This window comes from Hakea prostrata, chromosome 4, assembly GCF_041222555.1.
Source record: "Hakea prostrata isolate BN-2017 chromosome 4, UWA_Hpros_2, whole genome shotgun sequence".
Taxonomy (NCBI): domain Eukaryota; kingdom Viridiplantae; phylum Streptophyta; class Magnoliopsida; order Proteales; family Proteaceae; genus Hakea; species Hakea prostrata.
Window position 1 is genome coordinate 38,107,674 of NC_142603.1, and position 72,089 is coordinate 38,179,762.

A 72,089-nucleotide genomic window follows, 5' to 3' on the forward strand; every position below is an offset into this window, starting at 1 on the left:
TATTAGCTATGTCACCTATTTCAACCAATAAATTTGTAAAATCTGCCTGCTAACTGATCATACAAGAGCAACTAGTTCACATGGGATGGCTTTAACTGAAAAACATACTAGATCTGATCAATTCAAGATGAAAATCAACCCTTCAGTTGCAATGTTTCCAACTTATGTACAAGAGCATGCTACCTGGATGAAATAAGTCAATGAGAAAACATACAAACCATGCATATCGCATTGATGGATTCCATGTGCTCCTCATAATAATCAAATTGTCAAGTATCATCCAGAAGATGATGTATATTAAGAATCCAATCATTTGCATCCGTTCACAGTCACTTTGAGTCTTCTGCCCATAATTTTTCCAAATTTTCAGTCGATATTATCAAATTCAATCCAAAACATTATTAATTTTATCTCCATTTTGAAGTCACAAACCACCAAATTACTCAAACAACCCAATACTATGGCCTGAGTGTCTTTTGCTTCTTGGCATCTTTCCTCCAATATATTACTATCTGTGTTCCCAGCATCCCACGCCAACAACAGAGCATGGACTTGACCAACGATCCATAAAACTACGTTCATTGATGTACCTATTCATCATGGCTTTGGGTGTTCCACCCTTGACAACATTTGGAATTTCCATCAAACACTCACTGGTCTGCTCCAATCTCACCTCCAATCCACTCCCCCTTCGCTCTCTCCTTCCCTCGCCTCTCCCCAACAATTCTCCCCCCGATCCGCGTTATTGTACCACATCCCCCTCGCCCTAAATCCTCCATAATCCCCCCCCCCATTCCTCTCCTTTTCCCCCCTTTTTTTTTTTTTTTTTTTTAGGGATTTCCTTTGTTTTTTTACTTTTTTTAACCGTCCCTGATCTTCTTTTTCTTCCTGCCCTTCCCTTCCTTCCTTTCCCCCGTCTTTGTTGCCTTTTCCGGTTCCCATCTCCCTTGCCCCCCCTCCTGTGCGCTTTCTGCTTTTTCTTTTTATTTGCATTTGTATCTTCTCTCCCTCCTTTTCTCTTTTTGGATCTCCGCCCCCCCCCTATGGCACGCCTGTTCGTTTTGCTGTTTTTGCACTCTTCCCTTTTTTCACTTTTTGCTGTCTCTTCTTTGCTCCTGTTGGTTCCATCTCTTTTTTTCCTTCTGTTCTATCCTTTTGCCCCTTGGGCCTACTCATCATTCTTTGCCTTTCCCATCTTTTTCTCCCTCGCACTTTTTTCTCTCTTCCCATCTTCCTTTCTCTTCCCCCCTCCCCCTCGCCGTCCTCTCCCTCCTTTTTTTCTCTTCCTCCCCCCCTTTTTTTTTGCGCCTACTCCTTCTTTTCTTTTTCTTCAGATTGTTTTGAGTAATAAAATAAAAGGCTTCCCAGCAAGACTAGAAGAGACGTTTGAGGTGTTTTCAACTTTTCCTTTTCATTGCATGAAGAGATTCTGCCAAAGCTGTAAAGAGGGCGATGAGCTACATCTCTGAATTCACAAAGAATCATAGGGGAGAAAACCCAATCCAAGTAGGAAGCAACCAGAACTTGAGCCAACAACCAATGAACCAGTTTGTAATCTAAAATTGATTTTTTTTTTTTTTTTTAAAAAATCCAACATAAAGAATTGACATCCCATGGATTGTGTCCTCTATCTTAGTCATATGGGGTTCTTGCATGTAAAGACGGTTTCCTTATACATGGGTTACCCACTTACCCTACCACCTATACAAAAAAAATAAAATAAATACTGGTGATGTAATCATCATAGGGAAGCCAAATTTCAGGAAGGCTTTAACAGCAGCATAATGACCATCAGGTTTAGCATGTAAACAGGCTCACCCCTGAAGACTCTAGTGGAGAAGATGTCAGAGTGCCAAAAGCAATGATAAGCAAACAGAATTTACAATCAAATTAAACAACTACAGTTTCAGAAAGTAAGCCAAATGTACTAAATTATTGCTATATTGAAATACACAAAATCAATTCAGTTATACTTCTGTGGATGCACACTTTTATTTATTTATTTTTCTTGAACAAAGATTTTCTTGAGTTGAAGAGTCTTGTGACAAATTTAGCATCGAGTCGAGATTAGCGACTACAGGGTGATCAACCAGAAGGTGCAAAACAAGCTTCACTTCTACGTGTTCTTCTATTGCTTTGAACCTGACAGCGGAAAGGCTCAACCAAAACCTTAGGAAGCGGAACCCTAAGAGACGAACCGACAGTGCCCTTCTGATCTTGGACTTGCTCATTCCAGCTCACAATCAGGAGAGACTTCTCCATAGTGACTTTCAGATCCTTGCAGTGGTGAAGAGGTTTGACGATAATCCTTGCAGTGGTGAAGAGGTTTGACGATAAGATTGAAGAGGGACAATCGAAGAGTTGGGACGCAGGCCACTACTTCATCGCCATGTTCTGGGTTTCTGTTCTCGCGAGATTTTTTTTTTTTTTTTTTTTTTTTAAATCAAACAACATCGTGAAAAATTCAAAGACTTTAGATAGATAAAACAACGATGAGATTGATCAATCGGATACCTGCTTAAGTTGGGAAGAACTGATCACATGGTTCAGGAGATTAATCAAAAGAAGTATAATTAACAACAATAACCTCATTTTTTCTCTATTTTCCCTCTGTTGGGCAGCCCCCGCCTTCACCACTATCAAATCTTTAGCTTTAGAGTCCAATTCGGAGTTTGAAAAATTCGCCCAAAAGATTTTGAAAATATGAAATTCTTTATTTGTGAAGAAAAACATTCACCGACAAGATTCAAGATCTAGGGTTTCAATAAAAATATGGATCTTCCCATTGAATCCCAATAAAATAAAATTAACAGAACACCAGTTAATCACACAGTAGAAATCAATAATTCATAACATTAAATTATTATAGAAAAATGGCTCTGATACCAATTGTTGGATCCTCCAAGATCTATATGGTTCCTATAATAATTAAAGCATGTTATGAATACAATCGCGGAAGCTTAGATGAATAAATACCTTTAGTGTTTTGTTGTAGATCTGCCTTCTTGACTCTCCTTGAATCTTCCGTAGCCTTTCACCTTTTGGAATCCTTCTTTGAGTGTTTGTGGAAACCATCTCAAACCCAAATATTGCGTGTGACGGCTACGGGGACCCAAGGAGTTATTTATAATATAAAACCCTAACCTTTAACCACTCCCACAATAGTAAAGGTCAGTAATACCCCTGAATGAATATGAGCCCAAATAAAGAGACTAGTGTTAGTTAAGCCCACAAAACCCAACAAGATATTCGTCCATTGAGCTAATTTAGCTCTGGCGGGTAGCCTTGCATTCAAAACACGCCAAAAAATACTTTAAATTTTGGGTGAATTTGTAGTTTCCATATAAACTTCCACCAATTCGCAAAATGATCTGCCACTAGTGGAGATCGCGCATTAATTATCGCGTGGAGAGCTAATTTAACCAAAAAGTCCCCATTTGGGGACAACCGAGATAACCATACATCATGTTGGTCACTCAGTGTGAGAGGCAGATTTGTAATGGGGATGGGGTTAGAAGAGTTTGAAGAAAGCTCACTGTCAATCATTTGTAGGTCATTAGATACTTCAGCAACCGTAGCTTACCTACTCCACAATGTGAAGCCTTGTAATTTGATAGCATTTCTTGTTGCAGAGGTAACCACGGATCAAACCAGAAGGACGTTTGATTTCCATTTCCCATCTGCCGCCTCACCATTGTCTTGAGTTGTGAAAAGGTGCTTGAGATACTGTTCCAAGTCCAAGAACCTCGTTTGTCCCTCACTTTGGGATCAAATACAAAACCACTTTTTATGTATCTTGCTCTTAATACTTTGGCCCACAAAGATTGCAGTTGAGTGATTAATCTCCAACCTTGTTTTAGTAACAAGGCTGAGTTAAAATCTTTCATTTTCTTAAATCCCAATCCTCCCTTCTCTTTGGGTTGGCAGAATTTCTCCCATGAGATAGTATTTAACTGCCTTTGCTTCTCGGGTTTCCCATTCCAGAGTCTTCGACATATTGCATCAATTTTGGTGCAAATATTCTTCAGGAATCTTAGGCATTGCATTTTATATAAAGCCATCGATTGGATTGCTGATTGCATCAATATTCCCTGTCTTGCAAAGGAGAGATTATTCGATTTCTTACATGCCAACTTTCTAGTCATTCGATCCAGAACATATTGTAAAAGTCTTATTTTTCCTGTCCTCATTAGCAACGTCATCCCCAGGTATGTAGTTTCTTTTTTTATTTCAGACACTCGCAGTATTGACAACATCCGATTTCTATCTTCTCTTGGTACATTTTTGCTAAAAAAAACGCCGCTTTTCGCAAAGTTGATTTCTTGCCTAGTCAGATCCATGAAGAGTTCCAATACCGCTTTCAAAGCGAGTATTTCCTCGGTCTCAGCTTTGCAAAAAAGAAACGTATCATCTGCAAAGAAGAGATGAGTAATTTATGGTACCTCACATCCCACCTTGATTCCACTAAAGAGGTTCAGAGTCCTGTATTCATCAAGCAAACGAGATAAAACTTCCATAATTAAAAGAAAAATGTAAGGACTCAAAGGACATCCTTGTCTAAGCCCTCTAGACCCCGAGAACCACAAATAAGGAGACCCGCTAAGCTTAATCAAGAAAGTAAGTGAAGAGATTAGGGCATTGATGAGCTTACCCCATTTTTCATCAAATCCAAGAAAATGAAAAAGTTTGACAATAATGTTCCTATCAGCTCTATCATAAGCTTTGGACATTTCCAGCTTGAAAGCTAAAAATCCGCTTTTGTTTCAAGATTTTTTCATGAAGTGAAAAATTTCTTGGGCAATGATGATATTATTAGTAATTTGTCTATTTGCCACAAATGCCCCTTGATTCGGAGAAATAAAACTAGGAAGAAAATGTCTCAATCTTTTGGCCAAAAATTTTGCAATGATTTTATAACACATTACACAAACTAATAGGTCTAACGTCAGAAACTTTCTTAGCCTCATCCTTTTTAGGGATAAAACATCAGAGAATATGGTTAACTCCATGGGGTAAAACATTCTTCTAAGAAAAAAGATTTTAAAAAATTAACCACCTTCTCTTTAATCAGCTCCCAAAATTTATAAAAGAAAAATACATTAAACCCATCTACCCATAGAGCTTTATAGGGTCCAAGGGAGAGACATCATTTCTTACCTCAAGATGATGCGAAACTACCAATATACCATTAAGAGGCCCTTCAACAGGTGGGAAACGACATTTCACAAACTCAGGATCCAAAGAATCAAGGGATTGGTAAAGTTTTTTTTTGATATAAAGGCGCTTTTTATATATGGGGATAGGGATATTACATATGCCGCCGGAGGACCCAGCCTCCCGGCGGGTTCCTAACCATCCTACTACTCCTCCATTGGCAAAAACCCTGCAATATCCCTTGGATTGGAATACTATCTACCATTTGCAAATCAAATTCGAAACAGGAAGAAAACACATGAAATCATAAGTAGATCATTTACCAAAACTAAAATGAAATCCTTAACAAGAAAACGTTAACAAACGCAAGCGCCGGAACAAGGAACTAGTGAGCCACTTGCACCAACCAAAAATCGGAAAACGACAGCCAGGCCGACAACACAACCGCCGTGTTTCGTTCCAGAGAGAACACAGAGAATGGGCGGCTCTCGTGAGTCTTCGCCAGATTGGCTTCGATCTTACCAGGTAGTTGTCGTCATTTCAATTTCACCCAAATTAGTTACGCACTTCAGTGTATATTCCTTCTTCTTTTTGATAATTCCGATAGTGGAAATATGAACTTTTCCATTTCTTCTTCAGTTCGAGTTCATGAAGCGGTTTCATGCTTGTAGATACAGGTTGGAAACTTCCAATCTTCAAATGAGGACCTAGGATATGTTTTCTAGGGTTAATCTTATTATCTCTGTTTGCATTCTCGATGACTAAGACCATAGTTTGTTATCACATTAAAGCAAGGAAAAATTGATTTATGTTCATTTGGGTGGTTCATTCCATGATATTTATCATTGCATTACTTGGTTCTGTGAACTGATCTTAGAAATCGTATTGTTATTCTCTTTTGAGTGGGAAAGCTGGAGTTTGGCATTTGTATTCCACAGTTCAGTTCCAGAAGCAAAATTCACGGAGATTATTGAATGGGAAATTTCCCACGATGATATTTCGAGCAGTGCATCATTATATTCAACTTGGAGGAACTTAGAAACTTTAATGAAAGCTACTTCCTTAGCCATTCTTTACAAGCTCACTAGAGAACTCAGAAAACAGAAGCTAGACTCGCTTACACAAAAGCTGATAGTTTTTTCGTGGTATGGGTGTCTTTCCGGAGTCAACTGTGACCAATACCTCCACGAGCAGAGAACCTACATAATCAACACCAGCATCCAACATAATGATGAATAAAGTAACAAATTTATGCATAGAGTTATTACTGCTATTAGTGCTTCTGCCTGGTGGTCTGTGACAGTGGTCAGCGTTACTGGTATTGGGGTCTCTGCTATGGTTGTTTCCAGTGTTTCCAACAGAAGCTATCTGATCGTAGTGGTCTGCAGTGATGGTTATCTGAGATGCTTGAGGCCTGATTCTGAAATCTCTCCCTATAGATTTTCTTGGCTCTGTTTGCTGGTTTGCTGTGGATTTTCTGATCTGGCCTGTTCACTATCTACCAGAGGACCAGTGAGTGAGCTGTTAGGGTTATCTCTCCTGTCTTGTTGTAGCTTGAGGTGGTGCCCTGTGTCAGTGTTGAATGAGTTGATTTTGTTCTGGTGGACTTGCTGGTTCCTGTCAGAGCTACTTGAGACCTCAGAGTCTCCCCATTGATCTACTCTGCATTACCAAGCTACCTCTACTGGGGGTGGGGGGGGAGTTTGAAATCTTAAGTGCTAAGTACCAGTTGCTGCCTGGCATTGCAGCTGTGTGATTTGGCCCACTCTTGTTTTTCAGGTGACCTTTTGTGACCTTAGTGCCTTGTGAATCACAGCTGCAAACCTCCTGGTCAGGTAGGTTATCTGCTCTTGGTTTGTCTTGCATTCTTCAATCTTGTACCCTACCCTAGTCCTGTTCATTGCTTTTAGCACCTGTCTTAAATGACATAATAGAACAGAATTGATGCAGGTGCACTTGACTTGTTGGACAAGCATTACAGGCTTTGAAATCCAAACCCTAACAAAATTAAGGATTTTTGTCCCAATAAGGGTTGGAATTGCTCTAGTTATTAGTCATTTGTTTATGTTGTCCTTGGTCATTGGTTTCAGGTGTTGGATAAAGCCTCCCTGGAAGAGGGGTGTTGCTGTGCCTGTGTACATTTGAGCCTTCCTAGACCATGCTAAATGTGGAAGCCTTGTGCACCTTTTTATAGACTTTTTTAGACTTTTCAATGAGAACTTAGATTTGATTAATGAGTTTTGTTTCGGTGAAGCTCTGTGTGAATTTGTGTGAATGTGAGTTTGCTCTTCCCCCCTTTGTTTCATTCTTCTGTTCTCTGTGAAGCCCATCATAGCAGATCTCCACCTTCGTCTGCATTTTTTTTGGTATCAAGCTGAAGGATTCCATATCGTTCCCTGTTAATCCTTGATGTAAACCCAGGTTTTGGGTTATCTTCAGGATCTTCTAATTCAAGTTGCAGCAGCAAATAGGGAGTCTCTGATGTTTCGGCAAAGGTTTAAAAGAGATTTCAAAGCTGCTGGAGTTTTAACTTCAGATTTGAAATTGTAAAGGGAATTCAGAATTCAGACTTGAGATCAGGTCCTAGACTAATTAGGACTAGGTTTAGAGTTTCAGATGGGCTGGTTGTGGACAGAGGGTTTGCTGGTTTGATAGTTTTAGACTTAGGGTCAAGGGTTAGAAGACTTAGGGCAGATTTGGATAGTTGGGGCTGAAGTAAATAGGTTTTCAGAAAATCTGGAAAAAAAATCAGAAATTTTCTGCAACTTCAATGGAGAATATGAATTGCAGAAAAATTTCAAACTAGGGTTTCAGTACTGGAGTGAATAGGGGGTTGTGGGGGAGGTGTTCCTAAGGTAATTGTGATTCTAGGGATAGAACTTGGGAGTCTAAAGGTCAGGGAAACTAGGATTTGGGAATGATTAAAGAAATATGGAAATATGAAATTTCTGCAATCCAATGAAGAAGATGAATTGCAGGTTTTTGCTTAAACTTCAGAACTAGGGCTGAATTGGGGAAAATAAGAGGACTGTGTTCTAGGCTTAAGGGCGACCTAAAGGAAGTAAAAAGGGTCCAATTGGGGCTGGGAATATGGGTTTCCTAATGGAGCTAGGATTGCAAACGTTGGAAGAAAGAGAAGGTTCCTAGGACTTGGAAAGGGGCTGGAGTTGGAGGATTTAATAGGAGAAGGGGCGACAAGGGTCTGAAATGGGGTTAGGGTAGTAATCTAGGTCAAACAAAGGGGAATTGGGGCAGGGAAGCTACGGTTGCAAGAGTTGGAATTTCTGAAAGCTTGTTTGAAGAAGAAAAAGAAAGTTGACTGTAGGAGATCTTCCTTCCCAGCCGCAGGTCACCCTCCCAGGGATCCCACGACTTCCCAAGTTGAATTTTCTCAAACTCTATTCATTCGTTCATTAATCCAATCTGAAAATTACAATTGAAAAGAGGCTATTTATAGCCTAAACAAAAGACTCAGACTCAAAAAAGGAAACCAAAGCTACTAGACTAGTGCTCAAAATTTAGGATCCCTTATTAGGAAATAGCTCTTTCCTAATTTAGAACTTAATGACTCTTAAAAAGGAAACAAGATAGACTTACTTAGTAAGACTCCAAATTAAAATTTAAAAACAGAATTAAAAAAAATTCAGAAATAATTCTGACCTAACCCTACTCAAATTAAGGGGTGAAATGACCAATTTGCCCCTTTGGTCAGTTTCGGCCCCCTTTCTTTGGCCCCTGTTTTAGATGGGCCTGGGCCCCTTCTAGGCTCTTTTGGGGCTGCCTGGGGGCTGGATACATCAATCCCTCTAATCCCTTTATTTTGTTTCTTATTCTGAGTTAATTCAGTATTGTATTGCACATAACAGCAACTAAGGGGATAGGGGCAGATCAGATTGTTAAAATTGTGCTAAAATGGAATGTAGTTTCTAGTTAGGGTTGATGAACATTAGTGCAAAATACAGAAATGCTTCTGATGTTCTAAATTTCTAGTCATGACAACAAGTCAACAACCATGAGGTCCATAACCATAACCCAACTAAATGTGGTGATGGATCATATAGAGACAATGACAATAAAAAATATAAGAGAAAGTAAATAGAAGTAAAAATGAATAAAAAAGAAAATAATTTCTGGAGGAAGTCAAAGTAGTAGTCATGGCAGCATCTTGGGAACATCCTCCTAAAAGGGGTCGGTAATACCGTCCTTGTCCTCCATTCACCTCTATTTGTGGTTATACGAGGATTGAGCCCTACTACATGCCTATCCTTCTTACTACTTTGTTGGTGGTCATTTTAGGCTTGGTCCTACTTCATTTAGGCAAAAGGAGTTTTGCATATGAACTTTGGTTAGAACAAAACCTATACAAAATTTTTAAGTCATGCTTACATGTCAACGGCAGAAAAATTTATCCAAAAAAAACAATGCTTCTTTAATGAAAAGAAAGAAGAATGATGGAAGACTGATATAGAAAAAGCCTGCGCTGCCTATAAGGTGGTTTGGATGGATCAGATACCAACCAGCATTGATTGAATTCAAGGGGCTTTTCTTCAAAGGAGAAGTACTCTCCGGATCATGGACCACAGAAACTATGGTCTGTGTTCAATCTTTACTCCTGATGCTAATCACAAGGATGCACATTTTTGCAGGTGCCTCAGACATTTACAACATTATCTTCAGACTCTGATTCTCCCGATGATAGTCCAGTAAGGGGTAATTTTAGTTGTCTCAAAGAGGGACCTGCAGATAAAGCATCTCAATTTCTTGAGAAAGATCAGAATCAAGATATGATTAATATTGACAGTGAAGGAGAGTCTCCTGTTAGTAGAGCTCCAAAAGTGAACTCCACAAAATCCCAAGCAAAAACAAAAAGTGAGAAAGAACAACCTGTGTATGATACAACTGAATTTCCAGAAAGAGAGGAGAATCGGGATACGATTCTTATCGACATTGGAGGAGTGTCTCCTGTTAGTAAAGCTCCTGAAACAAGTTCTCCAAAAGCCCAGGCAGAAGAAGAAACTCGTGAATATCCGAAGAAAAAGAAAGCTGGCAAAAAGAACCAAAGAGAAGGTATATTACATTTTGGATTAATGACATTGAATGTAAATTCTTATGCAGCTGTGACAGCGTTATCCTGGTAAACAGGAAAACTTGTGTATAGGCAATAATAAGAAAACTCATGCAGTGCTGCAACTGTGCTTCAAATTTATCATTTTTTGTTTTAAAATGTTAATTTACCTTAAACACCTTTTCCATTAATTTATATCATCCTTGTACTGATAAGTACAAAGTGCTGGGGAAAATTGAACCCACCCATTGCACTGAATGATGTAGGCCTAGGTTGATAAGAGATCAATTAGGACTGAATAGCAGGATCTTCAATGAACAAGCAGGTTCGAACAATCCAAAATTGGGTTCTTGGTCAATTGACTCAACTATAGGGGCAGGTTTGATGATTATTAGGCTTCAAATGACAGGATTGTACTGGGAGAAGATTTGAGTGCTCTAAAGGGGTAAGGGATTATTTGAGTGTGGAATGTTTTTGACAGTGGAAAAGGCTGTGAGGGATCTAGGGTTTGGGAAATTGAAAAACAAGGGGATAAGTAGGATCTGGTGTTATGGTAGGATGGAATTAGAATCATGGGGCTGGGGATTGTGATAACTCACTATTGTTGCAGGAATTCCTTGGCAGCAGCTTGTTACTTGTAGAACTAGAGTAAAACTTAATCTTGAACAGTCCATGAGGAATATCTTCAAACAAGTTGTACAGGCTTTGATTTGATTCTGGTTCTCAGGTTATCAAGGAGTTGATGATAACACACCTATCTTACAATTCTAGATCAGACAGTAGATTAATCTCCAATGGAGAATACATGGCAGTGGTGGCACCCGCAGCTTGCAATGAGCAGAAAGCTTGAAAACCTGAGGGTTGATTCCAGTATTCCAACCCCCTTCCACCCTCCTCTTCTTCCAAACTAATCACTTTTTTGTTTAGAATGGTCTAGGGCCCTATACTCCTAAGCAGCCGTCTAGCTGGGAAGCTGATTCCCCAACTTGACCACATTCTATTACATAGGCAGCAGGTCATGTGATTAATTAATGTCAGTTGACCACTTGAAGAGAACAAGTTTCCCAAGTACTATCAAGGTAATATCATAATCACTTAAATTGAACCACTGGTTCAAACCAGAAAAGTCAGTTCAATGAAACTGAATTCAACTTATGTCAATGTGACACAGGTCCTCTTTATTTAAATATAAACTTGAAACTGAGAAGAAAAGAGGCAAGAAGAAGATGAAGAAGGGCAGCGACTGAGGTATTACATAAATCGTAAGTGTCATAACTGAGAGAGGTTATTGCCCAAAGTTGAGTTTATTGATAGCTCCTAATGGGGGATTTACAGTTTACAATTTGAGCAAATCTTGCTTGAGTAGGAAAAGAATAAATACATGAAGGAATAAAAAACCAATCTAGAACTGAAATAGGAAATAAGAAGAAGGTCAAGAATAATAAAAGAAGAAAAAGTCCGACAGTCCAACACAAAATAGTAGTGGAGTCCTAGTTCAAATAAGAGAGGGATGATCCCTCTTGATCCTAGTGCTAGCATTAGATAGAGAGGGACTTCTTTGTCCTTCTCTCAACATTCCCCCTCAAGTTGGTCATAGATAGTCCGACTTGGTTAAAAATGGATGAAATACTCGTCCAGGTAACCCTTTGGTGAAGATATGTACTACTTGATATTCAGACTTCACAAATGGTATATATATTATATTGTTTTCTAACTTCTCTTTTATGAAATGCCTATCCATTACCACATGCTTTGTCTTGTCATCTTGTACTAGATAACGGGCAATGCTTATAGCTGCTTGATTTTCACAATAGTGCATCATAAGAAGGGGCATTGGCACGCAATGCCCCTCGGATGTTCTAGTAGAGCATGTAACCATAATAACTCACAAGCCCCTTAAACCATAGCTCGAATTCTGCTTCGAAACCTGGTTTTTTTTTTTTGAAATTTCATCCCTAGGTTGTGGGCTTTATGTGACCTCAATTTCATCTGATTTTTTGCCTCCTACCTACTTAAAGCATAATAAACACAATGGAACTAGTATTTTGGCAAAAAAAAAAAAAAAAAAAAAAAAAAAAATCGCTGAAAATTTATCATTTGAGTCTACTAACACATGAGTGGTTTCAACAAGTACAAACTATATTGCATACATGCATAGAATTATTAACATACATGAATTGTTTGATAGAATGGTTACATATACAACAAATCAACAAAATACAATGACCAACTAGATCAAGTGATCGTACCTCACATATATTAGTTGAAGCCCATATATCATGTATACATATTTATTTTTCAAAATACATAATTTAAAAAATAGTTTTTAAAATCAGGAAATTAAAAAAAGAGAGTATCAAATAATAAAAAAGTAAGTCTAACTACACACAATCATAGATCATAGTCCTAGACTAAAACAAAACAAAAAAAAAAAAAAATGGGAAGTTTTGAATTGTTGGGTTATGGCTCATGCTTCACAGTCTATTGCCGTTGGAGTTTCCTTTGTAGCTATTGTGGCTTAAGAGGTGTTTGGAGGCAAAAGAGGAGCAAAAGAGGTGTTTGAAGGCAAAGGAGTTGTGGAAATTAGGTGAAAATGGGATATAGATCAACAAATACCAAGAAAAACAAGTTTGAGTGTCGGAACTTGCGAAGTTTAGGTTGAAACTCATGAAATGGTTGAAATTTGCGAAATTTTGGTCGAAACCTATGATTCACCGAAACATGAAGGTTTTGTTTCGATTTTCGAAAATGCAGTGATTCGGTTGAAATTTCGATTGTTTTGATTTAAATTGATTACATGGTTACCAGGAGTTTGTTGCTTATGTCTCTTCAAGACACCTCTACTAGGCGTTTGTGACTCCCCCTCACTAGGTATGTCCTCAGGCTGCTCTATAGGTGGATGCTTATCCATTTCATTTTCAATTGTTTGATAAACATCTAGGCCTGCTGACGCATCTTCACCAAAAATATTCTCTTGCTAAAGAGGTGTCAAGGTATAATAGGATGAGGCTTCATGAAAGATGACATCCATGGGACAAAGAATTTGTGGAATGGAGGATAGTAGCAGCTGTAGCCCTTCTAGGAAGGAGAAAATCAAATGCTTCATGCATTAAGCTTGCTAGTATAGTGATGATTATGAACATAATAGGCACAACCAAATACCGGGGATTGGGGGGGGGGGGGGGTTGGGTAAAAACAGGTTTCTTACCCAAAAGGCAACTCCAAGGGCTTTGAAGTCAAGAAGGCATACAATTAATCAGATAGGCAACAATAAGAGAATCAGTCCAGTATGGGGGCTGAACATTTTGAGCAAACACTAGGGCACGAGTGACCACTAATGTGTGGATGGCTCACACGGTAAAGCTTCCAAAATTGACGTGTTTCACAAGGTAACTTAGAGTTGTGCTGAAAACTACTATTTGATAGTTTCAAACTCTAGTCGACAATGAATATGGTGCAGTATGGAGATGCTTGAACAGGCCATAAAAGCAGGGTTGTCAAATAGATATAGCCCCCTAGACTCACAGCCCTTTCAAGTGGCTTCTTCATTATAAGATCCTAAAAAATGACAAAAACAGGAAAAATGACAGCAAAACAATTATACTCAGTGGTAAGTTTGTCAATAAACGATAAACTAAACGGGAAGCTTGGCAAATGGGGTGAGAGGAACAGTTCAAATGCCTTTAACTGTGGCATGGGAACCATTTATGAAGTAGAGGAACAAAAAGAGGAAAGAAAACCTAGGGTGCTGGTCATGTGATTAGAGGTACTTTAATCAATGATCCAAGGCTGAGAATATGTGAGTTATGCTTTTGCATTAATTGTCTGTTTAAGCATAGGGGTAGATGGCTGGGACTAGGCTGCCTGAAAACGGGTGAAGCGAATATAATCCTCTGCAGATATCTTCACAATTTTATCTTTAGGATGGGAAGTTTAGAGGTGGTCTTTCTAGCATAGCAGTATGGCAACTTGTGGAGGTTTTCCATGTAACTTCTAACAAAATGTCTGAATGTGCCTTGACAAACCACAGTGATAAGTCTCAACTGGTTTAGATGTATTTGTAGACTCTTGAGAATTGGTAGGGGGTTTTCTTCTAGTAGCAGCCCCATGACCACAAGTATTTCCAAAACTTGATTTAAGATTACTAGTGAAATCAGCAAGAGCAGACGTGTCACTCGATGTAGTATCATGGGAGTTCTTTCTAGAAAACTGGAGAACCAAAAGGTGTCAGATAATGTGAGTAGGGGTATTTAGAGCTTTTTAGCCCTCTTTCAATGCTGGATTTATTTCCAGATTTAATTCTTGAGTTTTATTTGGGTTTAATCTCTTACGTTGAGTTCTGTTGGAATTGGTCTTTGGAGTTGTGTTTTGATTAAAGTTTGTTTTGTTGAGTCCTTAGTTATCTTAAATTGGCACATGTGCTTTAAAGTATTAACTAGCAAAGAATTCAGGCATGTCATTTTTTAAGTTAACCTAAAGTCCTATTTCGGCATGTGTCTTTAGTTATTAGATTTCAAATCAAGAGTCCATATTAAGTGGTGGGATCCTTGTCTATTAGGGAATCCCATTGGGTCCTAGAGTCTTTTGAAAGCTATATATAGCTTAGCATTCTATGTAATTTTCAGTTTGGATGATTAAATAAAATTGTTGAGTGAGGATCATGGTTTCTTTGTGGAGGGGGCCATGGTTGAGTATTAAGAAATGTTCTAGGATCAACATGTCCACTTTCAATTCAAGCTGCTCTTTCTTCATTCCAGCATTCTTCTAGCAATCGAGTAGCCTCCTTCAAGAGATATAGCAGTACTCAAGTAGTACAGCAGCCCCCACCCTCTTCCCCCATCCTTCCCCTGTTTTGCTCAAGGCCTACCCCCCTCCCTCCTTCGCAGACCTTCCCAGCCCCCCCCCCCCCTCAGCACCCTTATCCCCTCCTCTGCTTCCTGCAACAGCCCTCTGCCCATTCCCCTCCCCTCACCTAACCTCACGACTCCCCTATCCCCTCTTCTCCCTGTGACAGCTACAAACCCCACCCCCTGTAGTTTCCTTTTCCCAGCCCTTTAGCCTCCTTTTTCTTCTCTCCCTAGGATCACACCTACCCCTTTGGCTTAGTTCCATTGTTATTTGCCCAACTAGACCTAGTTTTCATAATTCTGGAAAATTCCTGCATATCATGTTGTTCCTCAGAAATTTCTGCAAATTTTGAACTTCTGAAATCTGAACCTATTTCAACTTGTAGCCATAACCTACATACCTGACTAGTGAATAACAAGTTCTGAAATCATAGAACAGCAAGTGAGGCCTTCTCTCACCCTAGCTGAAACCCCACCCTGCCAAACCCTAGTTTCTGATATTTTGTTAAAATTTCAGACCTGAGTTCACATTACAGCAGGGTTTTAGAGTAATAGAATACCCTATAAACCCTAGGATAACCATCCTCTTTGCTGGAAATTCCTGGGCAGCCTTAGTTTTTGGGAAATTCCAAGACTACGCTCAATCCTAAAACTGGGTTTACATCATGATATGTAGTTACTGTTCTGATACCATGTAACAGAACTAGAATTAAAATAACTAGAAATAATAGAGAACTGAAGGAAGAGAGAAGTGATGGAGAAGGAGAAGAAGAGTTGGGAAAGGAGGGAATGGAGAGTTGTGCCTGGTGCAGCTTTCACCCTTGGCAGTGTATTTTTTTTGAAAAGTTTTTATATTAGAGATATCTTCTAATATCTCTAAAACTGGTTGCAAGATCATCAAATATCACTATCGTAAAATAGACTTGCTTGATACCCTAGTAATAAGAAGGAAAAGAAACAAATCTCCCTACGTATTGCTTGCTAGTCTAGCTACATAAAAATTGAAAGTGTTGAAAATAGAAAGGTAATATCATAATCTAACAAATAGTAGCTAATAAAATAAAATTCAATCCAACCTCTGCTGGACCTCACATAATGTGGTTGTCACAAAAGTGGTGAATCATGCATATCTTAAGATAAATTCATTCCCAAGTCCTAAAAAACTCATAAATGCTAGTTGCTCACACTGCTTCTGCATTTTAGTGACATTTGAGGTGATGGGAAGTGTGGGATTGAGCTCTTCATACATCTGTTTGAAGTCTGCATAGTATTATGTCAAAGGATGGCCATTCTGATCTACTTCATAAGTGGTAATTAGATTTGGTAAATAGTAGCCAGAAATTCTAAAATGTTCAATGTGTAAAAATTACTATTTAGTGCTCTGCTCGTGTCGCTCCTTGCTTGAGGAGTGGCATACCTGTGAGAAGCAGAAAAACTATAAAAAATGATGATTGTTCGTGGAGGTTTCCACAGAAAGAGTGAAAGACCCCTTGGTTCTGACAGATGGATCACAATTTACAGGTACCTGGGAGCATACCAAACTCCTGGGACAACTAATACATGTGGGAAAGGTTGTTTTGATCAGAATATATGGCATTCAAGATTTCAAATACTGCCATAGCTGCTTAACAGAATCAATATGAGTAACCAGATCTACAATATGTTTCCCCATAGAATTCAGCATTTGTTCTAAGATACGGGCTTCCACTGCTTCCCAATTAGGGTCTGTAGCATTAACCTTCTTAGTCAAATGGTCTTGTTGTTCTTTTCCAATAATTACTACTCTTACAATTTTCCTCCCCTGGTGGAAGTTAGTGGCCCTTCAAGTATTTGAGTGATTTTAATCTGTTCCCAATTGGTGTTTGGACTGTTTTTGACTGAAAAATCTGGGACAGCAACTTATAATGTCTGAAATTAAGACTGAAACTGAGAGTACCATGACTGAGCTTTTGTCCTCTCCCTCTCACTGTCTTACTGAACATAATTCTGCCCTTACAATCATCATGAAATAGTCCACATAATTCACAGAACCAGAATAACATACACATAAGAAGAAGAAAATCCATCCAACAAAATTGCATAACCAGTAGCCAATCCACAGCAGATCAATCACTGTTAGAGACCTAGGAAAAAAAAATCGAACTAGAATGTCTCAGGACCAATATTCAATCTTGAAACAGAACAGATTTGCAGAAAAAATTGCAGCAGCAAAGCACCACAACTTCTGGTCTAAAACAGAGTACTCAAGCTAACAGAATAAAGTGCTTGAAACAGCAGAACAATTGTTTAAAAAATCTCCCAATTTTCTATTAAAAAAATTCAGAAACCAAATAATTCTTCAAACAGAAGTAGAAGATTAGGGACTTCTTGGTCCACAATAACATCCAGAATTAAAATAACCAGCATAAGGTGCTGACCCCCTTTCAAACAAAAACCAGAAAACCTAAACAAACCAGCTGTGATTCCTCTCCTGGTGTTAAAGTAGTTTCTGAATCAATAGGGCTGGGGATTAAAAGGATTAAATTTAGTATACTGGCTTTGATATGATGTAAACCAGAGAAGAAACTGAGAAGAGAAGAGATGAGAGGAAGAAGTGCGGCAACTAAGGTGTTAGGTAAATTTTAAGTGCAGCAACTAAGGTATTAGATAAATTGTAAGCCTCCTAAACTAGCGCATTGAATTATAGAAGATTGCATGATCGTTATTAAGGATTCTATAAAAAAACTGAGTCAAGTCCATCACAGAAAAGGAAACTAGACTCCCGGCAAACTCGAAATTCCCCTTAATTTTTCTTTTCCCTTTTTACCCTTGGCTTCTGACATTTATAATAAGTGAAAAGTGTGTCCCAAATAACCCTTAGGACAACTGTACTCACTATCCATATTATAGAAGAAACACATAAAATAAGAACTAGTATGTGCTACTTTGACCATAGCCATATCTCCAGGCATGAATTCAACATTTCACCAATAACGATTTGCATTGGCTTCGTTGACTTCATTGTGAAGGGAAATATTTTGTTGAACATTAGATTGCACTCCACCATCAAGGAATTGATTGGATTACACAATCCAACCAATCTTAAGCGGACATTAGGTTGATCTCCACTGAAAATAAGGCAGCAGCAACATGTAAAGAGCAAAAATTTCAAAGTCCGAACATGTGTCTTCTCTCTTCTCCCCCTACACCCACAATCATCTTTGTTTGTAATGGCGTAGGGTCCAATAACTCTAAGAAGCCTTGGAGCTGGGGAGCTAATTTCCATCCTTGGCCAAATTCTATTACATAGGCTGTGGCTCATGTGGTTAGTTAATGTCACATGACCACTTAAAACAAGAAAAAGATTCCCAATTCCTTTCAAGGGAATCTTTTAATTACTTAAATTGATCCTTTGGTTTGAAACAGAAAAACCAGTTCAATGGACGTATAAAAATGAAGAAAACTATGGATAGTAGTAGTAGTTAATGTACAAGGGGTTCAATTAAGAGCCAGTCTATGGTAAAATTGGTAATAGTTGCAATCAGACTGTATCAGTCAATACATTGTTCAAATGGAAGTTCTAGCAGCAGTTTAGCACTGTAGCTTGTGGGAAAGGTGATCTCAATTTGAAGTTCTTCTTATCTATAATACAAGAACAGCTCCAATAGGGTTCGAGCAAGATGAGAATAGCTGGAAAACAAATCTTAAAAAAGGGATAAAAGTAGTTCAGCTCTCTCAGCTAAGTTCCTCATCTCTAGGTATTTAGATCTCATAGCATGGTCCTTATTCTTATCACTCAAACAACTCAAACATGGGAAAAGAGAATAGAACTCAAAGAAAAACTTCAGCAATCAATATTCCAAATTGATTTGGGCCGTGAACATCTAATTGCATATTTATAGGCAAAGGTTTGCTCAAACAAAAATAGCAACTTTGATTACTAAAAATAGAAACCAGACATGGCTGAGTTATTTAGCCTAGATTCTTAGCAGTAACATAGACTGAAGCTTTCTAATTCTGAAGTTAGAGACTTAACTTTGCTGAGAATTTGAAGTTTGAAAGTATCTCTCTATGATAAAATAGAAATCAACTTCGTACAGAGTAAAATAGTCACAAAATAATTAAGACCCTCAGCCTCCCAAAAGGTTTTCACTTGATCTGACCTTGGCCCCTTCAATATCTGTAGTATCATTCACGCAAAGGCAAATTAGGGGTGTACTATTTGCATTAACAGTGTCTTGAACTCTTGGCCTCCTTTTCTTCCTGTTTTGTCCCATGTCAGTGGTACCACTGCTGCTACTAGTGAGACACTTGGACTACTTTTTGTTCTTCTTCTTGCAGATGTAGGTCTTTAGATTTGCATCACTAAATGGTCATTGGGCTGCCTAGGCAAAATTGTACAGCCTATACTGTCCAGCCTTCTCTCAGGGATGCCTAGACATATGAACAGCATTGCAAACGAGATGGGAAAAAGGGGGAAAATGGAAGGAAATGTAGTGGGTCATCTACCTTGAGTATTTTTTCCCCCTCAGTATAATTTGTCAACCGCTTATTTCTTTGGTTTATCTTGATGTTTAGTAGTGTTGCAGGGAATGGGGATGAAGGGGAAGTTGCGCACAAGGAAATGCCAGACAAGCATATTGAAACTCATGTAAGATGCTGTGACAACAGTTGGTTACTACTTGATACACATGCTGGGTGTACTTATCATTTATGTTCTGAATTCCTTGGCGAATCAACTAGTTTTGATTGTTAATATGTTCCCAATTTTTTTTTGATGAGCTTCATTGTACAACTTGCAGGCCTCCACTTCTAGGTTGCCTTTGGTTTTGTCAGACAAGGTCCATCGTTCAAAGGTGTGGTCTCATGCCAATATAACTAGATTCTTTTTCATATAAGTTTGGCTGAAGTTTTTGACTGGAATATGGATGTGCGAACAACTGCTGTGAATTCTTGCAGGGAAATTGATAGTTTAATTGGTGTTGAGGCCCCATTAGAGATTAGTTTGGAATTGTCTTATACTAGTTGTTATTCCAATCTTTTGCGGTCTATTTGCTTGTCTGAAAGAGTTATATCTTTAGGTGACTCCTATCAGATTAACTTTCAGTTTTGAAGGTTTGGTTCGTTTAGCAAGATAAGTCCGAAAAGGTAGTTTGAGAGCTTGTTTATTTATCTTAGGAAACTAAAATATTTGGAGCATTCAGTTTTTTCTGCTTTCTAGATCAGAGATGCATGCAACCATCTTCCTTGTGCATTAATGGAACAGATTCTGGATTTGAATTTTGTAGACAAGAATGCTCCCTCTTGTCTTTCCTTTCCCTTCTCTTCTCCCCTATCCGCTCTTCTCTTTCTTTATTCACTTTGTTCAGTAATGTTCATGGTACTCTTCGTTCTCTCCCTTCTCTGCAGATAGCTCCACTATCAATCTTGCTTTTCCTTAGGCAGCAGCAGCCCCTTCTTTTCTCCCTCAAGGGCTCCTGAGCATACAGATTAGAGAGCTTCTCAGCCTCTGGTTTGTCAGAAAAAAGCCTAGACCTTTGCTTCATATGCGGCCAATTAATTTCTTGATCCCTATCCTGATCATTCACAATCAATTTTGTATCTGACTATAGTCCTATAGTCATGGACCCCAAAATCTAATCTTTTGGTTGTGCTCCATAGAGAGGCTCAAACTCTTCAAGTTGGGGTTCCAGCTATCAAAGGTAATGCCCGTGGCTTTGGATGAATCTTGAAAAAACGTCATAGACAAAAGAAACAGCATACTTAAGAGCTTGTTGTCCGTACTGAAATTCTCAAACTTATTTGATGCAGGGACCTCAAATCTCACACCAAGTGGAAGGCCAAGGCCAAGAGAAGCACCTAGGCTTGCTGCCCAGCAGCACACCAGTAAATGGATAGAATACTTCTGTACTTAGTTCTTGTAGAGCACAATTTCTGGTTGGGCTGGGTAAGTTTAGTAATTCTGCTTATCCTTAAAGGGAAGTCGGTCCTTTTATTAGGTCTTTCATTTCAATAAAGCAGCCCATGATTTGGGGTGCCCAAGTGCTTGTAAAGGTCAGACTATTAGATCTTGTCAGATGCTGTTTCGAAGTCCTAATCCTACTGTGTCTTCAATTGTCATATTGCCATCCCCACTCCCCCTGGAAAAATAATAATTTTGGAGGAGTCTACTGTTGATTAATAAAGTCATTTCCTCGCAAGTTTGAGTGCTTTGCCTGCAATTTCTGATTAGGTCGACTTTGGACATAAAAGCTCCAAGAGTTATCTTAATTCTTAAGGTTCTTGGTGAAATCATGTTAGGATCCTTGCTGTATTTGAATCGACAGCCTTCATGACTATTCTGTTCGATCATAGCTTCACAAGGCTTCCCATCCAAGTTTTTGGCCGCCTATGTCCCATCACCACCTTCTCCTTTCACCTTTAATTTCTGAGCTTACTTCCCTGGCAATATTTGATTCGTTTTCTCTCTGAATCAAGAACTTCCATATCTCCCAACAGTACCTCCACATAAATCCCCACCTTGGATCCAAAGTACAAACTATTTTGACCATAGAAGAAAATTCGACCAAAATTTCGACAATTTCGGTCAAAATGTCTGTATTTTTCAAAAACAAAACGAATTTCCAGTTATTTCAGAAAAGTGTCAAATTTCGACTGAAATTTCGGAAATTTCGACCATTTCGACCATTTCAACAATCCAACTTGTTTTTCCTTAGTTTTTATTGATTTCTATCCCATTTTCACCTAATTTCCTCGACTCCTTTGCCTTCAAACACCTCTTTTGCTCATTTTTTGCCTCCAAACACCTAAGCCACAACAGCTACAAAGGAAACTCGGACAACATTAGAATGTGAAGCATGAGCCATACCCACCAGTTCCAAACTTCCCCTTTTTTTTATTTTTGTCTTGTTCATGCCTTAAATGATCTTGTATTGCCTTGAAATTAATATATGTTTAGCGTAGGACTATGATCTATGATTGTGCTTTGTTGAACTTATCTTTTTATTATTTGCTACCATTTTTTCGTTTTTTTATTTTAATAATTATTTTCTAAAATTATGTATTTTTATTTTATGTATATATGATATATAGGCTTCAACTTAATATATGTGAAACACCATCACTTGATCTAGTCGATCATTTTATTTTGTTTACTTGTTGTATATGTAACCATTCTACCAAACAATTCATGTATGCTGATTATTCTATGCTTGTATGCAATACAATTTGCACTTGTCGGAACCAGTCATTTGTTAGTATACTTGAATGATAAATTTTATATGATTATTTTTTGGCAAAATACTAGTTCCATTGTGTTTATTATGCTTCACATAGGTAATATGCAAGAATCAAAATAATTTTGAGTCCATATGAGGCCTGAAATTGAAGTTCCAATTTCCAGAAAAAAGTGTCCAATTTCGATCGAAATTTCGACCGAAACATAAAAAATTTTTGGCCTTTTACAAGCTCGAAATTCTTGTTTCGGTCGAATTTTCTTCCTTGATTCTGACCAACCAAACCCTAGTATTTTTAATTCTTGATTTGAAACCATAAATTCACCCTCTAAAATCAAGAAATCCCAAATTCAATTCTACCTAGCCAAATCCATGCTTAATTTATGGAGCATTACATTCTTAGGAAACCCTAGGTTAGATTCAATGTTGTGTTGTTTGGTTTTGAACTCATTTGCTTCCCATATCCATCACTTAGGGATACTCCATTTTTCTCCCTAAATTAAAAAATTTACCTTCTTCACCTGAAACATAACCTAGTCACTTTGAAAATTAATGTATCCAAGCCATCTGAGGTTAATAAGGATTTTCTCGTTAACCACCCTGATATCTAACTACAAAAGTTATCCCATTCAATCCACAACCCTAGGAACCTCCCTATGGGCCATAGCCAAACCTACCCTGGACCCTTGCTATGGTGTCTTAACTGATCAAGATCTCGATAGATTGGACCTCGTTCTATGGAGGCTACATTGTATTGGTATCTGAGCTATATAAGATCTAACACTCCAGGAGTTGGCTGAAGAGATGAGAAGAGAAATGGCTACAATATTGTTTAGGCAGAAATGAGCATTGTACTAGACAAAATGATTAAAATTTGGGCAAATTCTGTCAGTTTCCTTTTTTGCTCCATATTTCATTTTCTCCAGCATCAAGGTTACTAAATTTTTTGAATAATGCTGATCCTTGTCAAGTTCAAAACCTGTGGGTGAGTTTTTTGGACAAAGGAGGAATAGTATAGGACCAGTTGGATTTGAAGTGTGAAGAGTGTTAACTAGGGAAGCACCATGGGTCCTCATTTCCTATGTGTAGTTTGCCTTGTAGTTTGTCTGTATATTAGTTCATTCTGACATTTAGGGTCCTTGTAATGTCAAAAATAGTTTGGGGTTTTCTGACTTCGTTAATTTTGTTGATGACAACTCGCAGTTGTCTTGGGTGTACTAATGGATCAGTCTCAATTTGTCTTTGTTTTTGAATACTCATATCGAGATAAATACCCTAGTTGATCCTTCAATTGAAATTTTATGCTGATAATGCCCATGAATGTGTTCAAAATGAGATTTCTGGTTTTGTTTGTCTGAGGGTATAGTTCATCGAACCAGCTGTGCTTGTATTCCCCAACAAAATGGGGTGGCTGAGCACAAAGTAGGTATCTCTTGGACATTGCTTGGTCTATTATGCTTCATATGAAGGTTCCCAAGAACTTTTGGTGTGATGCGGCACTTTCTTATTAATTGCATGCAATCATCTCTGCTGGACAATTAGGTTTCATTCTGTTACATCCTAATGCTCCTTTATTCTCTGTTCATTCTCATCTATTTGGATGTGTTGTTTTGTCCACACTTCTTGTCTAGGCATTGACGAACTCTCGGGCTACTAAATATGTTTCTTGGATATTCTCATACCCAAAAGGGTATCCTGTTTCCTGTAGACAATTTGCCAATGCCAGCGCAATGCTGTATCCATGCCCTCCTAGCCCAAGAACAAGTCTAAGACCAAGTGGTGTGGTGAGAAAAAGAAGTGGTTGGTCCCATGCACCGTGTCATTCTAAAAAATCCCTTATTTTTTTCATCGAGTCTGCACAAAAGATCATGAGCGACCCGTCTGGCATTAGAAGCAGATTGATTGATTGCTTGGAAGAGCCATGGCCAAGGGAGCCACCTAGGTTGTTGCTCAATTGCTTTAGTTTCAGTTTTTACTGCTTGGTTTCAATTTCAATTGCTTTCTTTGAGTTTTCTCGATAGGGCAAGGGCAGAACAATTCTGCCCATGTGAGGGGTATGTTTGGTATATAACTTCTTTTATTAGAAGCTTGTGTTTAATTAGGAGAGTTTAATGCAGTCCTTGTTACAGGGCAAACTATTAGACATAATAGTTGTTGAGTTCTAGCAGTATGGGGCTGGGAATACAAGTCCATGTCGGAAACCCAGCCCCTAGCATCTATAAATGAACCATACACTTGATTGGGAGAGGCAGTTCTTATCAGTAAAGCTTCCTACAAGCACTCATAAATTTTAGCATTAAATCAATCATTTAGTTTGAGGATTCAAGTAGTAGAGGGTCTCATCTGTCAATACAACCCTGGGAAGGTTCTGAATAAAGTCCAGCTCAGATCCTTTGACAGTGGCTGTAGGAGGCACACCTGACCACCATCAACAGCAGCATTCCAGCTTCAGCCAGGCTCCATTTAAAGTCCTCCTAATGAGGTATTGCTGGAAGCCCTTATCAATCCCCTTCTGCTGTGATGTCTTTTTTCTGTTTTTCTTGATTTTGCTTGAATTCTCGGAGTTCCATTACACCCAAAATTCAAGTCAGATCTATGGCAATTTAACTGTTAGATCTGTCCCAAACTGTAGGCTCATCATCCCCCAACCCTAGTGACCTTCGATCCCAATTTCTGCCCTAACAAACCCTAGATCTGTCTATCCTTGTTATTATCACCCTATTTTCAATCCAAAATAAGAAAACCCAATATCTCCCAATCCACCCATCCAAAATCATGACACTTGAAGAGGTTATTCTAAAGAACAAATTTAAATTCCTTCCAAGTTTTCCTTTCCCCTGGTTTTTCATCCCATCTCAAAATCTTCCCCATCTTAACGAAAGACCCAACACACCAAGGGTAACCTTCAATGTCACATCAAACAAACCAAAACCAAAACCAGAACTAGGACCAGGGAATTGGAACATAGTTATTAAGAACCAATTGGAGAAATAACTTGTTAAAACCACCCATAGTCCCGAACCAAACCCTAGTTTTTGGCCTCGAATTCAAGTCTAGACCTAGAGATCCTTGAAGCTTTAGCCCTATTTGAGTAAGGCTACTTTATAGTTACTTTATTTGAAGATACTGCTAATGATTCTTTGTCAAGTACACCTTTTGTCTTTCTTGCATAGCCTAGATCTGAACCACTTATCCCACTCCTACTATCATTGATTCTCCTCCTTTGGGAATGTGCCAATGGAGCCCCAACAAGAAGTTCCCACAGTGGCATCTACCACTATAACCCCTCACTATAATCCATTTCGTTGTTCTATTGGTCTTCCTGGTTTACCACCTATTTGGAAAGGTATGCTTTCGTACGCAACAACTTCACCCACCTATCCAGTTGCAAACTTTATATCTGATTCTCTTCTCCCATATCTTTATCAATCATTTACAATGTTTTTCTTTCTGCCGGAACTATCCCCAAGTTGTATCATGAAGCTTTATCCAATGTTGGGTGGAAACGTGCTATGGATGAGCAGATGAATGTTTTGATATGATATCAGACTTTGGGGATCAACATTGATATAGACGATTGACGGTTAAACTTGGGTACTTCAATGTCACTAGACTAGGCATTTCGTTTATAGTTGGATTGGTTAGCTAGTGCACTCATTCACCTAAGTTCAATGGCAACCTATTTGTCATATTTGAATACTTGAAGTTAGCTCTAGATAAGTGATGTAGCCTCAAAAGGGTGACGGGCAAGCATAGAACAAAATTCCATTGAAACTTGCGAAATTTCCACCGAAAATTTCCATTTTGGGAACCTTGAAATGAAAAACTAGGGGACTGAAAAAAATCCCAAGTTTCGATCGAAACAGTCGAAATTTCGTTGAAACTTGTTGAAACCTCGAAACCTAGTTCAACCCAGTTTGTTCATGAGAAAAAAATTCCCAAATTTCGTGGAAACTTGGGAAATTTCGTGGAAACCTGAGAAATTTCATAGAAACTTGGGACTTTTTGCTACAAGTTTTGTAGCTTTCCCAGATTTCAATTTTTTGTTTATTTCATGTTTCCCCAAATACCACAACAAATACCCCCTCCATCAGGACTTCCTTATCCAAATTGCATATTCCCTTAGACTGATTATCTTAGGCATGTTGATGACCAGACTTATAAACTTATAGTTGTCGATTACCTTGACAAACATAGGCATAAATGTCATGGGATGTCTATGTTCATTGGTTGGAGGGGAGAATGTTACAGGTACAGTGCTACTCAACGCACAGGATGGATCCACTCTTGGCACTCCTCTTGCACTAAGTTGTACTTTCCTTTTATTGTCAGTTACTTTGTATTTAATGTTTTGAAGAAAGAAATTACATAATGCTACTTCTCGGACAACTCTACATTGATGTTATGTACAATGAATGACATATCTACATTAATTTTTTTAGCAAAATATAACCAATGTGTTCTTTATACTCTAATTAGCTTAAATGTAGAGTCTCACCCTAAAATACTCCCTAAAACCTGTCGAAACTTGCACGAAAAAGTCCTTAGTTTCCTCGAAATTTTCCAGTTTTCCACCTAGGTTTCCCATTTTCACTTGGTCGAAACTTGAGTTTCCCTCGAATTTTTTTCTATGCAGCCAAGAAACCTAGATTAAATAGATGATCAGCAGAGTGACTAGGGTTCACTAAACTTTTAGCATAGGTTGTCAGGGTGTAGTGCTTGGATGGGAGTAACAGGCCTGGTTAGGGTTTAGGTCTAGGGTTTATGAAATCTGAACAGTATTTCAGTTTCAGATATCAGATTAGGGTTTAGGTTTGGTGGTTTTAGGGCATCAAGATTTTAGAGTTTGGAGGTGGGAAACGGGACTGGAATTGGGATCGAGTAGTGATGGGAATGGAGGGCATTATGGATCTAGAAGGGGGTGGGGATTTCTGATGGAGGGTGTGGGAGTTGTGAAAAATTAGAGTTTAGGAGGATGACAAAAAGGAATGGACAGTAGTGTGGGTTGGGAAAAGAGGGCGGAAGCAATCTAGCCCTGTTACATACCAATTCTAGAAGCCTGCATTGGGGACAGAGAAGTAAGCTGCGTTTGTTTGCAAAGGTGGGGTGGGAAAAAAGAACATGTGGGCCCCATGTGTAGTGGGGTGAGGGAGAAGGAAAGGAAAGGAAAGTGTGGAAAAATGTTAATTGTGGGTCCCACATTTTACTCTTCCACACTTTTCCACAAAGTTCCACATATTTTGTGGGATTTTGAAAAGACTTGGGGTGGGAAAGTTGGGTTGCCACCTCACCAGACAAGTTTCCTTAATTTAAGGAAACTTGACTCTAACTTTCCCACCCCAAGCAACCAAACAATATGCACTTTTAGGATATAAAGGAAAAGTAGGAAAATTTTGCTTTTTTCAAGAATTTTCCCACCCCTTTTTTCCCACACCACCTTTATTCCAGCAAACAAACGCAGCCTAAGTGTAGGCAGACAAACAGTGCTGCCGAAGGAGAAATCCTTCCAATTAAAACCCTAGAAGCTTAATCAAACCTTGATTTTTTCTGCAACAACTCTCAATAACAGTTTCTCAATTGTGTGATTTGTTGCAAACTTACAGTCATAGGTAGTCTATTTATAGCCTTTAATAACTACTACTGACTTTATCTGTACTCTTAACATATAAAATAGAATTCAAACAGGACTTCTACTTATCTCATCCTAGACTGACTCAAATTATAACTTAAAAACAAAATTGAACTCCTAACAAACTCCTAATTACAATCATGCCCAGCTGGTTCGAGTAGGACGGTCAAAATGACCAAACTACCCCTGGTATCGATTGTGCTTCTTTTGCTGCTGGCAGCAGGCCTAGGACTTCTTTTGAGCCTTGGGACTCTTCTTGGGGTAGGTTTGGTGACCTACATCAGTAAGGGGTTAATCTTTCATTCTCACCACAGTTTTGACTTATTAGAACATTCTGATGCTGATGTGCAGGGGATGTTGGTTTCAGATGCTCTACTACTGGATGTTTTGCCTCTATAGGATGTAGTCTTGTTACTTGGTGCAGCAAAAAACAGATTACAATTGCTTCACAAAGCAAGAAACAAGCAACTCCTCTCCATCTTCTCTGCATCTTCTTCTTTGTTCTGTTTCAGTTTGTCGCCGGTCTGTTGTACTCATATTACTATTAATTGAAAATTCTAAATCAGAAATTATATATGAAAAGAATCACAATGTTTTGGAGATATAAAATGTCTATAAGAAGTCTGGCATTTTTCATGCATCTTTAAGGTATCTGAATTATGTGCTAATGTTCTATAATTAATGTTGACAAATACTTGCATAAAGTTAGAAATATTTTGTGAGATGTGTCAGCTAGTTTTCCTACTTACCACGGAAAAATTATGGCTTAGATGCAAGTCATAAATTCAAAGAATGACAGTGCAACATGAAACTAATTTTTGAGTTCTCAAGGGTTTTCTGTTGCTTCAATGTATGAGTACTGTGGGCTTATGGCTTCTATTATATATCACCACTATGTTTATAGTCTTTTGGAATTTGACTTGTGATATTTATTATTTTGTAACTCCATGTTGGGAAATGCTGGTTTTTTGAACAGGTTCTTGTTGAGTGTGAGGGAGATTCCATAGATATGAGTGGAGATGTTGGTTCTGTTGGCCGAATAGTGATCTCTGATACACCATCTGGAGACCATGACATGTTCTTTGATTTGAAAGGTCTTGTTTGGTTCTTTCACTTCTTTGGCTTTTGGATTTGATAGAAAGCTCTGTTGTACTTCAATATTTTTTAATTTTTTTGAGGTTTGGCCTTCAGGTTTGTTAGAAAACAAGCTTTAAACAATCAAAATAGCAGTTGAACTTGAATAGAGAAAAGAGAGAAGAAGAAGAAGAGAAGAGAGATGAAGAACCAGTAGAAAAGACTTGTGATTCTTAGCTAAAGAGTCTAGAATCATAGAGCACTTTTATTTATAGCTTCTAATGAATCTAATACAACTTGAGAGACAAGTAATTGTCCTCTAGAAGAAGGAAACAAAATATTACAGCTTTAGTAACTTCCTAACTTCTAAAATAGAAAGTTCTGAAAATAGAACCTACCACCAAAATAGAAACTATGCTTTCTAAAAAACTCCCAAAACTTATGTAGCAAGATTCCCACATTAGAAATAGAAAATATAATCAAAACAACAGCAAAATACTGTTCATGTGAACAATAAAAGCTGTTTTTACTGTTCACGTGAACGGTAAAAAAACTGCTCACGTGAACATTAAAACTCCAAATTTATGTATACTTCAACACTCCCCCTCAAGCTGGATCATACAAATCTCCCATGCCTAGCTTGCAACAGATAGACTGAAAACTTGGTCTGAACAGAGCTTTGGTGAACAAATCAGCTAATTGGTCAATAGAGCTCATAAAAGGAGTTGCTATAAGCTTCTTCTTCACTGCATCACGCACAAAGTGACAATCTACCTCTATATGCTTCGTTCTCTTATGGAACACTGGATTACTAGCAATGTAAGTGGCTGCCTGATTATCACAAAACATTTTCATAGGGGTAGAAACTGGAAATCCTATTTCCTCTAACAATGAACGAAGCCACATCAATTCAGCAGCGGTGTGGGCCATAGCCCTATACTCAGCTTCAGCACTAGATCGAGCAATGGTGGACTGTTTCTTACTCTTCCAAGTCACAAGATTTCCACCAAGAAAAGTACAATAACCTGTGGTTGACCGGCGATCAATGACGGATCCAGCCCAATCTGCATCAGAAAAGGCAACCAAGTCCATACTCCGATTTGGTCGATAGATGGGCCCTTTTCCGGGCGCACTCTTGAGGTACCGAAGCACTCTCATCATTGCATCCCAATGAGCCTTCCTAGGAGATTGCATAAACTGACTCAACACACCAACAGAATAAGAAATATCAGGACGAGTAACAGTAAGATAAATAAGTTTCCCAATAAGACTCCTGTAACGATGGACATCATCTAACAAGTCACCATCATCACGTCCTAACTTCAACTGAGGATCCATGGGAATGTCGCTAGGTTTAGAAGCAAGCATGCCAATGTCAGTCAAAAGATCTAACACATACTTTCTTTGTGACAAACTTACTCCTTTTTTATTGCGGATCACTTCAATCCCCAAGAAATATTGTAGATCACCTAAATCTTTGGTTTGGAAAGCTTTTTGTAAGTGTGCCTTAACTGTATGGATTGCATCAACCATGGAAGAAAATTCGATTGAAATGGTCGAAATTTCGATCGAAATGCCTGCAAAAATCCAACTCGAAACGAAATATAGTAGTAGGCACGAAAAGTATCCATATCGTTTCGTATCGACCGAAATTTCGGTCGATACGAGTCGATATTTCGACCCGATACCATATCGGGCCGAAACGACACTTGTGCAGCTTATAAAATACCCAAAATCGACCCTATTTCGCCATTTCCTTATGGAGGTGAGATAGTGATTAGAATCATTTGATATTCACAATTCGTAGTTTTATACTAAGTCATTAACCTAGTAACTACTAACTAGTTATTGTTTTTTCTCTTTATATATTAGATAAAGGCTTTTAGGGATGCCACTGGTAGCTTCAGTCGTGCTGTGGCCGTATCGGGACGGGAAACCGCCCCTGCGGGTAAGTTCATTCATTTATTTCATTATACATTTAATTATTATATTCTATCTTTAATTTAATTATTTAAGTATTAAAATGACTTGGAGTCTATGTTTGTTGCAGCTGAGTGGTGGTTGCAATTTGGACGTGATTCACACAACTTGAGTAGGATTGCAAGCAAAGTGCTCTCCCAAACATGTTCTGCCACTGGTTGTGAGCGAAATTGGAGCACCTTCAGCCTCATTCACTCGAAGAGGCGCAACCAATTGGGTGTTTGAAGCGTCTAGAGGACCTTGTCTACCTACACTATAATATGATACTGAGAGAGGATCATATTAGACAGGGATGGATAGAGAGAGCACCAATATCGAGTTGGCCGATGGATGATGATGATAACCCAATAGTTGACTGGATCAGGGATAGTGGAGACAGATTGCTGGATGAGGATGGAGGTCTTCCCAATAGTCAGATTGCAGAGGAGATGGGGGCTGATGTGGGGGACTTCATGGCCCAAGAGGGGAGGCCACATGCAGAGCCCGCTCGTCCCTTCGTGCCACACCCTAGTGCATCCACCCAGAGTGAGGATTTGATTTTCTGGTCCGACACTGAGGATGAGGTGACTCAGGCCTCCGGCGATGACGACGATGGTGGTGATGATGATGATGGAGGGGATGAGGAGGGTGTGGGACCTCGTGATCAGGATTCAGCTGATCCTAGAGAGAGACCACCACCACCACCACCTGCTGGACGTGAGAGTCAAGGGGGGGGAGGACGACCACCGAGATTCACGGAGAGAGAGTCGGTTCACCCACGCGACACAGGATTCAGACCATACTGGAGCTGCATCTTGAGGCAAAAATGTTTCCTCTACATATTCGAGGAAGGGGAAGGGGAGACAGCATGGCTGAAGCACAGAGGACACGCCATCATATGGGTCATACCGTCCATCCGATGCCGAGAGCTAGGTGGGATCTATGAGAGCGATGAACATTGATGATGCTAGAGACTGCTCCACCTCCAGAGGATCCGGATGGCATAGGCCTGCAGAGTCCTCATATGATACTGCTGTGGAGAGTATTGGTTCTACCGAGTCGACTTATGGTTATGGTCCTTATGGTTATGGACCATATGGTGTCCCTCATGGCTATCGATTCAGGGTCAGGCCAGTCAGCCACGACTGGAGCCTTATGGTTATGGAGCGGCCTATGGAGCTTATGGTGTCCCTCCCACTGACGATTATCGGAGTCAGCCACTGCGACCTTATCAGTATCCTTATCCTTCTCCTAGTCCTGAGAGCCAGGGGTAGGGTGGTCTTTCATTTGTTGAGCAGATCTTCCACACTATTCCACAGCCACAAGGCCCACCACCACCAGTTCCTTTGGAGATTCACAACTTCCCACCGTTAGGGAATCTTATGCATGTGGATGAGGCCACATACAGAGGTGCAGTTTTTGACTATGTCCAAAACTATATGGGGCGGGGGCAAACATAATGGGAGTTATATTGTCATTTGTATGGGGTGCAGACGGAAGAGGGAGATCTTGAGGCTTGAATAGAATAGACTTGTAAGTTGTAAGTTGTAACTTGTAAGTAATAACAATACAACTTCTTCTCTGATTCATGTACTATATACTTGGAATGTTGGATGTTACATTTTCAGTAGTTTTTTAGTAAACTAGTAGTTATTATAATGTTTATTATGCTTGAAATAGCTAGTATTCAAAAATCCAAATCAATTTGAGTGCATTTGAGGCTCGAAATTGAGTTTTCAAGAATCAGGAAAAAAGTATCCAGTTTCGGTTGAAATTTCGACCGAAACCTCGAAATTTTGACCTTTTCCAAGGTCGAAATGTTCATTTCGATCGAATTTTTTACCTTGGCATCAACATCATTGCCTGAAAGGACAATATCATCAACATAAACTGCCATAATGACAACACAATCACCCTGCCGTCTAACAAACATAGAGTGATCAGAATAACACTGTACAAAACCAAAAGACTCCACAGTCTTGCTAAATTTCTCAAACCAAGCCCGTGGAGATTGTTTGAGTCCATAAATCGCTTTATGAAGCCTGCAAACACGAACACTGTCCTCCCACTGAGCAACATACCCTGCAGGTTGCTCAATGTAAACTTCTTCATGAAGATCACCATATAAGAATGCATTTTTTATGTCAAGCTGAAAAAGAGTCCAATTATAATTCATAGCCAAAGATATCAAGACACGGACATAATTAAGTCTTGCCACAGGAGAAAAAGTCTCAAAATAATCTACAGCATATGTTTGTGTATAGCCTTTAGCCACCAAGCGGGGCCTTAAGCCTTTCAACCGCACCATCAGAATGGTATTTAATTGTATACACCCACTGACAGCGGACCACATCTTTCCCAGGAGGTAAGTTGACTAAAGACAATGTATGACGAGAATGTAAAGCATCCATTTCACATCCATAGCGGCTTTCCAGCCAAGAATTTTAAGAGCTTCGATATGATGGGTTGGAATATGAACGGCAGACATAGACAAAGCAAGGCAACGAAAGCTAGGAGGGAGATGAGAGGTAGAAACAAAATTGGAAACAGGATAAACAATGTTAGAGTGTAAAGTGCAAATACGAGTACCTTTCCTTAAAGCAATTGGTAAGTCATCTGAAGGCAGAGTGGGATCTCCACTAGAAGAATCCGCCAGTGGAGAGGATGAAGAAGGAACATCCGTAGGGCCAACTTCAGGCTCCACTAAAGGAGAGCCGCTAATATTGTTAGGAGGAACTCTACTATCCACAATATGTTCTGGCAACTTATGTCTTTGCTGATAAATCTGTAGAGGAACATTGCTAGTGGAAGGAACTAAAGAGGGAATAGGAGGACTATCATCCAAAACATTTTCAACAGACACAGATTGACTTAGATAATAAGGAGTGTCTTCAAAAAAGGTCACATCCGCACTTGTAAATTGTTTGCGAAGAACCGGATCATAACAGCGAAAACCTTTTTGAGTGCGTGAGTACCCAAGAAAAATACACTTAATAGAACGGGGGGAAAGTTTATCCAAAGGATGTGGTATGTGAACAAAACACACACAACAAAAAATTTTGGGTGGAACTGAAAATGGTTCTCTATTGGGAAAAACAATTGAAAAAGGAGATTTTTCAGAAAGCAAAGGCATAGGCATGCGGTTAATTAAATGACCAGCAGTCAAAATTGCATCACACCAGTAACTCTTTGGAACATTCATCTGAATCAAAATAGCGCGTGCAACCTCCAAGAGGTGACGATTTTTGCGTTCAACCACTCCATTTTGTTGGGGAGTGAATGAACAACTGGTTTGATGAATCATTCCAAGAGAATCACACAAGTTAGATATATCATGTTGCACATATTCTAAAGCATTATCAGACCGAAAAATTTTAATAGGAAGAGAAAATTGAGTCCGAATTTCATGAATAAAACTTTTAAATGTAGTTAAGAACTTTGTCTGATCCTTTAAAAGATACAACCATGTAAGACGGGAGAAATCGTCCACAAAAGTAACAAAATATCGAAACCATGCCTATTACTAATTCTACAAGGGCCCCAAATATCGGAATGAACAAGAGAAAATAAGGACTCACTACGAGAGATATAGCGTGGAGGATAGGTGGCACGATGATGCTTCCCTAACTCACACGCTTCACAATTTAATCTAGACACTGATTTAAAAGAAGGAAATAAAATTTTTAATCTAGTTAAAGACAGATGGCCTAAACGACAGTGCCACTGGAGAGCATCTACACAATCATCAGAAAGAGCCGCAAAGGGTAGCATAGTCCAGATAGTAGAGTCCGTTCCTTTCACACCCTCCACCAATCGTCTTCCTCGTGTGAAGGTCCTAGAAAACACAATAAGTGGGAGTAAAAGTCACAGAGCAGTTTAGTGCTTTAGTTAATTGACTAACAGATAATAAGTTAAAAGGAAAGTTAGCAACATGAAGTACGGATGATAAAGTAAGAGAAGGTGTAGGAGAAACACTTCCAGAGCCTAGAATAGGTGTGGAAGTCCCATTAGCTATGACAACAGAATTTTTAGTGGTAGATTTAGAAAAAGAGCTAAAAAGTGATGACTTACCAGTCATATGGGAAGAGGCCCCCGAATCGATGATCCAAGGGGTGGGAGTAGAAGTGAGAAGTGCTATATTACTTGCATGAGAAAGTGTGGCAGCAGAAGTACTAGTGGATGTGGAAGCGCCAGTTTCAATATTTTGCAATCGGCGAAGGATTTGGCTTATATCATCTCTTAGAGTCTTAGACAAGTCCCCTGTAGAAGATCCAGAACCACTATCGTTGTTTGCTACAGTATTAGTACCACCATCAGAAACGACATGATTGGCAAGGTGCTTGGCCCACTCTGGTTTTCCATGTTTGGCCCAACAAGCTTCCACTAAGTGCCCTGTTTTACCGCAATGAGTACAAAGACAAGATATCTTATCAGACAGTTGAACACCACGACCTCCAGAAGACCTACTAACTCCCCCTGAACCACGACCACGTCCCCTTCCATAAGAGGTAGTGAAGGCTGAATTTTCTCCTTTAGAACTTTTTTTTGGAGAACTCCCTTCAGGCAAGGCAATACGTTGAAGTCTAGAATATGCTTCACTAAGATTAGGGACATGCTCACCAGCAAGAAGATGTCCTTTGACAGATTTCAGTTTAGGGTTCAATCCTGCAAGAAACTTAGACACAAAAAATTCATTCCGTTGGGCCTTAAGCTTCTCTATATCAGTGGTGAAAGGTTGAAAGACATTCAACTCCTCCATCACGCCTTTAAAGGAGTTGTAATAATCCTGCAGAGACTTGTTAGCTTGCTGAAATTGAAATAGTTTTTCATAAATACTAAAAATCTGAGTCATATTTTTAGCTTGGGAATAAGTCTCTTGCAAATCATCCCATATTCCCTTTGCAGTTTTATGGAACATAACATTCGCTGCAATATCAGGTTCCATACTATTCCACATCCAAATTTTGATGATTGCATCATCTTGGATCCAACTAAAATAAGTTTGTCAGTCTCAACAGGTTGTTCATCCTCAATGAACTTAAGCTTACCTTTTGCAAGTATATACACCCGAACCGCTTGTGACCACAACAAGTAATTAGAACTACCTTTGAGCTTGATAGATGTAATCTGAACATTTACATGATCTCCTTGAGATCCTTTTGATTCAGCCGTACTTATGATTGAGTCACGTGTAAGTGAAGACATTAAACTGAGGTAGATATCACTCAAATCAGTTTTCCAAAACTTGAAGTAGAAAGAACACAAAAAAAAATTCTGCAACCTTAGGACAGAATAGGAGAAAAAAGAGAGGTAACAAAGGTATTCAAGTTTTGGAACGTGTAAGAGTAAGGTAATAGGTAGAGAAGATCAATTCACATGAGTATCTGATCTAACAGTCCATAATATACAGCATTAGGTGGCTGCACACCAAGGAAACAGAAGAAAAAAAAATTTCAGAAGAGAATATTGAGAACAACATTATTTTGATTCAAAAAAGCTCTGATGCCATGTTAGAAAACAAGCTTTAAACAATCAAAATAGCAGTTGAACTTGAATAGAGAAAAGAGAGAAGAAGAAGAAGAGAAGAGAGATGAAGAACTAGTAGAAAAGACCTATGATTCTTAGCTAAAGAGTCTAGAATCACAGAGCACTTTTATTTATAGCTTCTAATGAATCTAATACAACTTGAGAGACAAGTAATTGTCCTCTAGAAGAAGGAAACAAAATATTACAGCTTTAGTAACTTCCTAACTCCTAAAATATAAAGTTCTGAAAATAGAAACTATGCTTTCTAAAAAACTCCCAAAACTTATGTAGCAAGATTTCCACATTAGAAATAGAAAATATAATCAAAACAATAGCAAAATACTGTTCATACGAACAGTAAAAGTTGTTTTTACTGTTCACGTGAACGGTAAAAACACTGTTCACGTGAAAAGTAACATGAACAGTAAAACTCCAAATTTATGTATACTTCAACAAGGTTGAATGTTGAATCATATTGTACCTCATTACTCTCTTTTAAAATGTAGTTACCACCCCTCATATTTAGTTAACAAAGCAAGTCTACTTTTTTTTTTGCTCTTCTAAACTATTTATTGTTCAAGAAAACAGATACTCAAAAGAGTGGACCATTCAACATTCGAAAAACTATGTTGCTTCTAATTCTATAGTTATCAATGAGTTGGTCTGGGTTTGTATCTCTGTTGAACAATTTTTTTTGCCACCTTCTTCAGCCCTCTCTCTCCTCTGCCGTGATAATAAATGCCTTCTACTATAATGGTTTCTTTGTATTGTTGTCCATAATGAAAGACTTATTTTTGGTAGCTATATCAACATAATTATGAATTATCTGTTATGCTGGTTTCCATTTTGGTGCCATAATTTGATTCCTTCGATTGTATTTTGGTACCTTTCAGGAACAATATACAAGACGACCATAGTTCCTTCCAGAACATTCTGCATTGTATGTCCTCAATAAATGTTTCTAGAATAGTCCATCAGCCACTTTTACCCTTCACAGTTTCTGTAGTATAATAACTGCAGTTCTCTCATCTTTCCATGTTTTTGAAACTGATTTTGATTGCTCTGAAGTAAACAATGTTTTGCTTGCTCAGGTCAACTTTGGACAAGCTGAAGCTAAGGTTTGTCTATCAACTATCTAGTCTCTAGTTCCTCAAAATGCTGCAATTCTGTTTCAGTTTTGACAGTCATGGGAAGGTACAGCTCTCAAAAGATTATTGATTAGTTTTGTGGGTTAAAGCATTCCCCTTACTGAAAAATGTTTTGAAGTGTTCTGATGAAAGGTTTGGAACCAAACAGATTGTAACTGGAGAGTTGGTTTTGAATTTACCTAATATATTTCTGGTTTTTCTTTTGTGTAGTTTTGAACTCGCATGATATATTTCAGATTTCTCTTTTGTGTCTTTTCTGTTTCGTTTTTTTTTTTTTTTTTTTTTTTTTTTTTTTTTGTTGTGGGTGGAGGAGAATTCAAAAGTTGTTAACTGTGCAAATTATATCGAGTTTTTTTTTTTTTTTATTGTTAGTAGTTGTTATAGGGGCATATTTGAAATAGCAGAAAAAAAAAAAAAAAAAAAAGAAAGAAAGAAAGAAAGAAAGAAAGAAAGAAAGAAAAGAGAGTTGAGAGTCCACCCAGTGATGGTGGTAGTCTGAATTCACTTAAAACTCTAGATTTGGTCCTCTATTTTTTGTTTGTAATTCTACAAACTTGTTCTATAAATTAACATATTTTTCTTGGGGGATCTCACAACGAAAGTCATATGTAAATATATACCCTACAGAAAAATGGGCTAAGCCAACCAATCTTGCTTGCACAATGGAAAGAGCCACTGGTTTATCTTGCCATCGAATCAAATTAGCCAAAGGTGGGCCCATGCTAACGTTTCAATCAATTCCTGCCAATATCCATGGCAGGTCTCACTTCAGTCATCCTCTTTCTTTCAATTTCTCTTGTTCCAATTTCTGCTCTTCTTCTTCTTCTTCTTCTTCTTCTTCTTCTTCTTCTTCTTCTGCAGCTTTCTTTGTTTACAGTTTACATGGTATCAGAGCAGCAGGACTAAAGATCGTACAGATCTTTTGCGCTAAACTCTTAAGATTTTTTTCCTTCTCTTTTTCTGCAACGATTGGTGGAGGTGAAATCACTGGTTTGAGAGTCTTCAGCTGCAACTTTTCTTTTCGTTGGAGCAGCAGCCTTGCTGATTTTTGGTGTAGTTTCAGACGAAGGATGAGACACTGATTCGATGCAACATCAGAATCATGTCTCCGTAGTGAGGGAAACTCTTCTTTTGGTTGTTGAAGACTGACTAAGTGAGGATTGATCAGATTTAGTTTTGGGGGTATTGTTTGATCTAAACCTGCTGTAGGAAACTGTTATTGACATCCTGCACTGGTACTCTCTTTTCTGGATTTATCTGTTTCAATTGTTTGGGGACTATTTCTGTTAAGGTTCTCAATTAGGTCTGGTCCTATTTAATTGTGGAAGTTATATTAATGCTATATACTATTCGAATTTCCTTTTGAAACTTGGTGGCTGCGTTAGTTTGTTTTGGATCTTGTTCCATTTTGGGGATCCCTTGGTTTCTTGGAAGCTGATTTGGAGTATCTATTATTTTTGGGTGACAAGTTTTCTGTGAGAAGTTTTCTTGAAGATTGGAATTACTTTTATTGGGGAAATTTAGTCCATACCTAATAAAGGTACCATCACTGAAATTATTTCCTCATCCTCCCATCGATTTACTGAAAAGAAATTAGGAGCATCAGATTTTCACTAGTGGAGAGCTACAGTAAAAGTAGTTCTCACTGGGCGAGGACAATTAGTTTCACTTGACCAAATCAGCCCCTAAAGGTGATGAGAATTGGGACTTTGGGAGATCATTGATGCACGGATACTTGGCCAGATGTTCAACCCTATGGGAGATGATGTTGTTAATCTTGTAACCCACTTGCACACTATTAAGGAGCTATGAGAATGTTTAAATATGTTGTATTCTGGTCAGAATAATCAATCCAGAATATGTGACCTATCATAGGTGTTTTATCGGATATATAGAAAAGTGAGAGATTACTCAGTATTTTGCAACTTCAAGAGTATGTATGAAAAGTTAAATTCAATTCTATCTATTTCCTCTGAAGTAAAAGCAATGCAAAAATGAAGAGAACAACTTGCTATGATGAGCTTCTTAGAAGGCCTTGTAAAATAGTATTATGGTGTTCGAGCCCAGATTCTTAGCAATGATCAGGTCCCCACCCTAACTGACACACTTTCTAGAGTATTGAGGGTTACCAAACAAAGCTCTCACACAACTACAGATAGATCTGCACTTGCCACTGTTTCCTGCAGTACATCAGGGGGACTAAATGCAGGACGCGGTCGTGGAAATAATCCTGACGCAGTCGTGGAAATAATCCTGGAAAACTTTATGGTTCACAAAATCCTACTGATTCATCTAGCCAGACTAGGACATGTCATCATTGTGGAAGTCCTGGTCACATTTCAACAATTCTGTTGGAAGCTTCATGGAAAACCACCTCATATTGCTAATGCTGCCACTTTAGAGTCTTCTCCTGCAACCACCACAGTCCAACTTGAGGAAGATGGTGAAAATGTCAGATGAAGCTTATGTTTGTTTTACACAATTGTAGGCTACTCAATCATGGCCCTCCACTGCCACCCTTGTTCAGACAAGTAATGATCAGTCACGGACCTACACTGATGTCCTTGAATTCAAAGGGTTGTCATTGTTATTCTTTTTACTTATGCAAATAATTTGTTACTGCTGATGTCTGTTTCTTTGAATCTACTCCTTATTCCAATGAACCTATTAGTTTAATCGAGCTTAATGATGACCTTTATGTTATTCGAAGTGTGTTTTCTGAGGGTACTACTCCTACACCTGTCTCATCATGGGCAATCACCAAAGTTTACATTCGTCATCCAAGAATAGCAACTACCCCTCCGCTCCTTGGGACTCTACCTTGCCGCCTTCTTCGTCAACAAAGCCTAAGATAGCTCCCTCTTCATCCAATCTTGATGTTCCTATTGCTCTTTGCAAAGGTACCCGTAGTTGTGTTAAATATCCTATTTCTAACTATGTTTTGTATGCTGATTTGTCATCTTGTTTTTCTGTCTCTCTATCTAGTGTCAAACAATTGCCCATGCTTAAATTTGTTTCCGAAGCTTTGTCTGATCCTGGGTGGACTGCTGCAATGGCTGAAGAGTTAATGGCCTTAGAAGCAAATCAGACTTGGGATCTTGTTTCTTTACCCCCAGGGAAGACTGCTATTGGTTGTCGTTGGGTCTTTGGGGTGAAGGTTAATCTAAATCGTACTTTGGCTTGACTAAAGGTGAGACTTGTTGCCAAGAGATATGCCCAGGTGTATGGAGTTGACCATTTAGATAGTTTTTCTCCCATTGCTAAACTTACTTTCATTTGTATTCTGGTTTCTCTTGCTGCTACCAATCATTGGCCACTGTATCAATTAGATGTGAAGAATGCTTTCCTAATGGGGATCTTCATGAGGAAGTGTATATGGAGCAACCTCCTAGGCTTGTTGCTCAGGGGGAGCGGGGTAAGGTTTGTTGTCCCAAAAAATCATTATATGGGCTGAAACAGTCACCATGTGCATGGTTTAGCCGGTTCACTTCAATTGTAATGGAGTTTGGTTTGACTCGGTGTGACAGTGAATCACTCAGTATTATCTTGTCAATCTAATAGAGGGAAAGTAATTCTAGTTGTGTGTGTGGATGACATTATAATTACTGGGAATGATTTTGTAGGTATTGGTGCACTAAAGAATTACTTGCAAAAACAATTTCAGACCCAAAGACTTGGGAAGGCTCAAGTATACTTAGTTATCAAAGTGGCTCAGTCCAAGAAAGGAATTGTCTTATCCCAACGTAAGTATGTGCTTGATTTACTATCTGAAACAAGGATGCTTGGTTTGAAACCTTTAGATACCCTAATGGATACAAATATAAAACTTATGCCAGAGGATGGGGAAGCTCTTGGTGGTCCAGAGAAGTACTGAAGGTTGGTTGGAAAACTGAACTACTTGGTTGTGACTTGACTTGATATTGCAATTTCGGTCAGCGTAGTGAGTCAATTTCTATCTAGTCCTCAGGATGCAGTTATGCACATACTTAAAAAATCTCCTTAATGTGGATTCCTCTACAAAGATCATGGCCACAAGAGAATCGAGGGATTTTCTAACGTTGATTAGGCTAGTTCACCGATTGATAGGAGATTTACTATAGGCTACTGTACCTTTGTTGGAGGAAATCTTGTGTCCTAAAGTCAGAAACAGACAATGCTTGCTAGATCTAGTTCAAAGTTAGAATATTGAGCCATATCTCTTGTCACTTGTGAGCTGATGTGGATTAAGCAATTTATGGGGGAGCTTGACTCTGATCACGAGTCACTTATTCTATATGGTGTGATAATCAGGCTGTTATTCATATAGCATCAAATCCTATTTTTCACGAGCGTACAAAGCATATTAAAGTGGACTGCCACTTTGTTCGAGAAAAGCTACAACAATGGCTGATCTTCACTCATCATGTCCGAACTAGAAAACAGCTGGCTGACCTATTTACAAAATCTCTGGGGGCTGCAAGAGTGAATGATATCTGTAACAAGCTGAGAATGTTTAATGTTTATTCTCCAGCTTGAGGGGGAGTGTTAAAGGTCATATACAAAAAAATAAAAAAGGAAAATAAGAAAAAAGAAAAGAGAGTTGAGAGTTAGAGCCTAGGGCTAACTCTTGACCCAGCGATGGTGGTTGTTTGAGTTCGCATAGAACTCTAGATTAGGTCCTCTATTTTTATTGTAATTCTACAAACTTATTCTATAAATTAACATCTTTTTCTTGGAGGATCTCACAACGAAAGTGAGACTTCAATCATTCTCTTTCTCTCGATTTCTTTTCTTCTCAATTTCTGCTTTTCTGCTTCTTCTCCAGCTTTCTTTGTTTAGAGTTCACGTTAAAATTTGAAAAGAAAAATAAAGTACTTTGTTGCTTACCTGGGTTCTTTGGATGATTGGTTGTTGCTTCCAGGATCACAGGAATCCCTGTGCCATTTTGCAAAGAGGACCCTTTTACAGAGCTAATGTTTTTAATGACCTGAGAAATTAGTTTTGATTGTGTGATATAAGAAATCAACTTTCTAGTTCAACGCTATGAAATGGAAAAGCTTGTGAAGTGAATCTGTGTGCAGGAGTGGTAATGCATATTTGCTAGGACCTTGAGAGGATGCCATGTGGAGGAGAGAGAATGGGATTATCAATTTATCACTACCGATTTCTGGTTGTAAATTATAAAAGGGGGAAATATGTGAGAAGAGTCATTGGATATTTTATATAAGGTTTGGGAAGCCTTTGGGTGAGAGCACCATGAGGTGTAGGGGGTGACTGGCACCATCAAAACCAGGTCTATCTTTTGTTTCTTAATGTAATTCTTGTTGAAGTAATTTAGATATTAGTCCAGTAATTGAATCCTATTAGTATTTCTGTTGTTTGATACGCAGGTTCTTAAAAATATTCATCATCGAAAAGAGGATATTTTAATGGGAATTAGTGAGGCTGGGTTTTGTGCATGTTGGGCCTTTAATCCCATGGGTTTTCTATGTAATAGGCCACTTTTGTTGGCCTAAACTATGGCTAGTTCAGTTACATGTAAAGTAAGGTGTTTTTATTTCCACAATTGTTTTACTAGTTTCTTTCTTTCTTTATTTATTTATTTTTTTTTTGGGGAGGGGGGGGGGTTGATGAATGTGGTCTTACTAGTTAGGACCAGCAGTTCAATTTAAGTTATTTTAGGATTTTCCATTCTGGGCTTAGGGAAAATTCCTTTTTTGACTAGCTTTGTTTCAAGTGTTTAATGGGGCTGGATTATGATGCTTTGGTGTCTACTTTATTTTCCTCTAACCACTTAAGTTACCTAAAAGGTTAAGAATTGCATTCGACCATCCTTCATACTAAAGTCTTATTTTCAAGTCTTTCATTTATGATTGTAATAGGGTCAAGCATGGGATGCAGATTTGATTAATGAAACAAAGCTAAAGATTCAGTCTAGTGCTTGATCAAGGCTTGTGGGAACTGTGTTTGATCCACTTGACACCTTATCTGGGAAGCCTAGGTCTCTGGGTGGTTTATTGTTTGCTATGTGTATCAGATCAACTTATTGATAGTGAGAAGCACAGGAATTCGAATCAAAGCTCCCCTTGACTTTGTTTGAAGATCCTCCTTTCGAGTTTTTAATTTAAGTTCAACTGCTCTTCAAATTGCTCAAGCAACAAGCTGCTGCTAAGGATTCCCTGCAACAACAATAAGTTATTGGCAAACCCCAAATCCTACTGTTTTTCTTTCTAAACCTCCACATTTCTGGGCTGTAGTTTCCCCTTTCAAATGTTCGTTTTCCACAAATCCTAGCCACTCTGAACCTTCCACAGTTCAATTCCACCATGAAAGATCCATTTGAAGTCATCCAACAGCATCCTCCCCACCCCCCCCCCCCACAAAAAAAAAGAAAAAAAAGAATCCAAAATCACAGCCTGCACTTGATCCTATGTCCACCATCTCAATTACTTCTTGTAAGACCCTAATTGTCATATCTCAAAAACCATCAGTTGATTCAGTTCTGTCCAAAATTTTGGATTGAATTTAGCCAATTGCGCAACTAGATAGCGTTCCAAACCCCAGCCTAGAAATCCAATTCTGAAGCCTGATTTCCCACAAAGATTTCCTTTTCAAAACTCATAATCCTATTCCTAACTTTGCTCAAACATTAAAATCAGAATTCAAACCCTATTTGTGAAACCCCAAATCTTCAGAATTCAAACCCTATTTTGGCTTGTTTGAATCTTTTTGCTCATTATAATCTTTGCTATTGGTGCCTCGTTGATCTCCCATCAATCTGGGGCTATTGTGTTATGAGAAAGTTTTGTAAAAATTCCACTATGTTGTCCCTCTACTCTCATTTTGGTTTATGCAAAAACGTTTGGAGTTTGTAATTCTACAAGTCATCTTATTGCCTTAGAGAAGTCTTTTTAAATGTCAGAAAAATTGTAACTATATTTATAACTAGATCTAGGGTCTGGTTCCAACTTCCAACTACATCTTTTAGAGAAGAAGAAGAAGTTCTTCCTGCAATCCTAAGCCACTTTATTTATAGGTTGCAATTACAATATACTAGGATAGAATATACTGTCCACTAAGATAGAAACAAATATTACAAGAGATCAAGATAGAATATTCAATCAAATATTCTGTTCACAAAAATTAGAAGCATGAAAAAAGAAGCTACAGAAAATAGAAACTATAGAAGATTCAGATCTCCAATCCAATAGAAGTTGTATCCATATCTCGCACAATGTTAACACTCCCCTTCTAAGCTGTAGCATACAAATCTCCCATCTCCAGTTTAACGACAAAGAACTTGTATTAAAAAACTTGATCAATCCTGAGCACATGCCGACACCAATAAACGCCAAGAAAACTTCACCGAGCAACAATCTTCATTTTGAACAAACCATCAAACAATGAGAACAAAATAGGTTGTATAGAAAGATGAACCATATCCAATAAGTGTAGTAGCATCAAAGGCACTATCCAAATGGTGCTAGTTTTAGGAAGGAATCTTCATACTAATAGATAAAAATTGTGGTTCCAATGTCCACACATAAGCTCTTGTAAGAAGGCAAGTAGTAGGTAAAAGTATGAGTAGGTAAAAGGCAGTATTAGTTACTATGGACCAAGTAAGTAAGTGAAAAGCAGTTTGAGTTATTGTGGACTAAGTAGGTGGGCAAAAGGTTTTATGGATTAATACAAATCAAGTAACTAAGTAAAAAGACGGTATGAGTTGCTACAGACCAAGTAGATAGATAAAAGACAGTATGGGTAGGTAAAGGACAATATAAGTTACTGCAGACCAGGTAGGTAGGTAAAAAGTAGTACAAGGTACTACGAACCAAATAGGTAGGTAAAGAACTCTAATCTCCCTCTCACATGTAGCACCAGACGTGGATAGATAATAACAACCGATTACCAACATCCTAAAGTCTCTACTGAGGAATTGTTGAGTACTTGAAACCAAATACAAGAACTTCCACCTCTAGCATCAACTCAAACGGGGTAATAGCAGAAGTAGCTTCCATAATATAATAGCAATAAAACCACCAACCAATATTAAAGTGGCGAATGTATCAAACGGAAAGTCGATAACCAGTAGTATATCCCAAAGATCCAAAATTATAGCAAAATGAAATCAAAGAAAGTTAGTAAACTATCAGAAACAATGCTGTAGTAGCAGTAAGACAAGTTCCTATTTGTTTGATGATATAGGATAATAAGTACTCTACACAGTATTAGCCCTTATTGTTCAGAATCAGCTCTGAGTAATGAAGATAAAAAAGCTGCCATATTTACCAAAAGAATAACCCAATTGAAGTTGGTTATGGCAAACAGAGTAACTCTACCATTCTAATTTCTTCCCCAAGCTCTTGTCGTACTCAAAACCAGTAATAGAACTACAAAAACAGTAATAGAAGCAATATGACATCAACATAATTTTTCGGAGCATAAAAAATTCAATAAAACAGGGTCAGCAGTGGTATATCTTGCAGCAGAATTTGATACAGCACCAACATATGTTTTCTTTTTGGAGCAGAAAGACTTTATGAAGCAGGGGCAACAACAATCCAGGCAATGGTAGCAATAATACTGACAAAATAACTAGAAACTGTAGTAGCAATGGAAGAAAAAAACCGAACAGGGCAGGGAATACCTCAAAGATTGTGTAGTAACAGTTGCAAAAATTTTCAGATAAGTTTACCAGGAAAACAACTGTCCAGGGGTCTACGGGTTTGTGGATCAGAAATCATTAGTTGCAATTCATCATGTAAGTTCATCAATTAAAACGCTAGTTCTCCTTATATGAACTAGGGTTTCACCACAAACAAGAAAACCCTGAAACAACTATCAAACCGGCAACATTATAATTTTAGAACAAGATCTGTAGTCACTACTCTGAACCATACACCAGACTCTAAGAATCAAACCATAATCTAGAATGAAGAAAGAAGCAAAGAAGAAGAAGAAGAAGAAGAAGAAGAAGAAGAAGAAGATCAAATAATTAGTCAATTATTCTGTTCACAAAAATTAGAAAGCAAGAAAAAGATCAAGGTAGAATAATTAGTCAATTATTCTGTTCACAAAAATTAGAAAGCAAGAAAAAAGGAAACTATAGAAAATATAAACTGCTGCAACAAAATAGAAACTATAGAACATCTAGATCTCCAATCCAACAAAAGTTGTTGTTAGATCTCACACAAATCTTTGTGCTCCACCTCAAGCTGGAGCTTACAAATCTCCAAGCTGGAGCATTCTTAGAAAACTTCATCAATCTTAAGCACAGTCTTGTCAAACGAACCATTAAACAATGAGAAAGATAAGTTGTATTAAAGATGAACCATATCCATAAATATAGCAACATCAAAGGCCTTGTCCAAATAATGCCAGTAGTAGGAAGGAATTTCTACACTAATTAGTAAAAGTTGTAGGTCCAATGTCCACGCATACGCTCTTGCAAGAAGGCAAGTAGTAGGTAAAAGTATGGGTAGGTGAAGATAGTATTGGTTATTGTAGACCAAGTAGATATGTAAAAAGCAATACAAGTTATTGCGGACCAAATTGGTAGGTAAAAAGTAGATTGGGACACTACGGGCCAAGTAGGCAAGTAAAAGGACAATATGGGTTACTACGGACTATGTAGGTAGATAAAAGACGGTATGAGTTACTGTCGACCAAGTAGGTAGGTAAAGGACAATTTATGTTAATGTAAACCAAGTAGGTAGGTAAACGATAATATAAGTTACTACGGACCAAAGAAGTAAAGAACTCCAAGTCCGATATTCTGTTCACAAAAATTAGAAAGCAAGAAAAAAGAAAACTATAGAAAATATAACTGCAGAACCATATTAGAGAAGATCCAGAACCCCAATCCTACAAAAGTTGTATCAATATCTCATGCAAATCGTAGCACATCAAAATTATTGGATTTTGGGTCCAGAAGTTTAGACCTGTGGAAACTATGAAGTAACTTTCAAAAAGCTTGCAATGCTTCTCCTTTTGGACTTGCATATGAAGATTAATCTGGTGACAGTTTTTGTTTATAATTTTCAAACTTCTTGTCCAATCCTGTATTATTATTATTATTATTTTTTAAAAAAATAAATTGTATTTCTCCAAGTGAACATGTATTCTAACACATTGGTTGCTATGGTATTTTTTCAGATAGAGGCTGTTATGAATGACTTCATTCAGCTGAAACCTCAATCTAATGTTTATGAGGCAGAGACAATGATTGAAGGTTAGATTACATCCTGGAAGTTTTCCTTCTCAGTATGATGGTATTAGGCATCAGATTAGAAAATATTTACTTTTCTTTGCTTTTTCCATTTCCGAAAGAGAGTTTAATAGGCATTCTATTACATTTTTACCTGCTGTCTTTTTGAGCAGGAACTCTTGATGGCTTCATGTTTGATTTAGAAGAGGAAACCGATAAGATGCCCAAACCAAACGGTCATCAAAGTGATCAGAAAAACGAAGGGGAGGCAAAAACGGTAGGGAAGAAAGGAAAAGTTAAGAAACCATTGGTACGCTCGCTGGCTGGAAAACTGTTTTAATGGAATGAAGCAACTTTTACATTGCTGGTAAATGCTACTCTGATAATTTTGTGCGTGTGAGCTAATAAGATGGAGTTCTGGTTGCAGGGAGTGAATATGAAGAAGGTTAAAGTGTCTGGAAAGTTGCCTAAGAAGGTAAAAAAGAAATCTCAGGCTCCAAAGAAAGTGAAAAATGGCAAGAAATGAGAGATTTCATATTTCACCTATGCTGGTATGCCCGTACCTGCCCCTGCCCCTGCCCCTGCCCCTGTCCCTGCCCTTGCCCAGGTGGGGAGAAAATGTTGGATCATAACCCAAGAAAGACCTATATACCATGGTTATCAAAGCGGCTGCCTAGGCGGCAAACCGTTTTTTTAACCGCTTAAATTATGACCGCATAACTAACGGTCTGATTTCTTGCCGCTTTTTTGTTTAGGTACTACCGCTTTACCGCCTTTTGCACCATATTGCTGCCTAGATGCTAAAGCAGTCGCTTTTTTTACATTTTGTAATTTGTGCATATATATATTTTTTTAATCATAATTTATTTTACAATGCCGTATATAAATTTAAATATGTAAGTCATTTCGGAATTGAGGCCCAATTTGCAAATAAACTCTGAAGCCCAAAGTGCCTGTCAACAACAGAATGTGAAGCATGAGCCATATTCAACATTGATAATCAATGAATTATAAAATAAACAATGACTTGGAAATCAGAATAATGAGATCTATTAATGTATTATGTCGGTACTGTTTGGTTAAAAAAAGAGAAAATTGATACATCAATTCTAATTCCAATTTGAATATTATTCATGTATATTTAACAAAAAAAGTCATGTTAAAAATAATTTGTGAAATAATTCACTAAATTATATATGAATAATATTGGTTATTCATAATTGTGATTCTTGAATGTTTTTTATTTTTATTTTTATGAATATGATTGTTAAATGTTTGTTTAGTATTTTAGTTTATTATAAAAAGTATTTGTATTAAAAAGTAGTTTAAAAGTAGTTATACTAAAAATATTGACTAAACTGCTTTGGTCGCTTTATTGCCGCCTAAGCGCCGCTTAATTGCCTAATCGCTAAAACGGAGTCCCAATTGCTTTGGTCACTTTGCCGCTTTAATAACCATGTTATATACAATTCCACATACTGAAAGGAATGAAGAGAAGAAACTGGCGCTTTAAGGTGACTTGGTTTCTCATATGCGTTTCCTCATTTTGCTTTTGTTTCCTCCCCTGAGTTTTGGGTGTGGGTGTGGGTTTGGTGGTTTGTGCTTCTGGCGTCATTGAGATTCCTTTTCTGTAATTGATGAACTGCTACATGAGGTTATTCCATTGTCTGTAGCTATGTGCAAAAAAGAGAAGAAACAATAAAACCTGGACGAAGTTTCATAACCTTGACTTGTCTGAACTCTTATGCAAAGATGGGAAAGTATAGTTATTGACCCTTGAACTTTAAGATCGAATGGATGAGTTTGTCAAGCAGAAGGCCTAGAATTTGTTTCTGTCAGAGCAATTTTTGACATTTTGCCTGTACAATTGTTGAACCAACGTGTATCGCGGTACATATAATTGAAAATTTATACTTTTGCACTCTTGGATTTCTGCAGGGGATAAAGATCTTATCAAAAGGTAGAAAATTTATGGATGGAACAATTACCACAATTCCAATGCCATTTTGACAGAATGTTTAAGAATTTTTACACCCAAAAAATAAAAGGGCAAAAGAGCTCTCTCCCATATAGGTTTAGCACACAAAACTAAACATAGTGCACTCCAATGGATTACACAAATGGAAAAAGTAAAAACTCATAGTCCACAAGTGGTTACTACTCTCTTTTTGGGTGGCACCATTCACTTCCAATAAACATGAATTAGTCGATATCACTTACATATTCTTGTTCCTAGGACACCTCTTGATCCAAAATCAGTTAGAGCCCGATCTTTCTCCTATTATATCAAAACATATATTTCATTTATAGAACTCATATTATTGCCTTCACAAAAGCTTTAAGCTTATTGATTTCAGCTGGGTTTATAAACATACTTCTACTAATTTTAGCTTTGTGACATTCCTAAAAACTAATAATTACTCAATGTAGGATGAAGAAGTTCTTGAGAAAACTAGGCAAATGATTGTCAAATAGTTTCCCATGTCCTCTTCCCTTCAAACTTCCCAATAGGTAACAACTCCTCTCTTCTGAAGACTAAATTTAGCAACTACTTCTTGTTGTATTTTTTTTTCTTCTCTTCTTTCTTTCACATAAAAAACAACCACCCTCCAACAACCAAAATAATGCATTGGCTATTAGGGAAAGACTTTTTGTTAAAACTTCGCTCCGTTGACAAGGTTGAACAAAAATATTATACATAGAACCTTCACCAATAGAATGAATCTATTCTATAATACACGTACATCACAACTACGTACACTTCAGATTTTGCCTTAACATTCAGGTATGGGTACCATCTTAAGATGGAATACATCTAATTTAGGTCAAGGAGTTGCCTAAAACCATCAAGGACCATCATGTCTTGCAGCCCACATTATAGAGAGGCAAATTAGGTATAACCTTGCCTCTCAGACATTTTGACAACACCTAGGCTGCAACCTTGCATAACTCTCTCGATGAAGTATTTTCTTAACAAAGTCAAATAATTAACCACAATTAGAAGAAAGCTCAAGAATAATCTACATGCTTTGAGTTTGAAAAACAAGAATCTTACCTCACTCTAACAATCCAAAAGCCCTCAAGAAGTAGATCTCCAAGTTTCCTTATTTTCCTTGCTCAAATCAATTCAAGATTGAAAGTGAACAACCCATGATATGTAGTTGATGCGCCCCCCCCCCCCCCCGCCCCCCCCCGGGCGGGCCCCCCCCCGCTAAGCACGAGCTAATGAATGAAGAAACGGGAAATGTGATCTAGATAGCAGGACGCTGATAGTTTAGGTCTATCAGTATGTATCCGAACCTGAGTCTCAGATAGTATTCTCCTTGATCGATTGATCCGTCCCTCACCTTGTATGGTAGTGAGGTTTATATAGAGTGTACCTTCGAATCTCCTTTGTTGGATGCACTCAAGCCTTCTTCGGGTAGTCGTTGGATCTCATTAGTAAGATCCGTTGAGCGATAGACTTCTACTAGTTTGGGCTAGTAGAGGACTCCGAGATAACCGTTAGGTTATGCGATAGTTATCCCTTTGATGATGATTATCCGCAGCCGCGCTTTGAGTCTCCTCATCGGGTGATTACCCTAATCCATAAGTAAGATTAGGGCACGCTTGCGCGATAATCTTTCTTCTTCAAGAAGCCATCTTCTGGATCCGGTTCGCTCGGGAGTGATTCGGTTTTCTCCGTCTCGACCGGGTCGGGGGGTCGGACCGGTATGAACCCGGCCGATCATAACCTCTCCATATCACGAGCCCCCTGCACTGCGCTCGGTCGATCCCGAGGGCTTGGTTTTTAACCGGTTCGCTCGCGTGATGATCTCGCGTGCTTCATTAAATGTCATATCACATTTAATGCGGTGGTCACTTTTCCTCGAGCGTTGTGAGTGTAAGGCCACATGTCTTTGTTGCGCTTGATCTGTCGTGGCTCACGTCATCCAAGCGACGGTTTCCGAACGCCTATTTCGGATTCGTGAGTTCAAACTTTCAAAACGTCTTTGAATCTTGATCGTCAATTTTGAATCAATCTCGATCGTTCAGATTCCCGAACACTCGTGCGGGAGTTTTAAAAGCGTTCGTTGTCTTCGTAGGTTTCATTCTTCCCGTCTGGAATTTGAACCTTTGTCGTCGCTTCGCGCCTTCCCGCTCTCAAGCTTCCGTCTCACCGAATCGAAGTTTACCGGTCTTTTCTTTTTGTAGTTTACTCGAAACAAGTAATGGCGGACGATAGGGCTTCTTTAGTACCCCATGTTGGTGATAGCAATGATGCTTTTGCTTCTCCTACTCCCGAACAGTCGGATAGTGATAACAAAACCCTAACCGTCCTCCGCAGAGTTCGCTGAAGTTTCTCAAAAGGTTTTGAAAGAAAAACCGAAACTTCTCCCGTCCTTGTCGAGTCCGGATCTTCCAAGATCGTTGATTCCTCTAGGCAACCTCAAACCTCCGGGTCCAATGGTGGGCCTGCTCTCTGCTCCTCCATTTATAATGGAGAAACTCTTCTTTCCGCTGTCCAAGATTTTGACCTTCCTTCCTCATATCAGGTTAGGGCTCCCCACCCCGATGAGAGGGTTGATTCATCCCTTCCGTGAATTTTCTCTCGTACATAGATACACCGGAAAGCGGGTTCGCTTTCCCTTTTTTAATCCTTTATTTTCCGCAGCTTTGAATCACTGGAACATTTGTCCCGAATGCTCCTCCCCAATAGCCGGCGTCTCATCGTCGGCTTCTTGGGCTTGTGTTTTGAGCTTGGCATCACGCCATCTCTTTCTTTTTGTACATTTTCATGTTCTTTCTATCTCCCATCCTCCCGGATGGTCTTTCTTTCCAAACGCAATAGGGCTGAACTTGATTGAGGGCGCATCCTTGCCAAAGGAACTTGCCCTTCTAACCACAAAAGATGGCGCAACGATATTTTTTCTGCGAGCGCCTCCATCAGATCTTAACTTCCCGACCACCTGGAGGAGGTTTACTTTTCGTCCAGTAACCGGGCCTTCCTTATCCAAAGAAGACAGGCGCCATCGGAAGATCAAATCCATTCCGTGGTATCAAGAGATACATGGATATGAAATGGAGTATAACTCCATCCTTCAGATCGGGGCTTGGCTCATTGTGAGCTTCTAACCATCATCCTTTGATTTGACTCAAGTGATATGTCTTGAATTCTCGATTCTTGTCCTTCTTCTTTGCAAGGCCTCCTGAACGAACCCCAAGCCTCGTGAAGGCCGCTAGAGCCGTTGTGACAGCCGAGCAACGATCGCCTGGGTCTTGATCGAGATCAAGAGGCTTCTCTTCCCTCTCACTCTTTCTTAAGAAACCATGTGGAGAGCCACCCTCCTCCTCGTAAAAAGGACTGACTATCCCTCAACAAAGTAAGACTGTAAAGTCTTCCTCTCCTAGCGCTCCCTGCCTTTTTCCCATGACACCTCCTTGTGAGTCATCTTAACTTCTTGCTTATTTATGTTTTCATATTTCTTATGACTTCTTATGTCTCCATCTTCCCATCCTGGTTTATCACACACTTATTTTCCCCCTAACTTGAGTTCCCCATCTCAATACCACCCCCCCCCGCGCTGGAAGAAGTGACCTCCCTCAAGGAAGCCCTTGAGCTTCAGATTCTGTCTCCCCCACACCCAACACCCACTTTTTGGTGACAACCTTGAATTAAAGTAGGATCTCAAGAACATCCGGTTGGCAATCCCTACAACCCAGCATTAAAGCCAAACCTTTAGGTGCATGATCCCACTCCTTTCTCCGAATTCTATTTCTACAACATTCAGCTTATCCATCCACTTGGCATCCTTAACATCCCCACTTCACCCGCTCCTTTTGTGGTTCCACCTAGGTCTTCGAGTTGTTGATCTCCCCCTAGTGATGATCCTTTTCACTGACCTCATATGAGGCATATCTAGATGACGCCCACTTCAAGAGAAATCCGCCAGTCTCATTGTTCAGAGGATTCCCATGACATTCTTGAGGAGGCTCTTCTAGATCCCAAAAAGTCATCCACCATCAACATGAGAAGGCTTGTGTTTTCCTTTTAAAGATTACCCTCATTTTAATGAATAACTTTCTTTATTCATGTTGACCTCAAAATTTCCCATCTCTGCAGTATTGCCTTGAATATCAAAGTATTAATGATAAAACTTATCACTTAACTCTTCATTCCTCATAATGATCTTGTAGAAATATTGTGAGATGCTTTGTCTTATCTTCCCCACTTCTTCATTTATTGCAAAGTCCCTCGTTCACTTTGCTTTTGTGTACCATTCACCCTTCCAATGATCAATACCTCCATTATTTTATGCTCTTGAGTTTCTCCATCTCTCCTCCACATGTTTCCATGTGCATCCCTTCCCGTGATCTTGCTTTTGGATTTCCTTCTTCTGTCCTAGCCTTCAACCTCCTTTACCCGAGCTTTTAGCCTTCTGTACTCTCCATCTATCCCACTTCCAGATAGATTTGCTAAGTGCCAGCAACCTTTCTCCTTCCCCCCTCCTATTCCTCACTTCCCCTCTATCCATTTCACAGTGGTTTTTTGATTTCTCATCTCTTTCCTCTTCTCCCAAAGTACGTTTCTTGTTTTTTGTTGTCTCTCTTTAGAAACTATTTCCCATTTTGCCTATTTCACATCCTTTTTTTTTTCTCAGTCACCTTTCCCATCTTTTTGCCTTTTTCTGAATCCTCCAGCTGCCCTATCTCCTTCCCCCTCATCCCCCCTCTTTCCGTGACCTTTCTTTCCAAGATCTTGATCACCGCTCCTCCCCCTGCTCTCCCCCGGACTCTTCCATCCCACCATCGTGTGCCCCCCCTATTTCTAACCCTTGTTGCATCCTCTCCTCCTTTTTTTCTATGTATGAGCTCCCTTCTTTGTTTCCTTCTATGATTAGTTCAAACTTCGTTTGTTCCCCTCATACTTCAGCTCTTTCCAAACTTCATGTCTTTACGAAGTCCCTATGAGTCTTTCTTCATTATCCTCCGATTTTGAAAATTACTTTTCCTCCCCTAACCGTTGTTTCTTCTACTTCCCACCTGCCTCCTTCTTTCACTATCCGCTAAGATTTCCTTCCGTATTCTTTCCTTCTTTATGTGCCAAAGATCCCCACTAGCATCCTTCCCCCCTTCCACCTTCCGTCTTCTTCCGCTTTTGATATATCTATACTTTCTATTTATTAAGATCCTCATTTTGATACACTCACATGCATCCCTATTTCTTTTCCTCCTCCACTAATTTCCTCCACTTACCTTTCATCAGATTCCTTATTCTCTCTTTCCCTCTTCTCCCGGACAAGTCGGGCAAAGAGTATGAAATTGCAGAGGATTTTATGAATATTGAAATATTTTTGTAATCCTCATTTCTTCTTTTCCTCACCAATGGTTGACTCATATGTTTGTTCTAGCAAAGTCGCGTCGATCTTGTATAACTTGTTAACAAATACCTGTAATGACTTTCTTCTTTGATCGAGATTGTATCCAGCTCTTGTAATTGTTTTGATACCGGCCTCTTTGGATCTTCTCAAGAAATAAGAAATTACTTTATCTTGAACTTTGCTAGCCACTTGAATCGCCGTTGCATTAGGTCTTAGTTGTCCAAACAATGCCTACACTTAAGGATTTCCGGAGAAATACAATAAGTCCGAGAAGGAACTCACTCGGTTTTAAACCAATGCCTTATACTTAAGGATTTCCGGAGAAATACAATAAGTCCGAGAAGGAACTCACTCGGGTTTTAAACCGATGCCTTATACTTAAGGATAATTCAAAAATTCAATAAGTCTCAAGGAACTCACTCGAGTATTAAACCGACGCCTTGCAAAAGGAACTCACTCGGATTTTCATCCGATGCCCCGACTTAAGAAAGTTCGAAAGATTTTCCATAAGTGTTGAAGTGTTGAAGGACCCACACGAATTTTCATCCGATGCCTTATAGTTGGATCTTGTTCTTGAATGTGTTCTTGAATGTGGTGTATGATGCCCCCAATCAAAAGATAGTTTGTTGAAAACCAAAAATTGCATTGATTGAGTTGAAAATGATTACATCACGTAACAAAATTGAAATCATCTTCAAGGATAAAACTTTTTGAGATGCCTAGCATTCCACGTAACGATCCAATTCTTTCTCGGGAATCAATGTTCTTCAGCTTGTAAGCTCCTCGAACCGACCGGTTTCACAACCATATAAGGTCCTTCCTAGGAAGGGTCCAACTTTCTTTGGTGACGCGGGTCGGAAGCTAGGGTGTTTCTCAACACCAAATCTCCGGCTAAGTACCGACGATTCTTCACTCGAGTATTATAATGAGACGCTATCCTTCTTTGATAATGTTGAGTTCGTGCTATTGCCTTTGCCCGAACTTCGTCCAACAAATCAAGACTATCAAGCAGTCCTTGTTCATTTGCTTTTTCCTCGAACTCACGATCCCGTAACGTCCCCGCCATTATCTCCACCGGTGCCAATGCTTCGGATCCATATGCCAACCTGAATGGAGTTTCTCCCGTAGGTGTTCGAACCGTAGTTCTATAAGCCCACAAGACATTATATAGTTCTTCGACCCAAGAAGCTTTGTCGCCTTCGAGTCTTCTCTTTATTCCTTCCAAAGCGTTCGATTAGTAACCTCTACCCGGCCATTGCTTTGGGGGTATGCCACCGAGGACATACGATGCTCGATCATATATGTTCCACAGAATTGCTCAAATTGTGGATAGTCGAACTGAGTACCATGGTCAGTGACAATTATTTTTGGAATCCCAAAGCGATATATGATTGATTCAAGCACAAATTTCTCCACTTTTTCTCAAGAATTGTCGCTGCACAATCGGCTTCTACCCATTTTGTGAAGTAATCAATTGCTACTATCGATATTCCCGTCCGCCCGATGCCTTGGTGAATTTGCCCATGATATCAATTCCCCACATTGCAAAGGGAATAGGATTTAGAATTGAAGTCATAATTTCCGCCGGCGCTTCGATATCGTAGCATGAATTTGACAAGCTACTACATCGACGAACGTAGTCCATAGCAGCTTCTTGGATCTTAGGCCAATATAACCCCAGCCTTAGAATTTTGTGGGCTGTGGCTCGCCACCCATGTGAGCGCCACAAATTCCTTCATGAACCTCAGCCCAAAGCTGAGTTTGCTCCTTCGGGGCCTATACATCTCATAAGGGGTCCAGCATAAGATCTTTTATATAGTCTCCCATTCTCAATGACAAATCTAGCTGATCGAATCTTGATCAACCTTGCTTCTACCGGATCCTCGTGTAACTTGTCATCTCTTAGATATTCAATTATTGGATCCATCCAAGAACGTTCGCTTCAATATAAGAAATTTCTTTCTCATGATAACTTGGAAAAGTTACCTCTTCAATGTAGACCGAAGGGTCTAGATTCTTTTCCTTGGCATTGGCTAGTCGGGATAGCTCATCTCGCCACTGAATTTTCATTCCTCGAAATCCGAGATATCTTCAAATTCGGAATTGGTTCTAAATGCCCGCACTATCTCCCGATATTTTTGCAAGCGTGGTTCTTTAATGCCATACTCCCCCTGGACTTGGTTGACTATAAGCCGAGAGTCACTATAAATAGTAACATCTGCAATAGCTAATGCCTTTGACAACCGAAGTCCCGCTATTAGGGCCTCATACTCCGTTCGTTATTACTTGCATCAAATGCGAATCTCAAAGCATATCGAATAATAAATCCTGCTGGACTTTTTAATAGAATTCCAGCTCTGCTCCATCTTTATTACTCGAACCATCGACATATACCTCCCAAGTGGTTGGTATAATGGGATCCTCAATAGTGGGTTCGACCGGTGCAGAGTTTCTACTACAAAGTCGGCTAATGCCCGAGCCTTGATTGCAGTCCTGGGCTTAAAGCTCACTTGGAACTCACTTAGCTCAACCGACCAGGATACCATCCTTCCGACAAATCAGGTTTGTTGAGAACTTTACTAAGAGGAAAAGTTGTAAATACCTCAATTGGATGAGCTCGAAAATATGGCCTTAGCTTCCCGGCGGCCATCATGAGAGCCGAGCTCGCTTCTCAATCTGCGAATATCTCGTCTCCGCATCCAGAACACGTGGCTTACATAGTAAATCGGCCCCGCTGTTCTTATCTTTCTCCCGAACAAGTCGCCCAAGGGATGTCGCTAGATATAGCTGTAATATTTCCCCTTCTGCTCCCGCGGGGGGCTCGGTGGTTGTCCACGTGCTTCTTTTTTCCTCAGGCTTTTCGGCACTCTTCCCTTTTGCTTCCTCCCCTTCGTCTTTGAAAATCTTGTTGACGGCCCTCTCGATATGTTTCTCCCGCATTCTTCGTGCCAAAAGGCATGACCTTGTAATAATAGCTTTCACGATCAGTCATCAAAGCCGTATACTTCTCATCTTCCTTATTCATAAGGATCTGATTATACCCCGAGTAGGCATCCATGAAACTTAAAGTTTCATCCCCGCAGAGCATCTATCAAGAGGTCAATCCGGGGCAACGGGTAGCAATCTTTTGGGCAAGCTTTGTTTAGATCCGTGTAGTCTCGGACACATCCTCCACTTCCCATTCGCCTTTTTCACCATCACCACGTTGGCCAACCAAGTTGGGCACTCGATTGGTTCTATGAAACCAGAATTTTTAAGTTTTTCAACTTCGTTCCACGCTTCATACTTTTCAATAGAGAAATTTCTTCTTTTCGTATCACTGGTTTCGCCTTAGGGTCTATCCGAGTTTGTGCTCTGCAATGGCCCGATCGATCCCCTGGCATGTCCTCGCCCATGCGAATACATCCTTATTCTCGTTGAAGAAATAACTTCAATTCATCTTTAAACTCTTCCACTGCTCGACCCGACATAAGTAATCTTTTCGCATCCTCGTGCCCTGGATTCGCTCCGCTTTCTCCACCGTTCGGGCCTTTGCATCTCCGTCTCTTCCCGATCATCTCGAACTTCTTGGGGAGGGCAGTAACCTTCTTCGGACCCTCCTTGTCTTTTAAATAGGCAACATAACACCGCCGAGAGATCTTCCGGTCGAAGACTTGACCATTCCCATATCGTCGAATTTTATCTTCGTGTGCTTTGTCGAAACAATAGCACCTATTTTGGATAAAGATGGTCGCCCAAGAATCATATTATAGGCTGGTAGTTCTCAACCACCGAAAATTGATTCGACATTGTTTCTTTGGGAAAACTTCCAATGGAAAGATCCAACTCAACCGATCCTTCCGCTCCGCAGATGACCCCCAAAGCCATATAGGTGTGTTGTGAAGGTTTCATCAAATCTTGATCCACCTTCAATTTTTGATACACTTCGTAAGAATTAGTCCCTCACTCGTATCAATCAATACTCTATGTACTTCCCCCGTCAATCTCTACCTTGATGACTATAGCATCATCATGAGGTAAACAAACATCTCTCTCATCTTCTTCGCTAAAGGTGATAGAATCTTCACCATTCAGCTTCTTCCGCTTCCGCCTTCCGCTCCAACAAATTTGGATTTGGTTTTTAAACTCCGATGATTCGCTCTCGACCCCAAAGATGGTAGATCGTGCCTACCTTCAATCACCTCCTTGCCTTTTTGGACTTCCCTCCCTTGATCGTTTTGAACTACCCTTCCTTTTAGGGGCAGCGCCTGGCGGTGCTCCTCCCTTCTCCTGCTACAAACGCTTCCCAGATTCAATCTCTCAATATCGCCTTCATGCCTCATTAGTGTATGACCATAGTCCTTGTGGAATCGGCTACTTTTCCCGATCCCCGCTCTCGTTTCAAAATTTTGGCCCACTTCAAAATATTTTTTCTTTTGAGGATATTCAAAATATCGGCCAGGAGCATTCATGGTGTACTCACTTCTATCTTTGCCAGGTTGGATCTTCCAACCCATCACGAACATTCTTCTTTGGCTTCTTCCGCCTTTTGTTCCTTATTGGAGACTTTATTATCTCCTTGGCGCATCTGAATCTCCATGACTTCACCTACTTCGCATCTCGACCAACTCGATAGTCGTGGTATATCCTTAGTAATAACTCCCTTCCATTTGTGAGTCTGTGCTTCCCTCTCATCCTTTTCTATCTCCATCTCCTTTGTTGAATCTTTCTTCTCATCGTTCCTCTTTCCCTTTGACAGTTTCTTCGTTTCTGACTCGTTCCCACTCCTTGATTGCATTCATCAAAGTTTACGATCCTTCCCGAGGGGAGGTTAGAAAACCACTTTTGTGCCGCTCCCAGCTAGAGATGATCCGAAAACCCCGCATAAAATTTCATCGACTACTCGAAATCGCCATGGTCTCGTTGGTAATAACCAATGTGAGCCGTTGGATCTCCTGGAGCCATCGAATGTTGAGAAGGTAGGCAAACGGAAGTTATGGGGAAACCGATATCCCGCAATTGGCTCAGCAAAGGAGTCTTCCGAATGACCGAGTAAATATCCTCGCTATTCTTCCCTTAGCCAATTGCCCTAACTTCTCATTGATGTTGGCCAATTCTTGACCAACTGGGTCGGGTGATCTTCAACAATACGATCACGACCTCGATTAACACGATCATCAGGTGCTACTCGATCATCACGAACAGCCCGTCCTTCACGAACGTTTCTCTCGTCACGAACGCTTCGATCATCACGAACGGTTCTTCCGACGATGGGTGAATGAGTTCTTACCCTGAATCCAACCTTGTATTTGAATTGGTTGTACTCTCTTGCGGTCTATCGAACCGATCGCCTCGCCTTGGTTGATCATCAGTCCTCCGAAGTCCTCGGTCTCCTTCACGGAAATTCGATCGACATTCCGATCTTCAGCCATTCTTTGGTCACGTGGCAATGCACGCCTCCCCGAGTCGTGTTGATCGGGTTCTTGTGGTAAAACCACTCGCCCGGTGAGCAAGCGGAGTGCTTGGCTCACCTCCAAGAGTTGAATCTTTACCGATCCAATTGATCTTGGATTGTATCGGGAGGAAGATTACGTCCTCCCCGGCCTTTATCCACTTCGATAGGATTTTGGCTTTCCGGGGAATATCTCGGATTATTCACCCGCGTATCCCAACACCGGAATTGCGTTGCAGCGCGGCTGCTGATCTAGTCACCATGGCTTTTCAAGTCTTTCCCACAGACGGCGCCAAATGATGCGTCCAAAATCTGCTCACCCTTGGATCTCCACGTGATGTCCTCGCAAAGCGAAAGCGTCGATGTGGCCCGACCGCCGGGGTCGGGAGTCCACCTCCGAAGGCTAAGTCGCTTGATGAACTTAATCACAAACGGCTCTCGCTAGAAGCACGAGCTAATGAATGAAGAAACGGGAAAGGTGATCTAGATAGCGGACGCCGATAGTTTAGGTCTATCAGTATGTATCTGAACCTGAGTCTTAGATAGTATTCTCCTTGATCGATTGATCCGTCCCTCACCTTGTATGGTAGTGAGGTTTATATAGAGTGTACCTTCGAATCTCCTTCGTTGGATGCACTCGAGCCTTCTTCAGGTAGTCGTTGGATCTCATTAGTAAGATCCGTTGAGCGATAGACTTCTACTAGTTTGGGCTAGTAGAGGACTCCCGAGATAACCGTTAGGTTATGCGATAGTTATCCCTTTGATGATGATTATCCGCAGCCGCGGTTTGAGTCTCGTCTCATCGGGTGATTACCCTAAGAAGAGAGGGGGGGGGGGGGGGGGGCGGCTGGTTGCTTTTTTTCCGCCCCACGTCGGGCGCCCGGCCCGGGCGGGCGGGGGGGGGGGGGTTTCTCTCCCGCCCCGGGGGGGGGGGGGGGGGGGCGGGGCGGGGGGGGGGTCTTTTTTGTCCCCCCGCCGGGGGGGGGGCCGCCCCCTTTTTCTTCCCTTCTTTTCTCTTACTTCCCAATCGATCATTCCTATTCTTTCCAAAGAAATGAGGTTTTTTTTTTTTAAAAACTAAAAAGCTAGTTGGTTCAAATGAATTGGTTCAAATTTAAGTCAAATCAGACCCAAATTAATTTAGTCCCTCAACCCATCATTTAATAAAACAATAAAGTAACAAATACACATTCATCAATTTTTTGTTTTGTTTTATTTTATTTTATTTCCTTACCTCTTGTAGCCTCCAACGCCTTGTCTCAACCACTCACATTGGGAGTCTTGGGACCTAACTATAACATGAGTAAACCCTAATTAAAAGAATGGCACCGGTGCGAGGTATTACAGGTATGCTCCCGATCCTACTTGCTTCACGATCATAGACGATCATCCCCATGTTGGATCTAACTTTCCTTGATGCTGAATGTTCGAAGCAGATCTATTCCTTAAGACAAGATCTCCTGCCCAATATTGCCGATACTTTACTTGTGCATTATAGTAAGATGACACTTGTCTCAGGTATTGCTTCCGAATCACAGCTTTAGCTCGAACTTCATTTAGATATTCCAAACTATCCATGAGTCCTTCTTCATTAGCTTTTTCATTGAACTTTCTATCTCTAAGGGTTCTAGCCATCACCTCGACGGGAGCTAACACCTCTGAACCATATGTTAATTTGAAGGGTGTTTCACTAGTCGGTGTACTTATGGTCGTCCTATATGCCCATAAGACATTTGGGAGTTCTTCAACCCAACGTGCTTTTTTTTTTCTTCTTTTAATCTCTTTTTGATGCCATCAAGCAATGTTTTGTTTGTCACCTCAGCTTGTCCATTGCTCTAGGGATATGCGACCGATGACATTCGATGCTTGATCATATACCTTCCACAAAATCGAGTGAATTGGGGATTATCAAACTATGTCCCACGATCGGTAACAATAATTTTTGGAAGCCTGAACCTATGTATTATACAATCCATAAAAAATTTCTTGATCCTTTTTTCAGTGATTGTGGCAAGTGGAATGGTCTCGTCGCACTTGATGAAATAGTCGATAGCCACAACTAAGTAATCCCTTCCTCCCAACTCCTTGGTAAACTTACCCATCAAATCCATTCGTGATCTTGCTCATGAAGATAATGAAATTATTTGTGAGGCTTCCAAATGGAACCCTGAATAGAAACTGCTTGTGCAGTATGGAAGGAGATCAAAATCGAATTCCTAGCAATGGCACTTTGTAGTCCAATAATTACTCTTTGTTTTCTGAATTGAATTGAAGGAAAAGATTGGGCCAAATTAAAGAATACGATTCTCACATTGCAAAAGGAATGGGATTAATAACTTATGTCAAAGGTACTGCTAGTCTTCTTGATATGACCGAGTACATTTGACAACTTCTGCATCGACGAACATACTCAAGGGCATCTTCTTGCATCTTCAACCAGTACAACCCGAGCCTGAGAATTTTATGAGCCAACGTTCATCTTCCCATATGTGGACCACAAATTCCTTTATGGACCTCTTCCAAAGCACTCTGTGATCCCTCAAGACCCAAACACCTTAATAATGGCCCTGAAAAATATCTTCGATAGGGCCTTCCATTTTGAAGTGTGAACCTTGTAGCTCTCATTCTGACGACTATGCTTCTTCTGGGTCCTCGGGCAACCGATCGTCCCAAAGACACTCAATAATTGGATCCATCCAGGTTCTTCCTTCCTCGACATATAATACTTCAGTTGTTCTTGCACTTAAGGAATTTAGCTCCTCTATATATACTGCAAGTTCTAAGGCCTTAGGCTTTGTGCTTGCCAACCTTAATAATTCGTTAGCCAATTCAGTTTCCTTCCTTGGGATCCTGGTGATTTGAACCTTTTTCCATTGACTGCTTTAGTTTTTCTAAATATCTAGCCATCCTTGGTTCCTTAGTTTCGTACTCTCTTTGAACTTGGTTCAACACTAGCTAGGAGTCACTATAAACTATCATCTTTCCTATCCTGAGTGCTTCTCCTAGTCAAAGTCTTGCTAATAGTGTTTTATATTCTACCTCATTGTTGCTTGCTTCGAAACCGAACTTGAGTGCATACCAAATAATAAAACCTCCAGGCTCTCTAACATGATCCCTACTCCTCCACCATGCCAATTACTTGATTCGTCTATGCAAATGTCCCAGTTATCAAGGCTTGGAGACTCTTCCCACTCTGATGTGGGCGTTGTTGTCTCAACCAGGAAGTCTGCTAATGCTTGTCCCTTTATCGTTGTTTGAGGCCTAAAGTCGACATGGTACTCACTTAACTCTATCGACCATGCCACCATTTTTCTTGAGCCATTAGGTTTATCGAGTACCTTTTTTAAAGTAAAGTTAGTGAGTACCTCAATTAGGTGGGCTTGAAAATAGGGCCTTAGCTTCCTTACTGTTGTCATCAATGCCAAAGCTCACTTCACGATCTTTGGGTATCTAGTTTCAGCATTGAAGAGAAAATGACTAATATAGTATATAGGCAGTTCTGTTTTACCTTGTTCTCAAACAAGGACTGCACTCATTGCTAAGGGTGATAATGCCAAATACAACTGTAGGTTTTCTCCCTTTTTTGGTTGCGACAATAAAGATGATTGACCGAGCATTTTTTTTTTTTTCAAATTTTGAAAGGCTTTTTGACACTCTTCCGTCCATTGTGCCTCCTTTTCATCTTTGAGACTTTCTAAAAAGCCCTAAAGAAAGGTAAACACCTTTTCCCTGAATGTGCAATGAAACGGTTCAATGCTAACACAATCCAGTCAAGCATTGGATATTCCAAATGGTCTTTGGAGGTTCCATATCGATCAAAGCTTGAATCTTCGCCGATTTTCTTTGATTCCTTGTTGGGAGATCATGAACCCTAAAAACTTTCCCAAGGATACTCTAAAGGCGCATTTCTTGGCATTGAGGCGCATTTTAATCTTTTTATGGTACTCCAAATACTTATGTCAAATTGGCAATGTGCTTTGCTCGGGCTAGACTCTTCACATGCATTTCATCCACATAAGCTTCTATGTTTCTACCGATTAAATCTTTGAATATCTTATTCACTGCCCTTTGGTAGGTAGACCCTGTGTTCTTTATTATGAATGAAATTACATTGTAATAATATCTCTCATGATCGGTCTTAAATGTCGTATACTTCTCATTGTGCATTAAGATCTGGTTGTAACTCGAGTATGCATCCATGAAACTTAAAGTTTCATAACTTGTTGTTGCATTGATGAGAAGATCAATGCAAGGTGGGGGTAGAAATATTTCATACACACTTTGTTTAGGTCAGTGTAGTCGGCACACATTCACCATTTTTCATTTGCCTTTTTGACCATCACAACATTGGCCAACTAGGTTGAGCATTCGATCGGCTTGATAAATCTCGAATGGTTTAGTTTGTAGACTTTAGTTTTGATGGCCTCGTGCTTCTCCATCAAGAAATTTCTCCTCTTTTGAATAATTAGTTTGGCCTTCGGATCGATCCGGAGCCTATGCTCTGCTATGCTTCGATCTATCCCTGGCATTTCCTCCACAATCCATGCAAATACAACCATATTTTTTTTCCGAAGGAACTCCTTTAAATCTTTCTTGAAATCTTCTGGGTTGCTTTGAACCTATGAAAGTTCCCTTGGCTACGTCAAGGGGGTCTAATGGGATCCATTCTAGTTTCTCCATGGGTTCAGCCCTTTGCATTGTTTCTTCATCACGATCGTCCCAAACTTCTATGGCCATGGTTGTCACCTTCCTTGGCCTGCCTTTTTCTTTCATGTATGATATGTGGCACTATTGGGAAGTTATTTATTTATTTATTTATCGAAACCGCTTCTTCAACTGCATTATCAGTCGGGAACTTCACCTTTATGTGTTTTGTCGACACTATGGCTCCTAACCTGGTTAGGTTTGGCCTCCCAAGAATTTCATTATATGCTAGAAACTCTCGAATGACCAAGAAGTTTACCTTAATAGTTGCTTCTTTCAGATATGTCCTGAATGTTAAGTCTACTTGTACAGTGCCTCAACTACGGTGGACGACCTTGCAAATCCATATAGATGTGTTGAAATGAGCTCATTAGGTTTTATCCTAACTTCAACTTTTGATATGCATCATATGACAGAAGGTCTGTGGATGACCTTTTGTCAACCAATACTCGATGTACTTCTTGACGGGCAATTTCTACTCTGATTAGAATTGCATTGCTATACATAGTACATACCCTCTATCATCCTCCTTTGTAAAGTGATTGTCTCCTGGTGGCCCTTTCTCTTCCTTTTCTTCAATGTTTTGCTCAAACCCACAAATTTATATTTTACTTTGAATTTTCTGAGAGACTTAGGCTCTGAGCCCTCGAATATTGTTATGATGGAAGATTAGTTACTCCCGACCACTTCCTTTCCTTTCTTGGCATTTGAAGGCTCTGGTCTTTGGTCTCTACTTCCTGATTGTTCTCTCCACTTTTCGCCAACCGATTGTTTCTCCCAATCATTGTCATTTTTCTTCACATAACTTGAGAGATGTCCTTAAGATATCAACCTTTCAATATTTTCCTTCAAGTGTTGACAATCGTCCATGTAATGTCCATGATCTCTATGGAATTTGCAATATTTATTCATATTCCTCTCTTCAGGCTTGGAGATCATCTTCATTGGCCATCTCAAAATATCATGTTCTTTGATTTGCATTAGTATTCAGACCTTCGGGCATTAAAGGGTGTGTAGTTTGCTTGATTGGGAGATCTTTGTCTACAACTGGTTCGCCCCTTGTTTCCATGATCGGTAATCTACTTTCTTGTTCCTTGACTTTTTCTTTGGATTCTTTGCTTCTTGCTCATTGCCTTTGCTTCTCCCCTTTGAGCTTCTATGATTTCTGACACTTCTTGTCACACCCCATCTAGCCGGATCCGGTCATACCCGAATACCCTTGGGGGTGATACACTACAGGACCAAGGTTCAGTGACAATTCCATATAGATATACATGATATAGCATAAATTCAAGGACCAAAATAAATCGAGTTTAAATACCAAATCTTGATATTTGAAATATGATGATTACAATTATCCATGTCTAAGATCAAATAAATAGACATTAGAGTTCAAAAGAAAAGAGTATTTGTTTGCAACGGAAAATGTTTAAGAATCCTAATAAAAGACACCCTTGCTTTTCTCAAATGACATCAAAGTATAAATGTAGAATAGTGCCATAAATGAGACCAAAGAGTCCCTAAGCACGATGAGGGCTCTATTAGAAGCTCGGCTCCATAAGAGCATTCTTGGCACGAGCACAAAGCTTCACGTGCTTCCACTTCTTCTCCAAACGCTCCCTCAAGGAAATCTCCTGGCGACGGATCTTCCAATTGAATGGAGTCCTCATAACCTGTAGAGTAGTCTAAAGAAACATACACATATAAAGGAATGAGTTCCACATAACTCAGTGAGGTCAACTCAACAATCATGTCATGCATTCATTCTCAATTTCCAATTTCCACATTACATATGTAAGATGATAATATTATTAATGACAAAATATTATAAATGCATGGTTATGATGATGTGCCCCTAACTCTATCATGAAGTCTCGATAGTAGGCACACATTAAGTTAAACACCAATCTCTTTTGGACAGTCTCAGTCACTCTCCCTCAACAAGAAACGTCTATTGGGTTCTCCGCGATTGTTGGGTAAAGTCCTGTCAAGCCATGGTTGGGGGTATAAGTTACCACTCTCTCGCATCATCGTTTGGCATGAGATTTGGCGTGTGTTAGGGATAACTCTAGGCCCGATGCAAAGTCATATGGTCTCCTACTACATATGTCCGGATATCTCCCCTCATGCCTAGTGCCCTTTTGGTTTGATAACCTTCCCACCTATGAATGGTATCCTCAATGGGAGGCATATGTTGATCCCATTCTTTAACCCAATGGTTCACATATAATGGGCATGATGCTTTCCATGTCCTCTCATAGGTTGGTTACTGGTCTTGAGCGCCCAGGAGCCTTTAACTTTTATATGCAACCCTACCATTCTAAGATGAAAGTGGGCCTACTTGACACACAGGTCCCAACCATTGACCTCACGGGTTAACTAGCTTCAATACCCCTACCAAAAGGGTAGTAGGGCATAGAGATATCCAGTCCAACACTTCTAGACACTTAGCATTTATGTACCTAGATCTAGATGCATCCATATGATGTCACTAGGGTAATGGGTGGTTTGTCATTAATAATATAAGATTCGAAAAGAGAGAACAATAATCATTCACATATTCTTACCTTTCGTTATTGCAAAGTCACAGACAATCACATAGTAATAGACATAAAAGTTAAGGGCAAGATATCATCAATGAAAGTGAAATAATGATATTAAAACATACAAGACATGCTTAGTTTAACCCTCACCTTCCCGAACCAATTCTTTTAAATGGCCTAAAACCCGTCGTTCTCAACCTAGTTTCGCCAAAAATCCTTATTTCACCTCCGATTCGAAGTTGAATCGAAACAAGATTTTGGGAACTTCTAATTAACAGTAGTAGGGTCCTAAAAGTACTAGTAATTTGTCCCAATTTGGTCTCAATCGAAAAGCCCCAAGTTTTGTTCTCATGAGTGCCCACGGGTGTCTCTGAGAGGCAAAATGCGAAATCATTCACAACGAATCACAAAAACAACTTCCAAACTAAAGGGAAACATGAATAGAACTAATTGCAAGCATTCAATGCATTCATTATAACCCACCTACTGAAATCTATCATTTATTATGAAGAAAATAATAGAAACCTAGGTTTAGAGAAGAGAGGTTGAAGAACACTCACCTTTCTCAACAATTCCGCGATGATCCGAGTCTCAATGTGTCTTCGTGTGGATGGAATCCAAGATTCTTCTTGGTTTCTCCTCCTCTCCAATCTTTAGCCCCACTCTACATAAAAATCGTGACTTAAAATAGGTTTAAACCTAGATTCCAAATTGCCCGAATGATGAAGTCACCCACCCTTGGTTGACCCTCAACCGGTCCGATTCCGATTCTGCTTGATGATGTCTTTCGAATATCTATGTTTGGGTATATTTACCTCCTCATTTGGATTCTTCATCCTCGGTTTCTGGATGTTGTAATATCGCCTTTTAATCCCTTTGTGATTCACCTTCTCTCTCCTCTTAAATTCTAGGAGAGGTGTCGAGTCATCACTAGGGTCATCCACTAGCATTGGGTCCATCAACAAACCTTCGGGCTCAACTCAAATGGCTCATAGTTGTCGCCGACTCGAGTTCCAAGTTCGCGGTCTTGAAACAATGGCTTAAAGGGTTAGAAATCCAGGGGATTTCACACTTTTGCTTGTTTCTAGCACTTTTGCAGTAATTCAGCATAAGTGGCAAGTTTGTCTTGTAGTAGGACCTTAAGCAACTAAGGGTGTGTTATCCTTGTATACAAAGATGTCTTTGGACCTATTCATCTAGATTCTCGATCTCCATGGACTCCTTGTTGAAACGTTGCAAAATCTCTGGTAGACTTGTTCCTTCCTAGTTTAATGTGACTAAGTCTTTTTTGTTTGGATGCCACTCTGAAATCGCCATATGAACTTTCAGTGAGTTCATTGAAGTTAGCTATTGTTCCCTATTGGAGGTTAGGGAAACATTTTTGTGCTGCACCTGTGAGTGATGATCTGAACACCCTGCAAAGGATCTCATCAGAATTGGCCACCGCCATTGTCTGCTAATAATAGCTAATATGTGCAACCATGTCTCCATTACCTTTAACTAATGAGAAGGTCGGTAGTCTAAAGTTGTGGGAAATTTCGTACCTGGTGATTGCATCCACAAATGAGGCCTTTCTGAAGACCGAGTAAATGTCATCAGTCTTTTTCCCTTCTATAATTTGTCCCAACTTCTAGTTAATATTTGCCGACTCCCAATCAATTGCAGTGGCTTTGATGTTCGGTGTATTGACACTTCCTTCACTAGACAGCTTGAAGTAGTAGAATGTGTTCAAACTCTTCTCTCGAGCCTCGTTAATATCCTTGTATGATGGCTTACTGAAGGGGCAACCAATTTGTCTTCCCCCGATGAAGGAGTTCTCCTTTTCTCCTTAGTCCCAAGTGCCTATCACCAACTCCTGTCTTGTCTTGGATTTCTCACAGGAGGTTGTCAGAAATTTTGTCCCTTGGTTGGGTTCCCTTCTCCTTTTGAAGAATGCCTTCTTCTGGGTGATGCCTGGCTTCTCGTTCTCAGGCATGACGTCTTGCTCCTTCTGGATCATAAGGATTGGGATTCTTTAGAACCCTTATGCATCTAGCCATGGTCCTAAGTAGCACCTGCATGTCAAGAAATTAAACCTACATCCGGTTCATCTTCTCTTGTGTGGATGGTACGATCAGTCCTTCATCATCTTGGACGTCCAAGCATCCTGCACCATTAATTTCTTCTCCTTCATGCTCCTTGATTTCTTGGAGAAGCGGATCCTCACCTTGGGAGACGGACAAATCGGATTCTAATTTTGCACTTGCGTATTCTAATTTCTCTAGAGTGATGATCTCGTTTCTACCACCATGACTTCTTGAATTGATTCTCACAGACAGCACAACAATGATGTGTCTGGAAATTTATCAACCACCAGAGGCCTGAAAAACAAGAGTTAGATGCGGACTAACTCATCTGTCGGGATCTATCTCCAATGGCTTAGTCAACAATTGCACCACTAAAGAGCTCTAGGTAGTTGCATAGCTTAATTGGAAAAAAAATTAAAGGGAAACGATTCAGTTACCTCCTCTTTGTAGTGAATATTAACTTATATAAGATTTACCTTCAATTCTTGATCATAGGATCGATCAACAAGTCTTATGTGACCGCTCGATCATAGGGTTTAGTTCCCCTAATTTGTGTTATTCCACATTCCTTCTTGGGCACGATCACCTATCCCAAATCTAGCGAGATCACGACTCTTACCATAACGGTTAGGTTTCTTCGTGCTCAAAAACCCTTTGGTTTAACTTCTCATTCCGGTTTCAATCGGGATAAACCGACTGACCATGTTTGACTTGGTTTGCTTGCTATCATTATATTTATTTATCATTTGGAAAACTAGCAATCAAGTGGGAGCTTGACCTCGTTCAGGTGCAGTTGGTTTTACTTGGAGCTTTACTCTTTTGGTCGATATTTCTCAAGGAGCTTGATGATATGCTTGGATTGTTATTAAAGCTACATGATGAAGTTATGATAAAGGTCAAGAACAAACACACATGGAAAGATACGTGGTTCATCCAAAAGCTACGTCCATGGCTGAACAAAGGTAATTTTATTATGAAATGGAGAAACCGAGTACAATCCTAAGTCTTTTTTCTGCCAATCTCAAATATTTTTGAGAGACTATTTGCAAATACAGATGAAAACTCTGCGTCAAGAAAAGGAAAAATGCCATTGCACCCAAAACCACTACGACAAAGAAGAAATAGGGCCTCAAAACAGTTCAAGAGCCCTTGCTAGTCATTTTGCTGGATTCAAAATTCTAAACATGTGTTGTAATATTTTAAATATAATGAATGCATATTTCTAGAATTAATTAAATAAAGCCTTTTTAATTTCTATATTAAGAAAGTGTTTATGTTTAGTCCCACATCAGATACCAGGCAGTCGGATACTAAGTTAATTGATAGGTGCTTTCTATTAAACTTAGTTTATGATAATAGGACACGCTATAGTGCGAATGCGGTGAACGAGCGAGAATGGTTTACAATCCGAGTGAGCGAGCATGAACTTGCACATGTGCGGTGTGGGCAGTGTGCTTTTTAGGGGCGTTTGGATCCAACTGGATAGAGTCATGAACTTATAGAATATGTAATTGTAGGTGGGATATGTTCACTTAGATACTTGTCACAGTATACCAACAACTTGATCTACAATTGCAGATAGATACCAGTCGATTCACCTCGCTATTTTCTTGCATCGTGGGAGACTATTCGTTGTAATCTAATTGCACATAATGGGTCAGGGTAAATATAGTCTTATTGTTATGGTCACAGATATTTCTGACCTAGCATGGATGGGATCGGGCCCGGTTCTGGTGGTTAGGGGCGTCAGGTCCATTAATCCTCGCTAGGAGGTCTTGATAACAGATGGCCCACGTGCTCAGCCAAAATATCCAAATGAGATCAACACCTGACACGGCCTTGGATCTCCTCGAGCCTAGAGACGACAGGATGTCTGACGGCCCTTACTCGCCGAAGGGCAGGGGCAGCTGAAGGGACCTTTGTCTCGCTCTACAGCCAAGAAGCCATCGTAAGAGGTAAGGATCCGGTTTATAAGGAGGAAGGGAGGCGGAAAGCAGGGTAAGCTCCACACTCTCCAGCCTTCTTTATCTTCAGCTTTCTAACCCTTCAGGAGGATGGTCTTCATCATCTCTTGGGGTCATCTCTCCTCAAAGGAGATTGCCATTTGCTGACCTGGGCTAACTCGATCGTCGAAGGTGGCTTCCCGTCCTCAGAGGCGGCCCACTTTCACTTTGTTTTGGTC

The 72,089-nt window shown here is 39.6% G+C and overlaps 1 protein-coding gene across 4 annotated transcripts; it reads left to right on the forward strand.

Moving 5' to 3' along the window:
* The first annotated feature begins 5,442 nt into the window (after positions 1–5,442).
* BIN4 (double-stranded DNA binding protein) lies at positions 5,443–48,917 on the forward strand. 4 transcript variants are annotated; one of them, XM_089152943.1, is made up of 11 exons: positions 5,443–5,679; positions 9,801–10,221; positions 19,635–19,696; positions 19,848–19,901; positions 28,886–29,003; positions 37,362–37,408; positions 37,560–37,586; positions 47,751–47,826; positions 47,976–48,112; positions 48,230–48,277; positions 48,558–48,916. In XM_089152943.1, the coding sequence occupies exons 1-11, from the start codon at positions 5,632–5,634 to the stop codon at positions 48,597–48,599; spliced, it is 1,080 nt and encodes a 359-aa protein (XP_089009069.1). In that variant the 5' UTR covers positions 5,443–5,631; the 3' UTR covers positions 48,600–48,916. The 4 variants fall into 4 exon arrangements, with proteins under 4 accessions (XP_089009069.1, XP_089009068.1, XP_089009070.1 ...); XM_089152942.1 differs by having other exon boundaries at positions 5,445–5,679; positions 48,230–48,916; XM_089152944.1 differs by lacking the exon at positions 5,443–5,679 and adding an exon at positions 5,700–5,831 and having other exon boundaries at positions 48,230–48,917.
* The last annotated feature ends 23,172 nt before the right edge of the window (positions 48,918–72,089 follow it).

What these genes read in the sequence shown, in the direction of transcription:
- BIN4 (XM_089152942.1), top strand. Translation starts at nt 5,632, where the DNA reads ATGGGCGGCTCTCGTGAGTCTTCGCCAGATTGGCTTCGATCTTACCAG. An exon ending in ACAAGCATATTGAAACTCAT is followed by an intron (nt 19,697 to 19,847) that starts GTAAGATGCTGT and finishes TACAACTTGCAG; the next exon opens with GCCTCCACTTCTAGGTTGCC. An exon ending in GAAAAGTTAAGAAACCATTG is followed by an intron (nt 48,113 to 48,229) that starts GTACGCTCGCTG and finishes TTCTGGTTGCAG; the next exon opens with GGAGTGAATATGAAGAAGGT.